The sequence below is a fragment of the Tachyglossus aculeatus genome, chromosome 11 (assembly GCF_015852505.1).
Source record: "Tachyglossus aculeatus isolate mTacAcu1 chromosome 11, mTacAcu1.pri, whole genome shotgun sequence".
NCBI lineage: Eukaryota > Metazoa > Chordata > Mammalia > Monotremata > Tachyglossidae > Tachyglossus > Tachyglossus aculeatus.
In genome coordinates, this window is record NC_052076.1 from 55,594,788 (window position 1) to 55,662,835 (window position 68,048).

At 52.1% G+C, this 68,048-nt stretch overlaps 5 protein-coding genes across 10 annotated transcripts in view; 2 read left to right on the forward strand and 3 right to left on the reverse strand.

Annotated features, from left to right (window-relative positions):
* Nucleotides 1-559: 559 nt before the first annotated feature.
* On the reverse strand, nt 560-13,292 carry USB1 (U6 snRNA biogenesis phosphodiesterase 1). Of its 5 annotated transcripts, none has more exons than XM_038754119.1 (8): nt 13,209-13,292; nt 10,369-10,526; nt 9,494-9,677; nt 7,067-7,120; nt 6,337-6,442; nt 4,831-4,914; nt 2,691-2,992; nt 560-825 (listed from the first exon to the last, which is right to left on the reverse strand). In XM_038754119.1, exons 2-7 carry the CDS (start codon nt 10,481-10,483, stop codon nt 2,888-2,890), a joined length of 648 nt encoding a protein of 215 aa, XP_038610047.1. In that variant the 5' UTR covers nt 10,484-10,526; nt 13,209-13,292; the 3' UTR covers nt 560-825; nt 2,691-2,887. The 5 variants fall into 5 exon arrangements, with proteins under 5 accessions (XP_038610047.1, XP_038610049.1, XP_038610048.1 ...); XM_038754121.1 differs by having other exon boundaries at nt 10,369-10,523; nt 13,209-13,275; XM_038754120.1 differs by lacking the exon at nt 13,209-13,292 and adding an exon at nt 13,023-13,142.
* A 72-nt stretch (nt 13,293-13,364) lies between these two features.
* On the forward strand, nt 13,365-24,110 carry ZNF319 (zinc finger protein 319). Its single transcript, XM_038754334.1, has 5 exons — nt 13,365-13,530; nt 17,246-17,472; nt 17,931-17,948; nt 22,043-22,519; nt 22,567-24,110. The coding sequence occupies exons 1-5, from the start codon at nt 13,365-13,367 to the stop codon at nt 24,034-24,036; spliced, it is 2,358 nt and encodes a 785-aa protein (XP_038610262.1). The 3' UTR covers nt 24,037-24,110.
* A 95-nt stretch (nt 24,111-24,205) lies between these two features.
* Nucleotides 24,206-25,752, reverse strand: LOC119934798 (proline-rich protein 2-like). The gene is made up of 3 exons (XM_038754335.1): nt 25,579-25,752; nt 25,023-25,433; nt 24,206-24,856 (listed from the first exon to the last, which is right to left on the reverse strand). The coding sequence occupies exons 1-3, from the start codon at nt 25,750-25,752 to the stop codon at nt 24,206-24,208; spliced, it is 1,236 nt and encodes a 411-aa protein (XP_038610263.1).
* A 10,407-nt stretch (nt 25,753-36,159) lies between these two features.
* On the reverse strand, nt 36,160-45,594 carry LOC119934834 (testis, prostate and placenta expressed). Of its 2 annotated transcripts, XM_038754373.1 has the most exons (9): nt 45,506-45,594; nt 40,961-41,185; nt 39,263-39,324; nt 38,962-39,036; nt 38,638-38,800; nt 37,916-37,974; nt 36,893-36,957; nt 36,714-36,746; nt 36,160-36,351 (listed from the first exon to the last, which is right to left on the reverse strand). In XM_038754373.1, exons 2-9 carry the CDS (start codon nt 41,181-41,183, stop codon nt 36,321-36,323), a joined length of 711 nt encoding a protein of 236 aa, XP_038610301.1. In that variant the 5' UTR covers nt 41,184-41,185; nt 45,506-45,594; the 3' UTR covers nt 36,160-36,320. The 2 variants fall into 2 exon arrangements, with proteins under 2 accessions (XP_038610301.1, XP_038610302.1); XM_038754374.1 differs by lacking the exon at nt 38,962-39,036.
* A 3,195-nt stretch (nt 45,595-48,789) lies between these two features.
* Nucleotides 48,790-68,048, forward strand: part of LOC119934397 (cyclic nucleotide-gated cation channel beta-1-like) — a 25,079-nt gene continuing 5,820 nt past the window's right edge. Inside the window, exons 1-11 of the mRNA XM_038753873.1 lie at nt 48,790-48,963; nt 52,502-52,656; nt 54,557-54,614; nt 56,105-56,162; nt 57,061-57,190; nt 57,291-57,375; nt 58,824-58,920; nt 59,800-59,881; nt 63,055-63,094; nt 64,645-64,774; nt 67,406-67,496. Coding sequence (XP_038609801.1) covers nt 48,957-48,963; nt 52,502-52,656; nt 54,557-54,614; nt 56,105-56,162; nt 57,061-57,190; nt 57,291-57,375; nt 58,824-58,920; nt 59,800-59,881; nt 63,055-63,094; nt 64,645-64,774; nt 67,406-67,496 — 933 coding nt within the window. The 5' untranslated portion in view covers nt 48,790-48,956. The remainder of the gene's footprint in view (nt 48,964-52,501; nt 52,657-54,556; nt 54,615-56,104; nt 56,163-57,060; nt 57,191-57,290; nt 57,376-58,823; nt 58,921-59,799; nt 59,882-63,054; nt 63,095-64,644; nt 64,775-67,405; nt 67,497-68,048) is intronic.

The window sequence follows — 68,048 nt, forward strand, 5'->3', positions numbered from 1 at the left end:
AGGGCCACCAAGGGTGGGAGAGAGCCAGGAACTTTGGAAACCTGATATCGTCATCATTGGGGGCGAGTGCTGTACTAAGCGCTTGGGAGAGTACAATGTAACAGAGTTGTTAGACGTGTTCCTTGCCCACAACGAGCTTACACTCTAGGGATGAGCTAATAGGACAATCATTGCTGCTTCTCTAAGTCTTGGTTAAAGAGGAAATCAGAGGCCAGAGAGGGAGCTTGGGAACTAAGCCCTCCCCTCTGCGTCACCTGATCTATACCCCTCAAGATGGCACATAGTAAGCGCTTAATAAATGCCATCATTATTATTATTATTATATTCACTCTCCTCCCAGGCCTCCACCACTTATGTATAGATCTGTAATTTATTTTACTGTCTGTCTTCCCCTCTAGGCTGCAAGCACCTTTCATCCAGTCGTATTTATTGAGCACTTACTGTGCGCGCAAAGCACTGTACAGTGAGCATCTATACCTATTGTACTCTCCAAAGCACTTAGTACAGTCCACTGCACACAGTAAGTGTTTGAGAAAGACCACTGATTGATGCGAACTAGGGCTCCTGGGCCATGCAATTTCTCCCAACATAACTGACCTACTCAGAGGAAAAAGGGATTTAATCCTTTCAGGGGCCGAGATGCACACGCTGCAATGGAAAACGAACGGAAAATTTTATTTATGAGCCACACTTTGCATAAAATCTCTCCTCAGAAACCTGAGGGCTGGGGCTGAACAAAGTTGCCTACTTGCCTTGTCTGCCAGCCATAGCTCTATGTAGTTTCACTCCACAGTGGGTGGGAGGAGACAAAGGAAGGAAAATAGCCTGTAAAAGCAGAGAAAAAAGCTTCTTTGAATTTGTTTTTGAAAAACAGACGTGGGAAATCATAGGTTGGGGGGCTGCGGAAATCTAAACCAATTCTTCCCACCAATCGAGCCAGAAAGGAGCTATTAACCAGTTTTCCCTAAGCACGTGGGTGGTTGGAAGGAAATAGATATACAACCACCAACAAACCCACTGCTTTTTTCAACACTAACTGCACGCTGGTTACACGGTGACTACAAAACCGTGAAGCCAGCACCAGGAAAAAGGACCGTGAAAATCAGACCCCTAGATCCTTGTGTTGGGATGATGTGAGCCAGTGGTGTTGGGAGATAATAACGATAATGATGGCATTTATTAAGTGCTGACTATGTGCAAAGCACTGTTCTAAATGCTAGGGAAGTTACAAGGTGATCAGGTTGTGTCACCGGGGGCTCACAGTCTTCATCCCCATTTTACAGATGAGGGAACAGAAACACAGAGAAGTTAAGTGATCTGTCCAAAGTCACACAGCTAACAATTGGCAGAGCGGGGATTTGAACCCACGACCTCGGACTCCAAAGCCCGTGCTCTTTCCACTGAGCCACGCTGCTTCTCTAAGCAGATGTGGTGGGGAGGCTGTGCTTTTATTGTTCCAGACCCAAAGCGTGGAAACACAGTAAGTGTCAAGATGGGAGAATGAATTGGTCAGAAGAAATGAAAAAGGGAAGTCCTGATTAGAGGTCTGAGGGGGGCGGGGGGGGGGGGGGGGGGCGCTTAGAGGGAGACCCCAGGGATTCCAGCAATGTAGCCGCTATGTACAGATTTATTACTCTTCATTTTACTTGTACATATTTCCTACTCTATTTTGTTAATGATGTGCATATAGCTATAATTCTATTTATTCTGACCGTTTGGACACCTGTCTACGTTTTGTTTTGTTGCCTGTCTCCCCCTTCTAGACTGTGAGCCCGTTGTTGGGTAGGGACCGTCTCCATATGTTGCCGACTTGGACTTCCCAAGCGCTTAGTACAGTGCTCTGCACACAGTAAGCGCTCAATAAATACGATTGAATGAATGAATCTTAATGAACAAATGATCTTAAAGGGCATTCTGCCCTCTACCGGTGACCTGGGGGCATTACCACCTCCCAGCCTTCTGGTAACCACCCCCTTTGGACACCCCAAATAATAATAAAATAATAATAATAATAATAATAATAATAATAGCATTTATTAAGCGCTTACTATGTGCAAAGCACTGTTCTAAGCACTGGGGAGGCTACAAGGTGATCAGGTTGTCCCACGGTGGGCTCACGGTCTTCACCTGTATATATGTTTGTACGTATTTATTACTCTATTTTACTTCATCATCATCAATCGTATTTATTGAGCGCTTACTGTGTGCAGAGCACTGTACTAAGCGCTTGGGAAGTACAAGTTGGCAACAGATAGAGACAGTCCCTACCCAACAGATTTTACTTGTACATATCTATTCTATTTATTTTACTTTGTTAATATGTTTTGTTTTGTTCTCTGTCTCCCCCTTCTAGACTGTGAGCCCACTGTTGGGTAGGGACCGTCCCTATATGCTGCCAACTTGTACTTCCCAAGTGCTTAGTACAGTGCTCTGCACACAGTAAGCGCTCAGTAAATATGATTGATTGATTGACTCATCCCCATTTTACAGATGAGGGAACTGAGGCCCAGAGAAGTGAAGTGACTGGCCCCAAGTCACACAGCTGACAATTGGCGGAGCCGGGGTTTGATCCCATGAGCTCGGACTCCAAAGCCCGGGCTCTTTCCACTGAGCCATGCTGCTTCCCAAATCGCCCCAACCATCCATCCCCGCACAGGTGGGAATGGAGAGACGGAAGCAGCCCCAACTACCGTGTCGGGAAGAATCTTCCGGTCCTCCTCTCAGGGACTCAGTGGCTGGACTCCAACGGCGCAGGTCGGGGGTGGCGAGCGGGTTTGCCCAACGGGCCCCCCGCCACCCCAGGGTGAGCTCCCATTTGGCCCGGCAGGGCCGTGCCAGGGCGGCGGTTCCTCAGCTCGGACTGGCCCGAGGGTGTCGGTCGAGACTCTCATTTCAAAGGGAAGGAGAAGAACCTGTTCCCGGACTTGCAGCGGATCTGCTCCGACAGGACGCGGAGGAACACGGAGGAATCTTCAAACCCGTTCACGGTATCCTGAAAGGTTCACGGTGGCGATGATGAGGAAGAGTTCTGGGTAGCGACCCTGCCCCTACAATCAACCCCTCATCCACAGGCATTTTACACAAGTAAGCTCGTTCCGGGCGGGCAGGGAACATATCTTCTAATTCTGCTATGCTTTGCTCTCCCAAGCGCTTAGGACAGTGCTCTGCACATCAATCAGTTGTACGTACTGAATGGTTGCTGTGTGAAAAATCATGTACTAAGCGCTTGGGAGACTATTAATGAGCCTGTTGTTGGGTAGGGACCGTCTCCGTATGTTGCCGATTTGTACTTCCCAAGCGCTTAGTACAGTGCTCTGCACACAGTAAGCGCTCAATAAATACGACTGAATGAATAATAATGATAATTATCGTATTAAGTGCTTACTTTGTGCCAGGCGCTGGGGTGGTTACAAGGAAATCGCATTGGACACAGTCCCTGTAATTCATTTCATCCGATCAATCGTATTTATTGAGCGCTTACTGTGTACTATGCCTTATCCCACACAGAGCTCATAGACTTCATCCCCCTCCTACAGATGAGGTAACTGAGACACGGAGAAATGAAGTGGCTTGCCCAAGGCCACACGGCAGAGAAGTGGCAGAGCCGGAATTAGAACCCATGCCCTTCTTTCTCCCAGACCCACTGTGCCACGCTGACTACAATGTAACAGAGTTGGGACAGTAAGTGCTCAATAAAAACCACTGCTTTGCACATAGCAAGCGCTTAATAAATGCCATTATTCATTCACTCTGGGTGGCAGAGAAAACACCAAGTCCTGGCGAAGGAGAGTAGGCTTGGGAAGGGCCAGATGTGGCCTGTTCCGGGGTATCTCTCGATTAGAGCTTAGTACAGTGCTCTGCACCCAGTAGGCGCTCAATAAATAGGATTGAATGAATGAATGATTAGCCGAGAGTAATTACCCACAGCCCATTTTTATGCTCTTACCAGCTGAGATGCCTGCGGTTCGCAATATTTATTTTTTTAAATGGTATTTGTTAAGCACTTACTATGTGCCAGGCACTATACTAAGCGCTGGCGTAGATACAAATGAATCAGGTTGGACAAAGCCCTTGTCAGTCTGAATCCCCACTTTACAGACGAGGTAACTGAGGCGCAGAGAAGTGAAGCGACTCGCCCAAGCTCAGATGAGTGGCGGAGCTGGGATTAGAATCCGGGTCTTTCCGACTCCCGCGCCCTTGCTCTACCCACTAAGTCACACTGCTGCGGCCTCCAGGGAGCCGTTCCTACCACCCAGATGGGTTCTGGGGCCCTTTCTTCCTCCCGGCAGTCCAAACGGGCCTTGACCGACCTTCCTTGGGTTGCATTCCTCTGTTTTTCCCCCTCCGCTAGAGGGGAATCAAATGAGAGCTGGCAGTACTGGAAGGTGGGGAAAAAAATCACATCTCCTCCATGAGACCTTCCCTGATTACACCCTCATTTTCCCTATTCACCCCCTGCCTTCTGTGGAGCCTAGGACTGGGGATTCATACCCCTTAAGCATCCGCAGCCGCATGGCACTTTCGTACATATCCTTAAACCGTCCCCCAGCATTTTCCCTATCAGTTATTTACTTATAGATCTGTCTCTCCACCTAAACTCCTTGTGGGCCAGACCTGTGTCTACCAGCTCTGTTACACTGTCCTCCCCCGAGTCCTCAGTACAGTGCTCTGCCCACGGGAAGCGCTCCATAAATACCACGGATCGGCTGACTTGATGTCGCCGTCTGAACAGCTCAGAGGCAATTTACTCTACGTTTACACCTGCTCTGAGAACTGAGAAACAGCCAGGAGGGCCTTCTTGTGTTCCTTCTCCCCTGGTCACGAGCTTACCTGCAGCTCCCGGACACACTGCCCTTCGAGCTCGCCCGTCGCATCGCCGATGCACCAGGCCAGGCTGATGTGGAACGACGGCTCCTGTGGAGGGGAAAGAGGGAAACGCCCAAGTAGCATCGTGCTCCGGACCGCCCTCGGCACAGGGTACGCGCTTAATAGATACCATTATAACTATTTGGGGACTGCAGGCTGCCGAGCCCCCTGAAACCTCACCGCGTGTGTGCTCTCTCACGAGCAGTTTTTAAGCATCCGAGACGCACGAAAGAGAAGTCTGGCAAGGGCCCAGACTGGCTTAGGATCTGACGGGGGTAGAAAAGCTCCAATCGCTTAGTGCAGTGCTCTGCACACAGTAAGCGCTCAATAAATACGACTGAACGGACGAATGAATGGACAGTTTCTTGGTTTTTAAACATTTGTGGAGGGTAGGGAGGCAACCGTGCTGGGCTCTTTGCGGAGTTTCTAAAAAGAACAGGACATGGTCCCTGTCTTCAAGTTTACAGTCTAATAAGAGAGCTAGGGAAAACACGCATACACGGACTGTGGAAGTAGTAATAATGCATAAACACACCCCAGAGCAAAGATGACCACTTACTAGTCCTACTACGGGTTCAGTGTTTGGGCTCAGAAAGAGACTGGATGAGAAACCAAGACCCTCGATTTCACTCCCGCCCCCTCCCCGCCCCCCCGCCACTTATAATATGCTCCTGAGTTCCCTCGTCAAGGAAGAGACGAAAAATATCCCAAACGATTTGTGAAAGTAAACTACTTCCAACTGGGTGACATTTTTCCATTGGAGAGAGTCAAAATCCCCTACTGCATCTTTCCCAGGAGGGTCTAGATACGGTCTGCAGTTTGTCTCTCTGATGGGAAGCAGCATGGCCTAGAGGGAAAGAACACGGGCCTAAGTCAGAGGACCAGGGTTCTAATCCTGACCCTGCCACTTGTCTGCTGTGTGACCTTGGGAAAGTCACTTCCTTTCTCTGTACCTCAGTTCCCTCACCTGCAAAATGGGGATTCAATACCTGTTCTCCCTCTTACTTTGACTGCAAGCCCCATCTGGAACCTGATTATCTTGTGCCCACCCTAGTGCTTAATACAATGCTTGCCACACAGCAAGTGTTTAATACAAGTATTATAATTATTACTTCTTGAAACACATCTATTAAGCGCTTACTGTGTGCCAGGAACTGTACACTGGGGTAGATACAAGCTCATCAGGTTGGACACAGTCCGTGTCCCACATGGGGCTCGCGGTCTTAATCCCCATTGTACAGATGAGGAAACTGAGGCCCAGTGAAGTGACTTGCCCAAGGTCACAGAGCAAACCAGTGGCTGAGCCAGGATTAGAACCCAGTCAGGTCCTCTGACTTCTAGGCCTGTGTTCCTTTCAATAGGCCACATTGCTTCACGTTGTTATTATTGTTATTAGTGTCATGGCATCTTTTGGGGGTGACCTTTCCCCAACTTGGGGCTCGCCTCAAATGCAGGGAGAAAGCCTTTTACCTTGTAGAAAGTGGGGAGGTCAAACTCTTCCATCACTCGGTTCACTTCTGAGACGAGCTGCAGGAGTTGTGTATGCCCGGCAGTGACCTCTAACCCGATGAAGGTTCTGGGCAGAGAGCGAGAGAGAGAAAGGCATTAAGAGGGCAGAAACCTTAAGCTTACAGTGAAGCTACTGTTTAGTCCAGTTCTTGGAGCGTCTAAACAAAGGGCAAGCCTGGCTCGGGCCCAGGAGAGGGGGACTGGCTCAGAATCCAACGGCAGAGAAAAGCTCGCATGGAGAGTTTCTTGGATTTTAAGCACTCGTGAAGGGCAAGGAACTGCTCTAGGCTCTTCCCGGAGTTTCTAAAAAGAAAAGGAAATGGTCCCTGTCTTTGAGGAGTTTACAGTCTAATAAGAGAGAGAGGGCAAGCACGCGATCACAAGGTGGTGGAATAAAATTTTAGACTGTGAGCCCACTGTTTGGGTAGGGACTGTCTCTATATGTTGCCAATTTGTACTTCCCAAGCGCTTAGTACAGTGCTCTGCACATAGTAAGTGCTCAATAAATACGATTGATGATGATAAAATAGAATCATAAGACCACAAATGACTGACGACTTCATACGCGAGGAAATTCAGAACCCCTTAACAGCTGTGAAATCTAGCACCCTGGTAAAAAAAGAGAGGCAAGAAGCAGGGAGGCCACCCTGTTCTATTTATGGAGCAGAACTCTTTGAACCTAAAGGCCCACCTGGTTTTCCCCTCATTCGTATAAACCTTCACTCGGTCAGCTGACAAGAAGAACCTAAAACGTAAAAGAACGTCATATTTGGTTAGGAATTAAGTTTTTGGGGGAAATGTTTAATAGCAATCAGCAGTCCCCCGGCCATAATGAAAACACAATCAATTCACCCAACGCCCTTGCTGGCAGCTCAGTTTCAACGTCTCATTTCACGGACAGTGAAACTGGGACACAAAAAGACGCAAGGGGAGGACATAGTTTGTAAGACATTTCTTTGGTCCTCCATCAGACAGAAGCACTTTAAAATATCTGATTCTGTGGGTTTTTGTCTCTTACTGGTGTTTTGCTAATTCTAAACTTTATTTTACGGAAGTTAGGACCTTTAATTAGATCAACCTCTGAGGTCAGAGAAAGTTTAGCTTACAATAGGATAGGTAAAAGCCGATGACCCAAAGGTTAACCTACGGAGATTCACCCTGAAAAATGTTTTTTTTTTTCCTCAAGAGGCAGTGGGGGAGGTTTTGCTCTTGGTAAAACCAAAGGGAAAGTATGAAAAAGGGAATTTTGATAAGGAAGAGGCAGAGTTAGAAAAGAGGGCTAGAGAGAGGCTGGAAGTCAGAGTTTGAAGTCAGAGCAAGTGATGCTCTTGGAGAGGGTCCCTCTAGACTGTAAGCTGGGAATGTGTCTACCAACTCTGTTATACTGAACTCTCCCAAGCGCTTAGTACAGTGCTCTGCACACAGTAAATGCCCAATAAATACGATTAAGAAACTTTAAACCAGGTAGAATATTTTCCACTTGCCATCTCTGTGAATGATTTTTGCAAGCCAACAAGCCTTAGCGAGTTGGACTGCAATCTTGCTTTTCACTGACACCCAGACTCTGAACTTTGGGGGGAACATTTTACAGCTCTGTTGCAGAGCATCTTTTTGCAACACATCCATAGTCAACTAAAGGTATTTACTGAGCACCTGCTATGTGCAGAGCACCGTACTAAGCACAGGAGAGTACAACGGAATTAGTGGATACATTCCCTGACCACAGTGAGCTTACAGTCTAGAGGGGGAGGCAGAAATTAAATAATTTTTAACATATAATTAGAAGATATGTACTTAGGTGCTTGGGGGTGGCACAAATAGATCCAACAGATTCAAGTGTTTCAAAGTCGGGGAAAAGAGGGCTTAATTGGGAAAGCCTCTTGGAGGAGATGTGATCTTAATAATGTTTTCAAGGTGGGGAACAGCAATGGTCTGGCACGTATGTAACTGGAGGGAGGATGTGGGAAAGGGGCTGTGGGAAAGGGGCCAGCAGCCAGATAGACAAAATCGCTTAGTACAGTGCTCTGCACACAGTAAGCGCTCAATAAATACGATTGAATTGAAAATCAGGGCACAAAGAGGAAGCTAGAGCTAAAGGGGAGGAATGTGCAGGTTGGGCTGTAGCAGAGCAGTGAGGTAAGGTCATTCAGTGAATCCACAATGGCGCTTGGGTCCCAGTGGCTGCTACAGGCTGGGAAGAAAGGCATGTTTTCCATTCCCCAACTCCCTCCCCTCCAGGCCTCCAAGGGGGAACATCTTCCAAAAGGCCAAGTGACCCTACCCAATTTAACTTCTGCCTCGCTTCCATCACACCCCGCGTGGGGTAGAAAGGAGAGCGATCAATCAACCAATCATATTTATTGAGCGCTTACTGTGTGACGGTGACGGCATTTGTTAAACGCTTACTATGGGCCGAGCACTGTTCTAAGCGCTGGGGTAGATAATTAGGTTGTCCCACGGGGGGCTCACAGTCTTATCATCATCTTCAATCATATTTATTGAGCGCTTACTGTGTGCAGAACACTGTACTAAGTGCTTGGGAACTACAAGTTGGCAACATAGACAGTCCCTACCCAACAGTGGGCTCACAGTCTAAAAGGGGGTGTTAATCCCCGTTTTACAGATGAGGTAACAGGCACAGAGAAGTGAAGTGGCTTGCCCTAAGCCACACAGCTGATTACTGATTATTATACAGCTGATTACTACTCTATTATTACTCTATTTATTTTACTTGTACATATCTATTCTATTTTATTTTGTTAATACGCTTTGTTCTCTGTCTCCCCCTTCTAGACTGTGAGCCCACTGTTGGGTAGGGACCGTCTCTAGATGTTGCCAACTTGGACTTCCCAAGCGCTCAGTACAGCGCTCTGCACACAGTAGGCACTCAATAAATACGACTGATTGATTAGTGGCGGAGCCGGGATTAGAACCCACGACCTCTGACTCCCAAGCCTGGGCTCTTTCCACTAAGCCTCGCTGCTTTTCTTCCTAAGCACTTGGGCGAACAGCAGGAGATCTGTGGGTGGGAGGCCTAGTGTTTAATGGGGGCTTTGGGCCCAGAGGGGAGGGAAGGGAGGGCAAGGGTGGAGCCGAGGCGGTGGCGGGGGCCCCTCACCGGTGGAAGGAAGCCACCCGCTCCTTCAGGGACTGCACGAAGGGGGTGATCCAGTGGTACCGCAGGACCACGCTCTGAGACAGGCTCAGGTGGAACTTTTCCATCTTCACCAGGTGGGGCACGTACGCTTTGGCCCGGGACACCAGTAGGTCAAGTAGTTCGAAGAAATCCTCCTTGGCTTCATCTGGAGGTGGGGGAGAGGACACAGCACGTGAGCTCTTTTCAGCCGCAAGGAATCGATGTAGGGGGGTGGGGGTGGACACTGGCCCTGAGCTCTCTCGGAAATGAAAGAGGCTGGCGTTTCCTTTCCCTTCAGGAGAGGGAGGGGAACGAGCGGGCCTGAGTCTTAGATCAATCGATCAATCGTATTTATTGAGCGCTTACTGTGTGCAGAGCACTGTACAAAGCGCTTGGGAAGTACAAGTTGGCAACATGTAGAGACAGTCCCTACCCAACAGTGGGCTCACAGTCTAGAAAGTTCCTGGAGGCTAAAGCCTGTGTCTGTTGAACTCGGTCAGACGAGCCTCAACATCAAGCCCAGAAAGGCTCTTGAAAAACACACCGCCACCCAGATTTCGTCCTTTGGCTCCTCCACGGCCCATTTCCTCACGATCCCGCAGGCCCTTCCTCCCGCTTGTGAGCCAAGGCGACGTTTTCAACAGCGGGGTTAGAACCGTCGTTTTGGAAAAGATATTCAAAGCCCAGACTCCTGGGAGTTTCTTCTGAAGTTGACGGAGACTGACGGGCTCCGCCACCTCGCCTAGCCGCAGGACTCGGCTCTCCCACCCTTGGGACTCGGTCTCCCCTCCTGACTCCTCTCCCCAGCCCACCCTCACACCGGGGAGGCGCCGAGGCGAAAATGGGGCGTTACTTACAGGGCACGTAAACGTGGGTGGCCCAGTTGCCCCGTTCATGAGGAAAGGCGCGCACTCGCCCTCCGTGTTTTGTGACGTCATCCACGGCCCCGTCTTCCTCTTGGTCTCGGAACATGTTCAGCACGCTGTCGGGAACGGGCAGCCTTGGGGGGTTCCTGCTGCAAAACAAGAATATAGCCCTGCTCATTTGGTCAGTGAACCCCTTAGGTCTTTGTCAACATCGCTTGCCTGTTGCCCATCAGGACAGATGTGGGAGGGCCGGGATACTTGATGTCTGATATTTGTTGCACTTTAAAAAAAAATGTTTAAACGGTATTTGTTAAGCGCTTACTATGTGCCAAGCCCTGTAGATAAAAGCTTATCCTCACCTCATTGTGGGCGGGCAATGTGTCTATTGTACGGTACTCTCCCAAGTGCTCAGTACAATGCCTCGCATACAGTAAGCGCTCAATAAATACAACTGAATGAATGAAAGGTGGTCAATGAATGAATCTTTATTTTACAGGTGAGGTCCCTGAGGCACAGAGGTTAAGTTTGCCCAAGGTCATACTGCAGACACGTGGCAGAGTTGGGATTCGAACCCAGGTCCTTCTGACTCTCGGGGCTCTCCTCTATCCACTAGGCCATGCTGTTTTTCATCTCTTCTTGGAGATAGACATCAAAACGAGGAAACAGGCATCACTGTAAATAAGTAGAATTACATAATAATAATAATGGCATTTATTAAGCGCTTACTATATGCAAAGCACTGTTCTAAGCACTGGGGAGGTTACAAGGTGATCGGGTTGTCCTACATAGGGCTCAGTCTTAATCCCCATTGTACAGATGAGGTAACTGAGGCACACAGCTGACAATTGGCAGAGCTGGGATTTGAATCCATGAACTCTGACTCCAAAGCCCGTGTTCTTTCCACTGAGCCACGCTGCTTCTCTACTCTCCCAAGCTCTTAGTACGGTGCTCTGCACATAGTAAGCGCTTAATAAATACGACTGAATGAATGACCGCTCTGCCAAGAGTCCAGGCAAGCACCCCCATGCCCCGCTGCCAGGGAGCTCGCTCCTCCAGAATCCTCCCCACTCTCTCCTTTATTGCGTCCTTTATCCAGCCCTCCTTCAGCCCCATAGCACTTAGCTCCATCTCTGTTATTTCTTTATAATAATAATAGTGGTATTTGCTAAGCGTTTACTGTGTCGGGCGCTGTACTAAGCGCTGGGGTGGATAAAAGCAAATGGGGTTGGACACAGTCTGTGTCCCCCATGGGGCTCACAGTCTCAATCTCCCATTTTACAGATGAAGCAACTGAGACGAAGTGAAGTGACTTGTCCAGGGCCACACAGCAGACAAGAGGGGGAGCTGGGATTAGAACCCATGACCCGCTGACTCTCAATACCGGGCTCTACCCCCTATGCCAAGCTGCTTCTCTATACTAATTATATTAATTATAAGTCGTAATTCATAATTAATATCGGAGAAGCAGCGTGGCTCAGTGGAAAGAGCCCGGGCTTGGGAGTCAGAGGCTGTGGGTTCTAATCCCGCTCCGCCACTTTTCATTCAACCGTATTTATTGAGCGCTTACTGTGTGCAGAGCACTGTACTTGTCAGCCGTGTGACTTTGGTTCAAATCCCGGCTCTGTCAATTGTCAGCTGTGTGACTTTGGGCCAGTCACTTCACTTTTCTGTGCCTCAGTCCCTCATCTGCCAAATGGGGATGAAGACTGTGAGCCCCCCGTGGGACAACCTGATCACCTTCCAACCTCCCCAGCACTTAGAACAGTGCTTTGGACATAGTAAGTGCTTAATAAATGCCATTATTACTATTATTTGGGCAAGCCGTTTCACTTCTCTGGGCCTCAGTTCCCTCATCTGTCAAATGGGGATGAAGACTGTGAGCCCCCTGTGGGACAACCTGATCGCCGTGTATCCCCCCAGTGCTTAGAACAGTGCTTTGCACATAATAATAATGATGGCATTTATTAAGTGCTTACTATGTGCAAAGCACCATTCTAAGTGCTGGGGAGGTTACAAGGTGATCAGGTGGTCATTCATTCATTCAATCGTATTTATCAAGCGCTTACTGTGTGCAGAGCACTGTACTAAGCGCTTGGGAAGTCCAAGTTGGCAACACATAGAGACGGTCCCTACCCAACAGTGGGCTCACAGTCTAGAAGGGGGAGACAGACAACAAGACAAAACATATTAACAAAGTAAAACAAACAGAATAAATATGTACAAATAAAACAGGGTAATAAATCCGTACAAACGTATATACATATATACAGGTGGTGTGGGGAGGGGAAGGAGGTAAGGCGTGGGGGGATAGGGGAGAGGAAGGAGGGGGCTCAGTGTGGGAAGGCCTCCTGGAGGAGGTGAGCTCTCAGTAAAATGATGGTATTTGTTAAGCCCTTACTCTGTGCCAAGCACTGTTCTAAGCACTGGGGAGGTTACAAGGTGATCAGGTTGTCTCCCAGTCTTCATCCCCATTCTGCAGAGGAGGTCACTGAGGCCAGAGAAGTGAAGTGACTTGCCCAAAGTCACAAGGCCGACAGTTGGCGGGGCTGGGATTTGAACCCCTGACCTCTGACTCCAAAGCCCGGGCTCTTTTCCACTGAGCCACGCCGCAGCAGAGGAAGAGGGCTATTATTAATAATAATTACTATGGTTATTCCAGGCGGCCTCCCCCTGTAGACTGTGAGGTGGCGGTGGTCCGGGCCCGGGCTCTCCTCAGCGCTTATAGTGTGGTGCTCCGCCTACGGCGGGGGCTGAGGCGATGGCAAAGGTTGGCTTTTCCCGGCAGCCCTTGCGGGACGGAGGGATGACTTCCGGTGTGAGGGATGCTCTACCTGGCGCGCCCGGGGTCGGGCCCGCGCCGCCTCCTCTCCCGCCGCCCGCTAAAGGGCACGGGCACGGACACGTTCCGGGCCTCCGCCTCCGCCTCGTCCTCGGACCCGCCGCTGCTGCTGCTGCTGCTGCTGCTGTAGCCCACCAGGAGCGCCGCCATGGCCGGCCCGGCCCCCTGTCCGTCCGTCTGTCCGTCCGCCCGCCCGTCCGTCCGCCCGAACTTCCGGCCCCCCCGTCCCGCTCCCGCTCCCCCCCGGAAACTACAGCCCGCACACAGAGTTCCGCCGCCCAGGACAGAGCCCGAAGGGGCCGGCCAGGGCCAGGGCGAGGCCTAAGTGGTGCCCCAGCTTCCTTTCCCCCACCCCTTCTCTCCCCTCATCTCCTTCCCCCTCCTTTCCCCTGCCCTTCTCTCTCCTCTTCTTCTTTTCCCTCTCCTCCCCCCTCCCTTCCTCTCCCCTCTTCTCCTCCCCCCTCCCTTCCTCTCCCCTCTTCTCCTTTCCCCCCTTCCTCTCCCCTTCTCTCTCTTTTCTCCTTTCTCCTCCCTTCCTCTTCTTTCCCCTCCCTTCCTCTCCCCTCAACTCCTTTCCCCTCCCTTCCTCTTTCTTCTTCTTTCCCCTCCCTTCCTCTGCCCTTCTCTCTCCTCTTCTTCTTTTCCCTCTCCTTCTGTCATTTCCCCTCCCTTCCTCTCCTCCCCCTCCCTTCCTCTCCCCTTTTCTCCTTTCCCTTCCCTTCCTCTCCCCTCCTCTCTCTTCTCTCCTTTCACCTCCCTTCCTCTTCTTTCCCCTCCCTTCCTCTCCCTTTCTCTCTCCTCTTCTTCTTTCCCCTACCTTCCTCTCCCCTCTTCTCTTTTCCCCTCCCTTCTCTCCTTTTCTCTCCCCTCCCTCCTCGTCTCCTTTCCCCTCCCTTCTCTCCTTTTCTCTCCTCTCCCCTTCTCTCCCTTCCCCTCCCCCTCTCTCCTTTCCCCTCCCTTCCTCTCCCCTTCCCTCCATCACCCTCCCCTTTTCTCTTTTCCCCTCCCTTCCTGTCCCCTTCTCTCCTTCCCCCTTCTCTCCTTTCCTCTCCCTTGCTCTCCTTCCCTCTCTCCCCGCCACTCTCCTTTCCCATCCCCCCCCCCCTTTTCCCTTCCCTTGCGCACCCTTCCCTTCCCCCTTTTTTCTCCTCCTCTCCCCTGCCCTCCCGGTGTAGAGTGGAGGGGAAAAGGACGGGAAAGATGAGGAGCTGCTTCCTATCTATCCCTCTTTCCCTGCACTGCCCCTTTCTTTCCTTTCCAGAGGCAGCCGCCTTGGGTCAGGAAACAGCCTGATCTTGCCCCACTCCTGGCACAGAGAGGTCAAACCACTGCCTCCCCCCATTTTAGGCCCGGGGTAGTGGGGGTGATTCAGAGACAAGGGGCTCATCTCCAAGGACCCCAGCTGCAGATCGGGCGCAGGCATCCCAGCGACCCAGGCCGGAGCTGTCCAACCCACTAATAATAATAATTATGTCATCTGTTAAGCGCTTACTATGTGCCAGACACAGTACTAAGCTCTGGGGTGGATACAAGCAAATCGGGTTGGACACAGTCCCTGTCCCACGTGGGGCTCACAGTCTCAATCCCCATTTTACAGATGAGGTCACTGAGGCCCAGAGAAGTGAAGTGACTTGCCCGAGGTCTCACAGCGGACAAGTGCATTTAGCTTTAATTCTATTTGTTCTGACGACTTGACACCGTTCATTGACAGCCGTTCAGTCTCAGTCTCTTTTGCAGGCTCTTCCTCTCCCTCCCATCCCCTTACTGTAGGGGTTCCTCAAGGTTCAGTTCTTGGTCCCCTTCTGTTCTCGATTTACACTCACTCCCTTGGTGACCTCATTCGCTCCCACGGCTTCAACTATCATCTCTACGCTGATGACACCCAAATCTACATCTCTGTCCCTGCTCTCTCTCCCTCCCTCCAGGCTCTCATCTCCTCCTGCCTTCAGGACATCTCCATCTGGTTGTCTGCCCGCCACCTAAAACTCAACATGTCCAAGACTGAACTCCTTGTCTTACCTCCCAAACCCTGCCCTCTCCCTGACTTTCCCATCACTGTTGACGGCACTACCATCCTTCCCGTCTCACAAGCCCGCAAACTTGGTGTCATCGTCGACTCCGCTTTCTCGTTCACCCCTCACATCCAAGCCGCCACCAAAACCTGCCGGTCTCACCTCCGCAACATTGCCAAGATCCGCCCTTTCCTCTCCATCCCAACCGCTACCCTGCTCATTCAAGCTCTCATCTTATCCCTTCTGGATTACTGTATCAGCCTCCTCTCTGATCTCCCATCCTTCTGTCTCTCCCCACTTCAATCCATACTTCACGCCGCTGCCCGGATTGTCTTTTTCCAGAAACGCTCTGGGCATGTTACTTCCCTCCTCAAAAATCTCCAGTGGCTACCAATCAACCTGCACATCAGGCAGAAACTCCTCACCCTGGGCTTCAAGGCTGTCCATCCCCTCGCCCCCTCCTACCTCACCTCCCTTCTCTCCTTCTGCAGCCCAGCCCGCACCCTGCGCTCCTCTGCCGCTAATCTCCTCACCATTAGGCCTCATTCTCGCCTGTCCCACCGTCGACCTCCGGCCCACGTCCTCCCCCTGGCCTGGAATGCCCTCCCTCCTCACATCCCCCAAGCTAGCTCTCTTCCTCCCTTCAAGGCCCTACTGAGAGCTCACCTCTTCCAGGAGGCCTTCCCAGACTGAGCCCCTTCCTGCCTCTCCCCCTCCTCCCCATCCCCCCGCCTTACCTCCTTCCCCTCCCCACAGCACCTGTATATATGTATATATGTTTCTGCGTATTTATTACTCTATTTATTTTATTTGTACATATTTATTCTATTTTGTTAATTTGTTAATACGTTTTGTTTTGTTCCCTATCTCCCCCTTCTAGACTGTGAGCCCACTGTTGGGTGGGGACCGTCTCTAGGTGTTGCCAGCATGTACTTCCCGAGTGCTTAGTCCAGTGCTCTGCACACAGTAAGTGCTCAATAAATACGATTGAATGAATGCAGTATTGTACTTTCCAAGTGCTTAGTCCAGTGCTCTGCACCGAGTAATTGCTCAATAACTACGAATGAATGAATAATGAATGAATGATGAATAAATAATGAACGAATGCATGAATGAATGATGAATAAATAATGAATGAATGCATGAATGAATGGATGAATATCGAATGAATAATGAGCGAATAATGAATGAGTGAATAATGAATGAATGATGAATGAGTGAATAATGAATGAATGAACAATGAATGAGTGAATGAGTGGCTAATGAATGAATGAATAATGAGTTAATGAATAATGAATGAACGAACAATGAATGAATAATGAACGAATGTATGAATGAATAATGAATGAATGAATGAATAATGACCGGATAATGAATGAATGAACGAACGAACGAACGAACAACGAATGAATAATGAATGAATGAATGAATAACGACCAAATAATGAATGAGTGAAAAATGAATGAATGAATGAATAATGACCGAACAATAAATGAGTAAATAATGAATGAATGAATGAATAATGACCGAATAATAAATGAGCACATAATGAATGAATGAATGATGAATTCATGACTGAATGATGACTGAATGAATGATGAATGAATAATGACCGAAAAATGAATGAATGAATGAATGAATGAATAACGAACGAACGAACGAACGAATGAATGAAGATAGAGAGAGGCAGGGCCAGGCGCCGACCGCTGCGGGCGGTCGTGCGGCCGGAAGGGGGCGGTCTAGGGCTCGGCTCGGCTAGTCTCGGCTGGGGCTCGGCTCCGCTCGGCTGGGGCTCGGCTCCGCTCGGCTTGTCTCGGCTGGGGCTCGGCTCCGCTCGGCTCCGCTCGGCTCGTCTCGGTTGGGGCTCGGCTCCGCTCGGCTCCGCTCGGCTCGGGCTCGGCTCCGCTCGGCTCGTCTCGGCTCGGGCTCGGCTCCGCTCGGCTCCGCTCGGCTCGTCTCGGCTGGGGCTCGGCTCCGCTCGGCTGGGGCTCGGCTCGGCTCCGCTCGGCTCGACTAGGGCTCGGCTGGGGCTCGGCTGGGGCTCGGCTCCGCTCGGCTGGGGCTCGGCTCCGCTCGGCTCGTCTCGGCTCGCCGGGGTCTCGCCCGGGCTCCGGCTCCTGCTCCGGCTCGGCTCAGCCCCGCCCGCCCGCCCTCCGGCCCTCCGCCTGCCCTCCGCCTGCCCTCCGGCCTCCCCGCGGCCCTCCCTCCCCGGGGCCCTGCCCGGCGGCGGCCGCCGCTAGGAGAGTCCGGGGATCGGGAGGGGCCCTTAGGCCAACGCCGCCAACGCCGCCGGAGCCGGCTTCGAGGGGAGCCCGCCTGCTCCTGCTGCTCCTCCTCCTCGCCCTCCTCCTCCTCGCCCTCCTCCTCGTCCTCCTCGGCGTCCGGCGAGAAGCAGGTTAGAGGCGGAGCCGCCCGGACAGGGGCCCGGGCCTCCTCCTCCTCCTCCTCCTCCTCCTCCTCCTCCTCCTCCCCCTCCCCCTCCCCCTCCCCCTCCCCCTTCCCCCTCCCCCCCCATCAGAGCCCGGGCCTTGGCGTCCGAGGTCAGGCGTTCAAACCCCGGCTCCGCCGACTGTCAGCCGGGTGACTTTGGGCGAGTCACTTCACTTCTCTGGGCCTCAGTGACCTCATCTGGAAAATGGGGATGAAGACTGTGAACACCACGTGGGACAACCCGATCACCTTGTAACTGCCCCAGCGCTCAGAACAGTGCTTTGCACATAGTAAGCAATGAATAAATGCCATCATCATCATCATCATCATCTCCTCCGCCTCCTCCTCCTCATCTCCCCCATCTCCCCTTCCCTTCTCCCCTTCCTGCTCCACTTCCGCCTCTCCCTCCATCCCCCCAGTGCCAGGGTACCCCCCTCCTCCCCCTGCCTTCTCCCCTTTCTTCTCCCCCATCTCCTCCCCCTCCTCACCGCCCCCCATCTCCCCTTCCCTTCTCCCCTTCCTGCTCCACTTCCGCCTTCCCCTCCATCCCCCCAGAGCCAGGGACCCCCCCCTCCTCCCCCGCCTTCTCCCCTTCCTTCTCCCCCACCTCCCGCTCCTCCTCCTCATCTCCCCCACCTCCCCTTCCCTTCTCCCCTTCCTGCTCCACTTCTGCCTCCCCCTCCATCCCCGCAGAGCCAGGGATCCCTCCCCTCCTCCCCCTGCCTTCTCCCCTTCCCCTTCTACCTCCTTCCTTTCCCCCCCGCCCCCCGAGTCAGGGACCCCCTCCTTCCCCTTCCCCCCTTCCCCCCTTCCCCCCTTTCCTTTCTGCCTCCTTCCTCCCCTCCGCCCCCCGAGCTCGGGACCCCTTCCCTTCTCCCCTTCGCCTTCTGCCTCCTTCCTCTCCTCCACCCCCTAGCCACAGACCCCTTCCCTTCCTCTCTTCCCCTCCCCCCTTTCCCTTCCCCTTCTGCCTCCTTCCTCCCCTCCACCCCCCGAGCTCGGGACCCCTTCCTCTTTCCTTCTCCCCTTCCACTTCTGCCTCCCTCCCCCCCTCCCAGCCAGGGACCCTTTCCTCCTTTCCATCTTTCCTTCTCATATCACTTTGGCCTCCTGCCTCATCTCCGCCCCTCCAGTCAGGGACCCCTTCCCTCTTTCCTTCTCTTTTCTCCCCTTTCCTTCTCCTTTTCCCTTTCCTCGTCTTCCGGCCCCCTCCCCTTTTCAGGGCTTCCCTGCCACACCCCATCATTTCCCCCTTCCACTTCTGCCTCCCTCCTCCCCTCCCAGCCAGGCATCTTTTCCCCCTTTCCATCTTCCCTTCCCATTTCACTTCTGCCTCCGTCCTCTCCTCCGCCCCCCCCCCCCCCCCCACCGCCAAGCCAGGGACCCCTTCCCCCTTTCCTTCTCCTTTTCCCCCTTTCCTTCTCCTTTTCCCCCTTTCCTTCTCCTTTTCCCCCTTTCCTTCTCCTTTTCCCCCTTTCCTTCTCCTTTCCCCCCTTTCCTTCTCCTTTTCCCCTTCCTCCGGCCCCCTCCCCTTTTCAGGGCTTCCCTGCCGCACGTCATCATTTCCCCCTTCATCGAGCCCTCCACTTTCCCTCTCCATCCCTCCCACCCTGCATCCTCTCCCCCACAGCTGCTGCCTGTCACCCCCGGCCTCTGCCGTCACCCAGAAACTTGCCGCCCCTCCGGGAACTTCCTCCTCGCCCCGGCTGAGAAAGGGATCCGGAGTTTTAAACGGTTCTCTGAAGTCAACCCCTGTCTCTGCCGGGATTCTCTTAATGAGAAATCCCTTCTGGAGATGGATGAACCGTAGATGCGCCTACAGATTGAGATGAGGCATTTCCCCGTTCCCCGTTCCTGTATCGGAATGGCCCGTCAGCCGGGTTGGGACCGGAGAGGAGGATCGGTTTTCACTCTGAGAAAATCCGTGATGTGTGTGTATGCTTGTTTTACCTTTGTGAACTGTCAAGTGGAGGGTCACCTGTCACCTTAGGGTATCAATCAAGTAGCGTTCCTCAGGAAGACGTATACCTTGGATCGACGTGTTTATTATAAGGAAAAAATACGCCTAACCTCAGGGTTAGGTCAGACTGTTCAAAGTAGAGGAGAATGTCGGTACCGGAGCCGACTCTAGGAGCAGGGGCTTTGAAAGCGAAAACATTTCTTTTAATTGTCCACCCGCCTGCGAGGACTTTTGCATTATGGATAACTTATTTCCACCTCACGTAGACACGCGTCTACGTGTCTCTGCACGACAGGGTTGTCTTCTCCCTCCATCCCGTCCCCTTGCCATTCGGTAACAGGCGGGCTGGCGGAATTCAGCCGGTTGGTCATATCTTAGTAGTAAAACTGCCTACAGTCTCCTCTAGATGGTAAGGTTATTGTGGGCAGGGAATGTTTCCACCAACTCTGTCGGATTATACTCTCCCAAGCTCTCAGTACGGTGCTGTGCTCACGGCATGGTTTCGGTAAATACCACTGATGATGACGGGAGAAATGTCGTCAGATGTCAGAGCCTGACATCCGAAGGAGAAGTCTCCGAGAATTATAAAGCCGAGAAACACGTCACTGGGAGAACCAGAAAAAAACAAAGTATGCGTTCTTCAGTTTGACAGTCCTTCTGTGATACTGTCACTGACTTGTGCTGCCGCAGAGCGGTGAGCTAAAGTCAGTCTCGGCTGGGCCTGTTTGCAGATGAAGCAGAAAGTCGTAGAGAATGAGTTAAAGTCAAGGCAGGGTGGGAGCTTACTCGAGGAAGAATGTATTTAGAAGGGTAACTTTTAAGGATTTACAGGGAAATTAGCCGGCTTATTGATTTCTAAAGTCACCTAGGCAAATGAGAAGAATTGTTTTTAAGTTCCTAGTAAAGTGAAACCGGTTACTACTAGGTCTAGTCTGAGCAGAGAGCTGATACCCAAATTTAGGGGCGCGGGCTTGTCGTACCCTTAGAGGAGTTGGGGCTTTTCGGTGGGGCAGGTGAGGGAGAAGTGGGTATGGGGGAGTAGACTCAAAGCTCCTTGGGGGCAGGGGACGTGTCTACCAACTCTGTTCTAGCGTGCGCTCCCAAGCCCTCAGTATGGTGCTCCGCTCACGGTGAACGCTCAGTTAATACCACCGACTGGGAGGCGTGGGAGAGCCTGGCCGAAGAATCCCAGCTCCGGGGAGGACGGGGACTCCCTCGGTTGGAACGGTCATCGTGGGGACAGGGTTCTGGGATTTGCTCTTCCAACAAGAACCGTAACCTTGCCGGATCACGGTCCCAGGAGACCGGTCTCCGTTCTTGGGAGAGGAATCGTGTTCCCGGGACGGGAGTGGTACTCGACCGTATTAACGGTGTGAGTGACTGACCCTGGGAGGAGTGATGATTTTCAGAGAGCTCCTTTGTTTCTGTTATTGTTAGTAGTGGTATTTGTTAAACTCCTAGGTGCCAAGGACCGTACCAAGCACTGGGGTAAAGTCCCTGTCCCGCAGCTGAAAGACAGTGGAGTTTTAGCAAGTATTTGGGGGGCGGGGGCAAAGAGATGGGGTCCCTCAGTCCTCCCCTGCGTGGGCATTCAGGCCTGTCCACGGGGCCCTCGGCGCCTCAGATGGCGACGAGCCCCGAGTGGCTCCTGACGGGAGCCCGTTGGGTCGTCCGTTCTGGTGTGAGGAGGGTTAGAAGAGGGTCAGGACGACATTGGAGCGGGATGAGATCGGAGGGCCCCACAGAAAGCCCCGTGAAAAAATGAGGTGGAAGGAGCCCGAAGGTTGGAGGGGAAACCTTCGGGGGCCCAGCCCCCGCCGGGTAGGGGTGGTGAAATAAAGGCCTCGCTCGAGGCAGAGGATGCTCACACCAGTCGGAGATGGGGCGGGGTGGGCGAATCGAATGCCCGGTACAGTGATCTGAAACTTGGTAAGCGCTCAGTAAATACCAGCGGCTGAAAGATGGAAGAAGCCGAGCTCGGCGTCCACGGGCCGGGTCGCTCTCGCCCTAGAAGGGGGCGCAAAGGCGGGTGGGATTTGGGCCGACTCTTCCCTCGCTTCCGAACCCTCGGACGAAAGGAAGCCATTGATGGGTTCGTCCCATCTATCTTCCCCTCTGTCGGTTAACCGCCGTTGGAGAAGCGGCGCGGTGTAGCGGATTGGGTGCCCGCCCGCAGGTCAGAGGGTCACGGGTCCTAATCCCGGCCGCTCGCCTGCCGTGCGACCCCGGGCGAGTCGCTTCGCTTCCGCGGGCCTCATCGCTCCTCCGGAAAACGGGGCTGGAGACCCGCAGCCCCGCGTGGGACGGGGACCGCGTCCGACCCGATCTGCTCGCGTCCGCCCCGACGCTCGGTACGTGGTCGGGGCCTACCCGGTGCCACGGTGATCGTTAACGCTCTTCCCCCTCCCTCCTTCCCTCCCGCAGAGCCGTTCCCGGGAGAAGACGGGCCGGCCGGCCCCGCGGCCCGGTCCCGCGGAGACCGCAGGAGAGGGCGATCCCGCCGAGCGACGCCGGGGGACGCTGGGGTCGGTCTGGACGGCGTCGGGGGGGCCCGAGACCCGAGAGGACCGGCCGAAGGCGGAGCGGGGCGCCTTTCCCCCGACGGGGAGGGAGACGGCCTTCCCCGCACCCCCCTGGCCTCCGGTCGGGGCCTGGGGGCCCCCGGCGGGGAAACTGAAGCCGTCCCAGCCGAAAGGCGCGTTCCCGTTCGCGGGCATGTCGGAGAGCTGGGCGCAGCCCCCGGCGGCGGCCCCGCCGGCCCCGGCCCACCACGCGCCCGGGGCGGCCGCGGTCCTGGCGGAGCACGCGCTGCCCCCGAACCCGGGCGAGAACCCCCTGGGCTGCGCGGTGTACGGCATCCTCCTGCAGCCCGACCCGGGGCTGCAGCCGCCGCCGCCCCCCGCCGCCCCCGCCGCCCCCCGCCGCCGCCGCTGCCGCCCGCCGGGGAGCCCGGCCCGCCCAAGTGCGCGGTGTGCGGCCACGACCTGGCCCACCCGTCCGACCCCCACGAGCACCAGTGCCTGCCGGGCCACGACCGATCGTTCCAGTGCACGCAGTGCCTGAAGATCTTCCAGCAGGCCACGGACCTGCTGGAGCACCAGTGCGTCCAGGCGGAGCAGAAGCCCTTCGTCTGCGGCGTCTGCAAGATGGGCTTCTCGCTGCTGACCTCGCTGGCCCAGCACCACAACGTGCACAGCGGCAACGCGGCCAAGTGCTCCGTCTGCGACAAGGCCTACAAGCCGGCCGAGGCGGAGCCCCCGCCGCCGCCGGCCGCCGACCACCCCGCCGAGAAGCCCTTCGGCTGCCCGGTCTGTCAGAAGCCGTTCCGGCACCTGTCGGAGCTGTCCCGGCACGAGCGGGTCCACACGGGCGAGCGGCCCTACAAGTGCACCCTGTGCGACAAGAGCTTCAGCCAGTCTTCTCACCTGGTCCACCACAAGCGGACGCACAGCTCGGAGCGGCCCTACAAGTGCCCGGTCTGCGAGAAGACCTTCAAGCACCGCTCGCACCTAGTGCGCCACATGGACGCCCACTCGGGCGAGCCCCTGTTCAAGTGCGACGCCTGCGAGCTGCACTTCAAGGAGTCGGCGGAGCTGCTGCACCACCCGTGCACGCCCAGCGGCGAGCGGCCCTTCCGCTGCGGCGAGTGCCAGAAGGCCTTCCGGCGGCCGTCGGACCTGCGGCAGCACGAGCGGACGCACAGCGAGGCCCGCCCCTTCAAGTGCGACCTGTGCCAGATGAGCTTCAAGCAGCAGTACGCCCTGATGCGCCACAGGCGGACGCACAAGAGCGAGGAGCCCTTCCGCTGCGACCTGTGCGACAAGGGCTTCGGCCAGCCCGGCCACCCGCTCTACCACCAGCACGTGCCCGGCCTGGAGAGCCTCTTCAAGTGCAACGTCTGCCAGAAGGGCTTCGACCAGTCGTCGGAGCTGCTGCGGCACAAGTGCGCCCAGCCCGCCGCCGAGCGGCCCTTCAAGTGCCCCGCCTGCAGCAAGGCGTACCGGCGGGCCTCGGCCCTGCAGAAGCACCAGCTGGCCCACTGCGCCGAGAAGCCCCTCAAGTGCACGCTCTGCGAGCGCCGCTTCTTCTCCTCCTCCGACTTCGTCCAGCACCGCTGCGACCCGGCCCGCGAGAAGCCCCTCAAGTGCCCCGACTGCGAGAAGCGCTTCAAGTACGCCTCCGACCTGCAGCGCCACCGCCGCGTCCACACGGGCGAGAAGCCCTACAAGTGTCCCGCCTGCGAGAAGGCCTTCAAGCAGCGCGAGCACCTCAACAAGCACCGCGGCGTCCACGCCCGGGAGCAGCAGTACAAATGCATGTGGTGCGGGGAACGCTTCCTGGACCTCGGGCTGCTGCAGGAGCATAGCGCCCAGCACACGGCCGAGGGGGCCTACCAGGTGGCCGCCTGCCTGCCCTGAGCGGACCGCCCGCCGGGGCCGGCCGGGGGGCGCCCCGGATTGCACGCGGAACGGCCCCGCTCCCCCTCCTCCGCGAGGCCCTCCGGCCCGGGCCCCGGGCCCCGCCGTGGGCCGCGGGGGCCCGGGGGAGCGGGGTGAGGCGGGCCGGCGGGGCGGGGGGTCCCCCGCTTCACCCGTCGGGCCAAGTGGGAGCCGGGTTCGGCGGGTCTCCGGCCCGGGGAGCCCCCGCGCGCCGTCCTCCCCGCCGGGGCTCCTCCGCCGGCCCTCCGGGAGCGGGGCCGCCCACCGCCTCTCCGTGGCAGAGATTCAGAGCCGCGCGTCGGGCTCGGGCGGCGGACGTTTCGGCCCGTCGGGCTCTCCCGGATCCCTCCCCGGTTCCGACGTCGACGGAACGGGTCCGCGAGGACCGTTTCCTCGGGGGCCGGCAGCGCGGGCGGAGGGGAGGCAGCTCGCGGGCCCTCCGGGAGCTGGCCGGGGGACGGGGAGGGCGGCCCCGTGGGCCGCCGTGGAGGTGGGCGGCCGGGGGACCTCGGGCAGCGGCCCTCTCTCCCGCCGAAGGGAGCGGCTCGCCCCGAGAGGAAGCTGGGTTTTCTTCCGGCAGGCCAGGAGGGGAAGGGTTGACGCCCTTTTCTGGACGGAAAGAGCAGCGAGAGACCGCGACGGCAGCCTCCCCTCCTTGGGGTTTCAAAGATCGTTTCCCCATTTCCAAGCCGCCTCCCCAGATCGCCCCCAGCTCTGGCGCCACGATTAAGCCGCCGTCCGAAGAAGAGGCCGGAGGGGGTGGCGGAGGGGGGTGGATGGCGATTTTAGCCGGGAGAGGCTATTTTGCGGGAGGCGACCTTGGGGCCCAAACGCTACACGCTACGAGGAGCCGAGAGTTCTTGAACGGGAGCGGGGAGACCCCTTCCCGTCGATCCGATAGGTTAGTGGCCTCGGAGGGTTTCCGTTCCAACCGGACGGAGGGCCTACGTGGGCACAAAACCGACAGCAGTCTTGGTCGCTCGGTGCGGGGAGGAAAGGTGACTCGCCGCTCGTCCACATTTGGGCGCGACGAGGTGACCAGATGGGTCGGGGGTGGCCAGCTCCGTTTGGCCGTCACTTGGACCTCTGTCACTGCGGTGGGTTTCCCGGCGCTGCACGTGAATGGCCTCATTCAGGTGCGTCGACGGGGAGGAATCTGACACCACCTCCCTCCCCTCCATCGCTTCCCAATCCCTCGCCTCCAGTCGCGAGACCGCGCCACCCCCGGTTTTGTCAGGAGACCGTTGGGACGGGTGGACGGGTGACCCGGCTCTCCCCGGCCGGAATCTGGGGGCCTGGGTCAGAGGCTTTAGATCCTGGCTCGCTCCCACTGCTTTTCCCTGGGTGTTTCCAGTGCCCTGCGGAATTGGCTGACCCTGAGGCAGTCGGGTGGGCGGGGAGGGGGTGCCCCGTCTTCAGAAAAGCCATGGCAGCAGAGGGAAGTAGCCCACCCGGCCGGGGTCCGGCGTTTCCAACCCCCATCCACCCTCTCCCGCCTTAACCGTGGACCGCTTCCCAAACCGACAGCCGCCGAAAGATCAGTTTACGCCCGCCCGCTTCTCCCCCAAACGCCCCACCACCACCCCGGGGGCTTCGGCGAAAGCTCCGTAAGAAGGGCTTCCCTTTCAGCGGGGAGAGGATGAGAACCAAATCTTCGAGAAGGGGTCGGATGAGTCTGATCCAGTTCCACCTCATCCTTAAGGAGTTCCTTAAGGAGATTCTTCTTCCGCGCCCTTCCTGGCCCCCTTCCCCCCACCGAGGTGGAACTCTCCTTGGGTCTTGACTGTTTTGCTCTTTGTACTTAATGCTGCCTCAAAGGACATAGATCCCGATCTCACAAAACTTCCCATCTGCTTCTTTGTTCTTCTTGGTTTGTTTTGGGTTTTTTTTTCCATTTGGCTTTTTAAAAGCTGTTTGTTAATATTCATAAAGTTGTATAGCTTAATCTCCTGTTGTTTTGAATCTTATATAAAAGCTGTGATCATTTGAATTTTAAAAGGACGACTCAGTTTTAGGTAGCCATTTTTGATGTTAATATACATTGAGCCTAGTGCACCTACAGGAGGGTGTGTGTATATATATATGTATGTACGTGTATGTATATATATGTATATATATGCACATACACATATATACACACACAAACGTACACATGCATGCTTATAGGTACACATATACATATATACACACACATGTACATATGTACATATGTACATATGTGTGTGTATATATATATAAATACAATCACCACAAAGGAAAGCTAAATATATTCAGTTCATTTTTACAAGGGAGGAGAAGAAGGCGGGGCCAGGCTTATACTGACTTCCATTTCATGGTGACCCCTGAACCTCTACGACTCCAGAACTTAATGCCAATTATTTTTTTTTTAATATTTGTGAAGCACTTACAGTGTGCCGGGGTATTAAGCTCTGGGGTAGATACAAGCTAATCAGGTTGGACACAGTCCGTGACCCACACAGGCCTCACTGTCAATCTCCATTTTACAGATGAGGTAACTGAGGCCCTGAGAAGTGAAGTGACTTGCCCAAGGTCACCCAACAGACAAGTGGCGAAGCTGGGATTAGAACCCAGGTCCCTAGGCTGGGCTGCTTCTCGTGCCTATTTACCAAGTGTTGTCATTGCCCCTGCTCAGCAGTTTGGATGGTTAATTTCAAGACTCCTTAGAACAGAAAGGCACATCCTGGGTCGTTCTCTTCCCCGACAAATGTGAAGCCGGAGGCAGAATCGCGTCGGTATTCCTCTATTGGCGCTTGTCGGGAATCTGAGAAACAGCTCATCAGTCAGTCGGTAGTATCTATTCAGCACTTACTGGGTGCAGAGCACTGTTCTCAGCGCTTTGGAGAGTACAGTCCCATAGAGTGCCCCGTTACATTTGTGGTCAAAAAGAGTTGTAATCCACAGGGTCCCTTTTCTCCTCCCAGTTAACTTCCACCTCCCAGCCTTTCCTGCTGCTTCCTGGATCTGTTATGGCTCAAACTTCCTTCCTGGGTTTTCGAAGCCGTTTCCAAAGTCATCCAGACCCCTCGGGTGCCTCCCCGCTGCCCTGCCTCCCGGGGCCGTCTCCACTCATTTATTCATTCATCAATCGTATTTATTGAGTGCTCCCTCAGGTCCCGGACTGCTTGCTTCGGGAACTGAGCTGCTGACGGCGGAGGCAGTGTGCTTCAGAGGAGGCGAGGCCTGATGTCCGCCAGTTGACGGGATCAAGGAAGAAGAGAGGCGACACTTTTATGCCAAAAGTGAACCTGGTCGCAGGATTGAACCACCCGGAAGGAAACTGGAAAACATCCAGGGTTCTGGAGGGCTCTCTGTTGGGTGGGGGGATTGTGAGTAGCTGGCAGGATGAAGCAGGATTCCTGTCTCGGGGAAGCTGTCTGTTGAATTGCGGAGGCCTCGACAGCGGCCGGCCCTTGGGTTTCCTGGGAGCTGTCACTGGTAACAATAATAATAATAATTGTGATATTTGTTAAGCGCTTACAGTGCGTCAGGCACTGCGATAAGCGCTGGGGTGGATACAAGCAGATGGGGTCGGACGCAGTCCCCGTCCCGCTCACAGTCTTAATCCCCTTTTTACAGATGAGGTAACTGAGGCCCTGAGAAGTGAAGTGACTTTTGCCCAAGGCCACACAGCAGCCAAGTGGTGGAGCCAGGATTAGAACCCAGGTCCTTCTGAGTCTCAGGCCCGTGCTCTATCCACTACACCATGCTGCAGGTGAGATGGTTAATATGCCGTTGAGGCTGTCTTGGCCTGAGTGGCAGGCAACCAGATACCTGTTTTCTGTAGGCAGGTTTTGTAAAGGTTGGAAAGATTTGCGTCTGCGTGATGAGCGACGGCGTTCATTCATTGTCGTATTTATTGAGCACTGTGTGCAGAGCACTGTACTGAGCGCTTGGGAAGTACAAGTTGGCAGCGTTCAGCCCCATTCAGTGGCCACTTGTGTCCGTTCTGTTTCCCTGTCCCCCAGTTGGCGGCCGCCCATTCTGTCCCAACCTGCCTTGCCCAAGAAGGGGTCTTCTGCCATCTGAGCCTTTTTAAAAAAATGGTATTTAAGTACTCACTCTGTGCCAGGCTCTGTATTAAGCTCTGGGGTAGGTACAAGCTAATCAGGTTGGATGCAGTCCCCGTCCCACCTGGGGCTCCAAGTCTTGATCCCCGTTTTACAGATGAGGCAACTGAGGTCCAGAGAAGTGAAGTGACTTACCCAAGGTCACAAGGCGGACTAGTGGCAGAGCGTGGAGGAGGTTTAATGGGTTTAATTCTGTGGCCTCCCTGCGGGGGGACAGGGTGTGTGTGTGTGTGTCTGTCCATCTGTCTCAGCACCGTAGGATTTTCCTTTCCTGTGTGACTGGGGCATCAGCACCCGGGCTCAGAGCCCAGTTGGCCCTCTTCCTCTTCTCCCCTGCTCTAAGGGGATTGCAGCTCCAACACATCAATCAATTGTATTTATTGAGCGCTTACTGTGTGCAGAGCACTGTACTAAGCGCTTGGGAAGTACAAGTTGGCAACATATAGAGGCAGTCCCTACCCAACAGTGGGCTCACAGTCTAAAAGACATCACACGTCCATTGATTCGACTCTCTTGACGACTTGCCCCTGAGCCGGGAGCGTTGGCCAGGAGGTTCCGGCAACTTCACAGCAGGGCTCTCCGCACTGGCCCTGAGCAGCCACGCTGCAGGACTTCCTGCGCCGGCCTTGAGCAGCCTTGCAGCAGGGCTCATTGCGCTGTCCCCAAGCAGCCACGTATCAGGGTTTTTTTGTGCTACCTTAGCAGCCGTGCAGCACAGCTTCCTGCAGGCCCTGAACACCCTCTCAGCAGGGCTTCCTGGGCCGGCCTGAGACCCAGGCCAAAAACAGAACAGTTCAGAGAGTGGAGGAGGGCTACGTTGCCCCCATCCCCTGGGACTCCCTCCCTCCCGGCCCCCTGAAAGGCTGCCCCGTCTCTCCACTCCTCCCCGGGGACAGGTGCGGGGCCTTGGGTTCAAAGCCGGTCTTTCTGAGCGGGTTAAGCATCTATACCAGAGCCCAACTCTTCTTGGGGAGAGGAAGTGGGGTCGGGGGGCGTCTCCCGGCGCTGTTCTACAACAAGCCGGGCTGGTCACGGCAGAGCGGTTTCTGCATTTGGAGGAGGATGTGGGGCGGACTGGGCTGGAGGCGAGCCTTTTCCAGAAGTGACAGGGATAGCGGCGTGTCCTTCCTTTAAAATCATTATTATAACGGTATTTTTTAAGCACTAACCATGTGCCAAGCACTGTTCTAAGTGCTGGGGTAGATACAGGTTGGACACAGGCCCTGTCCCACATGGGGCTCACACTCTTAATCCCCATTGAGGCCTGGAGAGGTTAAGCGACTTGCCTAATGTCACACAGCAGACAAGGGGCAGAGCCGGGATTAGAACCCACGTCCTCCTGGCTCCCAAACCCGTGCTCTATCCACTAAACCGCGAGCCATTTGTGGCCGAAGCTTGCCTAGCCCCAAAAGATGTTCACGCCCCGGCCCTCACCCCTTTATTTCGTTCTTTCTCTCACGTCCCCTGCCACGCCTGTGGGCCACCGGAGGATCGCGTGCGGGCAGGGGTCGAATAACTGCAAAACTGCGGCGGGCCGTGGCTTCTTCAGATGCTTCCTCCCGGCCGCTGCTTCTTTCCAGATTATTGTCATCGTGGCTCGGGCGACCCACGAGCTCAGGGATTTTGCTGGGAAGTCAGGAACAATAGCGGGATAAAGGCCAGATCTAATCTGGGAAACGATGGCGACTCTTTGTAGACGGTTCTTCCTTCCAGGGTTTCGTCCCGAGCCGGAGGACGGTGATTCCGCGGGGGGCTGTAGCATAGGAAAGACACTATCCGGGGAAGGAGGAAGAACACAGTGTCTCTACCCTGGGAGGGCCCGCTGACTCACCGCGTGACCGTGGGCGAATTCCTGGACCCCTTCGCTGCCCGTCTTCCTCGCTGAGAAAAGGACGCGAACGGGCCTGGGAATCAGAAGGATCTGGGTTCTAATGCCACTTGTGTGCTGGGTGACCTTGGGCAAGTCACTTCACTTCTCTGTGCCTCAGTTACCTCACCTGTCAAATGGAGATTAAGACGGCCCTAGGTGAGACAGGGACTGCATCCAACCCGATTGTAATATATCTACCCCAGCACTTAGAACAGTGCCTGGCACGTAAAAAGTAGTTAACAACCATTATTATCGTTATTATTATAACAACATAATATATAATAATAATATCTTCCAACAAAATAAGCTGCAACGTTGCAGTGTATTAGGGCTATTTTCAGACCCGACTTCTTCCCTGCTTATTTTTTACCAGCCGTGGCCCTCCTCAACCCCCTTATTTTCTCCCTTAAATGTGGATTTCTCCCTTCCCTTACCTGGTTTATGGACAGCAGTCGGCGGAGACTTTGGGATCCTGGGACTGGTTAATTCAGTCATTTGCAGGCAAGTAATGGTATCTATTGAGCGCTTACTATATGCAGTAGTGAAGACAGACATGAACATGTCCCTTTCTGTAGGGCTTGGCTTTGGAGATTAGGATTTTCAGCCTTTAGCTGCTCCCTTCCGAGCACAACAGCAATTTCCTTGTTACTTGAAAGTGTCTTCTGCTGGAAAGCAGGGCTGCCCACAGGTCGGCTGGGAAGGGATTGGGATTCTCCTCACCAGATTGTTCTTCAGGGAGGGATTTTTTGGCTCATCTACCGAGAGATCGGGAACTGAAACTCACTTTCTGTTCTAGCCTCCGACTGGAGGCCATTGATCACAAAAAATCACAAAAATGCACAGCACGCCCAGTGCTCCAAAGGTCTCTCCTCATCTATCCTTTGTGTGAGTGTGTGTGTGTGTGTCTATATGCACCTCACTGTGTGCCTAATGTCTGTGCAGTTTGTGTCCATCTGCACCCCACTGTGTCCATCCCGTTTGTGTGTGCACAGCATTCTTCCTGACCAAAGTCTGTCTTCTGTAGGTTCAGTCTGTCTGTCCAGTTTGTGTCTGTGTGTGTCCGTCTGCATCTCACTGGGCCTGTCCTGTGTGTGTGTGAGTGTGCACATCATTGTCCCTGACCAGTGTCTGTCCTCTGTATGTTGTGTCCAGTTTGTGCCCGGGTGTGTCCGTCTGCATCTCATCGGGTCTGTCCTGTGTGTTTGTGTGTGGGTGTGCACATCACTGTCCCTGACCAGTGTCTGTCCTCTGTATGTTGTGTCCAGTTTGTGCCCGGGTGTGTCCATCTGCATGTCACTGGGCCTGTCCTGTGTGTTTGTGTATGGGTGTGCACATCACTGTCCCTGACCAGTGTCTGTCCTCTGTATGTTGTGTCCAGTTTGTGCCCGGGTGTGTCCGTCTGCATCTCACTGGGCCTGTCCTGTGTGCTTGTGTGTGGGTGTGCACATCACTGTCCCTGACCAGTGTCTGTCCTCTGTATGTTGTGTCCAGTTTGTGCCCGGGTGTGTCCGTCTGCATCTCATCGGGTCTGTCCTGTGTGTTTGTGTGTGGGTGTGCACATCATTTGTCCCTGACCAGTGTCTGTCCTCTGTATGTTGTGTCCAGCTTGTGCCCGGGTGTGTCCGTCTACATCTCATCGGGTCTGTCCTGTGTGTTTGTGTATGGGTGTGCGCATCATTGTCCCTGACCAGTGTCTGTCCTCTGTATGTTGTGTCCAGTTTGTGCCGGGGTGTGTCCGTCTGCATCTCACTGGGCCTGTCCTGTGTGTTTGTGTGTGGGTGGGCACATCATTTGTCCCTGACCAGTGTGTATGTTGTGTCCAGTTTGTGCCCGGGTGTGTCCATCTGCATCTCACTGGGCCTGTCCTGTGTGTTTGTGTGTGGGTGTGCACATCATTGTCCCTGATCAGTGTCTGTCCTCTGTATGTTGTGTCCAGTTTGTGCCCGGGTGTGTCCATCTGCATGTCACTGGGTCTGTCCTGTGTGTTTGTGTATGGGTGTGCACATCATTGGCCCTGACCAGTGTCTGTCCTCTGTATGTTGTGTCCAGTTTGTGCCCGGGTGTGTCCGTCTGCATCTCATCGGGTCTGTCCTGTGTGTTTGTGTGTGGGTGTGCACATCATTGTCCCTGACCAGTGTCTGTCCTCTGTATGTTGTGTCCAGTTTGTGCCTGGGTGTGTCCGTCTGCATCTCACTGGGCCTGTCCTGTGTGTTTGTGTGTGGGTGGGCACATCATTTGTCCCTGACCAGTGTGTACGTTGTGTCCAGTTTGTGCCCGGGTGTGTCCGTCTGCATCTCACTGGGCCTGTCCTGTGTGTTTGTGTGTGGGTGTGCACATCATTGTCCCTGATCAGTGTCTGTCCTCTGTATGTTGTGTCCAGTTTGTGCCCGGGTGTGTCCATCTGCATGTCACTGGGTCTGTCCTGTGTGTTTGTGTATGGGTGTGCACATCATTGGCCCTGACCAGTGTCTGTCCTCTGTATGTTGTGTCCAGTTTGTGCCCGGGTGTGTCCATCTGCATCTCATCGGGTCTGTCCTGTGTGTTTGTGTGTGGGTGTGCACATCATTTGTCCCTGACCAGTGTCTGTCCTCTGTATGTTGTGTCCAGTTTGTGTCTGTGTGTGTCCATCTGCATCTCACTGGGCCTGTCCTGTGTGTTTGCGTATGGGTGTGCATATCATTGGCCCTGACCAGTGTCTGTCCTCTGTATGTTGTGTCCAGTTTGTGCCCGGGTGTGTCCGTCTGCATCTCATCGGGTCTGTCCTGTGTGTTTGTGTGTGGGTGTGCACATCATTTGTCCCTGACCAGTGCCTGTCCTCTGTATGTTGTGTCCAGTTTGTGCCCGGGTGTGTCCATCTGCATCTCACTGGCCTGTCATGTATGTTTGTGTGTGGGTGTGCACATCATTGTCCCTGACCAGTGTCTGTCCTCTGTATGTTGTGGGTCCGTCTTGTTTGTGCCTGTGTCTACTGCACCTCACTGCGCCTGGCGTCGCCCCAGCCCCGACTCCTGCATTAGATCCTGTCTTTTATGGTATTTGTTAGGCGCTTACTATATTCCGGGAACTGTTCTGAGCACTGGAATAGATCCAAGCTAATCAGGTTGGATGCCATCCGCATCCCTTATGGGGCTCACAGTCTTAATCCCCAGTTTACAGATGAGGTAACGGAAGCACTGAGAAGTGAAGTGACTTGCCCAGGGTCACGCAGCAGGCAAGTGTTGGAGCCAGGATTAGCACCCAGGTCCTTCTGATTCCCAGGCCTGTGCTCTGTCCACTAGACCACACTGCTTCAACTTCTCTGGGCTTCAGTTTCCTCATCTGTAAAATGGGGATTCCAAACCTGTTCTCCCTCCTGCTTAGACTCTGATCCCCGTGTGGGACGGGGACTGTGTCCACCCTGATTATCTTGTATAATAATGATGGCATTTATTAAGCGCTTACCATGTGCAAAGCACTGTTCTAAGTGCTGGGGAGGTTACAAGGTGATCAGGTGGTCCCACGGGGGCTCACAGTCTTCATCCCCATTTTACAGATGAGGTAACTGAGGCCCAGAGAAGTGAAGTGACTTGCCCAAAGTCACACAGCTGAGAAGTGGCGGAGTGGGATTTGAACCCATGACCTCTGACTGCAAAGCCCATGCTCTTTCCACCGAGCCACACTGCTTGTATCTACTTCATCATTCAGTACAGTGCTTTCCATGGAATAAGCACTCAACGAATACCATTATTATTATTTTTCCTGTGTGTTTGTGTCTATTAATAATAATAATAATAATAGTAAGTGTTTATTATGTGCCAGTCACTGTACTAAGTGCTCAGTCCGTGTCCCATGTGGGGCTTACAGTCTCGAACCCCATTTGTAATGGAGGCACAGAGAACTTAAGTGACTTGCCCAAGGTCACACAGCAAACAAGGGGCAGAACCAGGATTAGAACCCATGACCTTCTGACTCCCAGCCCTGTGCTCTACCCGCTATTCTGTGCTGCTTCTCCTTTAAGTGCCCCAATGCTCTATTTGTGTCTGTGTGTCTGTTTGTGAACTGTGTCTGTCCTCTGTGTGTGTGTGTGTGTGTGTGTGTGTGTGTGTGTGTGTGTGTGTGTGTGTGTGTGTGATTGCCTATTGCTGTGTCTGTCATGGGTGTGTGTGGCACCTCATTGGGGCTGTTCTGGGGGAGGCGGGGTAGGGGGAGTGGAGTGTGTGTGTGAGTGTGTGTGCATCTGCTTTATTGCTGTGTCTGGGGTATGTATATATACTATATGTATATATATATATATACATATACTATATATATATATATACCCATACAATATATGTATATACTATGTGTATATATATAGTATATACATACAGTATATGCATATACTATATATATAGTATATACATACAGTATATGTATATACTATACATATATACAGTATATGTATATACTATATATATACAGTATATGTATATACTATATATATACATACAGTATATGTATATACTGCATATACTATATATATACATACAGTATATGTATATACTATGTGTATATATATTATATATATATACATGCACACACACACACACACACACACACACACACACACACACTGTAGTTATATATACCCTATACCTGTCTAGTGCATCTGTGTGCCTCTCCCTCTGTGTGTGTCTGTGAGAGACAGAGAGAGGGAGAGATAAAGAGTGAGTGTGTTTGAATCTGGTCTGAGGGTCAGTTTCTCTCAGTTTGTCATCTAAGAAAACTGGGGGCTTGAGAAGGGAGAGCCTGTTTTATTTCTTTAGTTTTTGAATCCATCAGAGGAGGAGTCAGGATTATAGGGCAGCTCTTCCTCTGGGATGTCTGATTCCCCCCCTCCCCGTGCCTGGGGCCTGTACCACTAGAAGAGCCAGGATGGGAGCCCCTCCACCTCTCCTGCCACCCCCGAGTCCCCCCGGACCTGGATGACCTTCCCGGGCCCTGGGGTGGCACTTTCCGGCCTAGGGGGAAACCATCCCCTGAGGGAGTTGGGAGCGGGGGAACTGTGGGAGGAAGCAACAGGGAAAAGGAGCTGAAGACCAAAGCCGGCTGAAGAAGTGTACCGGGTCGGGGCATGGGGTAGGAGGGCGGCGTTTCTCCAGTCAGTGGTATTTATGTGCCGAGCACTGCACTAAGCACTTGGGAGAGACATGCTCCCTGCCCACAACAAGTTTACAGTCAAGTCACTTCACTTCTCTGGGCCTCACTTCCCTCATCTGTAAAATGAGGATTAAGACTGTGAGCCCCCCTGTGGGACAACCTGATCACCTTGTAACCTCCCCAGCGCTTAGAACAGTGCTTTGCACATAGAGTACAGGGCGGCAGAGTTGGTAGACATGCTCCCTGCCCACAACAAGCTTACAATCAAGTCACTTCACTTCTCTGGGCCTCAGTTCCCTCATCTGTAAAACGGGGATTAAGACTGTGAGCCCCCCTGTGGGACAACCTGATCACCTTGTAACCTCCCCAGCGCTTAGAACAGTGCTTTGCACATAGTAAGCGCTTAATAAATGCCATTATTATTATTATTATTCCCCAACTGAGGGGGAGGAGGGGAAAATGCCCCTTTGGATTTTCATCTGGCTCCACCCTTCCTCCCTCCTGGGTTACATCTTCCCCGGTCCGGGGGTTAGCGGGACCAGGCCACAGGAGAGCCAGGATGGGAAGGGGCAAGGCAGGGCACAGGAGGACCAGAAGGGGAAGGCTCTCTGCTTCCCAACTCCTCCCCTTCTGCCGGTTTGGTGTCACCCAGCCATCTCTGCAGGGCAGCATGGGGGCACCTGCAGCTAGCCCCTTTAGTACCCGGGGGAAGGGGTCAAGGCAAAGAGACGGGGCAGGACTGAGTTCCTAACCCCAGATCCTTCGGGCTCCCAGGGCTAGGTGGAATCTCCAGCCCTGCGGGTCTTTAGGAAAAAGGACAACCAGGTGGAGGCTTTAGTCTTTTCACTAGCCCGGAGGCAGGGGGCTGGACTGGGTGACCTCTTTAAACCTCTTCCAGCTCAAGGGTTTAGTGAGCGGTAAGACTCTATGCTTGACACTTCTCCCGCCACCCCCTCCAACCTGAGCAAGGGGTTTCTGATAAGTCTGGACCCCCCCCCTTTCCTCTCTCATGTCCACATAGCCAATCGGGTTAGTTAGTTTATTTGTCCAAGGTTTCTCAGAGTGTGGTGGCCCTCCCCTTACATCCCCTGCCCAGCATCCTTCTTCCTTTGTCCAGGATTCAGGTGGTCCAAGGTTGAGGAGATGGGTCAGAGACGCCTCATCCTTTCCTCTGTATTTCCTGCACGTTAGCGCCACGGCAAGAGGAACTTGGAGCGGCTGGGGGGGGGGAAAATAGATTTTCCGAGCGATCCCCTGGGGCAGGAAGAGCCTCAACAGTGACTGGAACTGATTCCCTGCTTCTCCCCCTCCCGCCCCCCAGCCAGGATCATCCACCTGGAAGTCGGGGACCCAATCGAGGAGGTCAGCGCCACCATCCTTCCCCCTTCCCAGGCTCCCCGGCCACCTTAAGGATCTGTCCCCCTGTTGCCCCTCTGTCCCTCCCTCTCCTTCCAAGACTTGCAGGTCCCTGGTTTCCCCCTCTTCTGCCCCTTTCTTTGTGGTGGGGGGTAGCCAGGACTCGGAGGAGGGTGGGGAAGGGGGCTCTGAGTGCCTGCTATCTGTCTGGCCCAGCCCTGTACCTGTAGGATGAGCCAAAATGGCGGAACACATTTCTGTTGGGAAAAGGAACCGGGAGTCAGCTGGGAAGAAGCAAGACCGGGAGTGGGGTCTTTCTTGCCCCCAGCTCTCCAACAGGGCTGCGGGACCCTTTCCTCCCCACCCCAGCTGCCCTGCGCGCGGTGGACCCAGGACTGCTTACAAGCCTTCGATGGGCAGGGGCTGCGGCCCGTATCTGTTCAGGTTTGAGTTCTGATTGAGGCAGTACTAGGGTAGATGGAAGGAGGAAGAGGTCAGAGAGGGGTGGGGAAGGGGGCAGGGGTTCGGACCCAAGGGGCAGTGGCTGGTCAGGGGGACGAACTGCCCAGGGAAAAAGTCATCATGGTCATTAAAATGAGCCAGGCCATTCCTCCGTGCTCAGTGTCCTGGTCCTGGGGTGGCGTTTGTGGCTGGACTTCCACCTGAATGTCCTCAACTTTCACTTAATAATAATAATAATTGTGGTATTTCTTTAGCACTTACTGTGTGCCAGGCACTGTACTGAGCGCAAATCGGGTTGGGCACAGTCCCTGTCCCACTTAGGGCTCACAGTCTCAATCCCCATTTTACAGATAAGGTAACTGAAGCCCAGAGATATGAAGTGACTTGCTCAAAGTCACGCAGCAGAAAAGTGGCAGAGTTGGGATTAGAACCCGTGACCTTCGGACTCCCAGGCCTGCTTATCCACTACACCATGCTGCTTCTACTCCCCTTCTCCCCACCTTGGCCATCACCTCCTCCCAGGGAGAGGGCTGGCCCAGGGAACGTCTTCATTTGGCTCCCTCCCCTCCCCTGCTGACCCCCTCGGCCTCCACGCCTCTTGGTGAAGCCGAGAGCGGGAGACTGGGGAAGCAGGAGAGGGAGAGTTTGGTGTGTGGATCCTGGTCAGCGGTGCGGGGGAGAAGGACGTTGAGCTGGACAGGGGAGTCGGACTGGAGCACCGAGTGGGGAAGCCCCAGAGATAATGATCCAAGGGGACTCCTCTCCTTCCCTCTTTCCCTGGGGACTGGGGGAGATGGGGACCCTGGAAGAAATGGTCTGCATCTTCACCCCACCTTCGGCCTGTTTGCTGCCCCATCCCGTGCTCCCGTGCCAGCCCCGGACCCCCGCTATCTGCTTCTGGCCTACTGTAGGTGGGTCGCCTTCTCTCCGGGGGCCCAACTGGGGAGGGGGGTCACAGTCCTACCCGCCAGCTCTGGGTGACATTTGGCTTCAGGTACCGCACGGCGTAAGAGCTGAATCCAACTGCAAAGAGAAACATACTCACAACTGCACGTGTTTGCACGCAGGGGAGGGTCTCTTTCTCCCACTTCTCCCTTGCTGCTTCCCCCACCCCTCTTCCTCCAGGAGCCCACGGCAAGTTGGGAAGCCAGAGGCCATGGAGGGGGCTGCAGGGAAGTGAGGGAGAGGACGAGGGTCCCCTTGTCCCTCTGGGCTTCCTGCCAGGGAGACTTTACTCTGGTTCTTCGGCAGGAGCTGTGGCCCCTGCACTGGCTAGGAGGGGCTGGAAGGGAAGAGCCAGGTTAGGTTCTCAGCAGGGAGAGGGGCAGGGTTCCCCAGGGCCTCTCAGGGCTCGTGGCTGCAGGCTCCGTGGCGTTCCTGCCCTGGACCATTGGCCAGGCAGAATTTGGCATTGAGGGCTCTGCCTGAGGGGGAAAGTCTTCCCCCGGAGGAGATCGTGGGACCATTCTTGCCCAGTGGGCAGTCCCGGATGGGGACCCCCATGCCTCTCCTAGAAGCATTTCCTCCCCTCCCGCTCTTGCCTTCTGGGCCTGGGGAGGAAAGACAGGGCCCGACCCTGGGGGAAGGCACCATCCGCCCACCCAATATCCCTCTGGGGCAAAGCCCTGGGCCTGCCCCCACCACTCAGGCTGCTCTCCGAGACCCACCCCCCAATCCCCAACCAACTCTTCCTCTCCACTTTGGGCAGCTTGAATTCTCCCGCTGCAGAGATGAAGCGGGAACAGTCCTCCACGGCCTGGGTGAGTTTCGGCCAGTTAGCCTGGTGCAGAGGAGCCAGCTTCCCTTCCCGGTACCTCTCGGTGAGTCTTTGGCCTGTCTCGGTCACGTCCTGCAGGGGACCAGAGCCGGGGGTGGGGGGTGAGCGCAGCCTGCCTTGCTGAGGAGGACCCACGGGGAGGGCCCATGAAGACCCCGAGAGCCCCAGATAGACCCACCGCGGGGAGGAGGGGAGGGGAGACCCAGAGGTTTGACGGGGGGTGGGCGCGGCACCTCCAGCCTCCACAGGGCTGCTCTTGGGCTGCTCGCCTGGACCCTTCCCCCAGAAGATCTTCCGCTGACAGTCTCCTGGAAATCCTCCCAGCAGACCCCAGAAGGAGATGGGAACAGCAGGAATGATGTCTCCCCATGTTACCGACGGGGAAGCCGAGACACCCAGAAGGAGCAGGGTGAGCCCTTGTGGAGGCAGGGAGGGGCCCCCGGAGGTCTAATTGACCCAAATCTATCCCACTGGTGGCCCCACCCTGCCCCTGGAGCTGGCCCCCCGGGCTGGGGCCAGAGAAGTCCATCTCACCAAGCACGCCAGGCGCTTCTTGGGCTCCCCGAGAAGTGTGAAGTGGGCCTGGTCAAAATCCCCTGTACGGGAAAGAAGGAAAAGTGCAGGGGAGGGTCTCCTTCCCCAGGTTCCCCATTCCTACTCCCCTCACCCCTCCACCCCTTCTTGCCAGGGGCTTTGGGAGGCCAGGAGCTGGTCAACCTGAGCTCCTCCCTTGGTTCTAGTCCGCTGGCGGCTCTTCCGTGAAGCTGGTTCACCAGAGGAAGGGTATATTAGGCCTAGTGACTCTGACTCCCTTATCTGAGCAGGGAGAAGAGGCCACAGGCAGACCCAGAGTCTCATCTCATCTAATCTACCAATTTTTCAGGTTCCTGGGGAGGCCAACAGCCCCTTTACCCGAAGCTCCCGAGCTACTGAATCTTCCATCAAAATAGCAGAGGCTGATTTGCTTATTATTTGCTCCACCCCCGTTATTATTAATAAGTGTCTAATAATAACAACAATAATAATAATTGTAGTATTTATCAAGCAGCGTGGCTCAGTGGAAAGAGCACGGATTTAGGAGACAGAGGTCATGGGTTCCAATCTCAGCTCCGCCACTTGTCAGCTGTGTGCCTTTGGGCAAGTTTCTTAACTTCTCTGTGCCTCAGTTACCTCATCTGTAAAATGGGGATTAGGATTGTGAGCCCCACTTGGGACAACCTGATCACCCTAGCGCTTAGAACAGTGCTTTGCACATAGTAAATGCTTAACAAGTGCCATCATTATTATTGTTATTTATTAAGTGCTTACTACGTGCCAAGCACTGTAGTAAGCACTGGGGTAGATATAAGATAATCAGGTTATAGTTCTTGTTCCACATAGGGCTCACAGTCTAAATAGGAGGGGGATGTAACAGGAAGAAATTGGGGGAGTGACAGGACTGAGGGGCCTGCTCACCTGGAGAGGAGGGGTGCAAATCCAAGGGGGAGGGGTTAGGGAGAAAACCAAGTGCTTAGTACAGTGCTCTGCACCTATTAAGCACTGAAATACCACTGATGGGTTGAACCCCTGGAAGGTGGAAGGCCAGACAAGGGACAGGAAGCCCTATTAAATGTCAAATGCAAAAAAACTCCCTTGAACTTGGGGCCTTTCTTCCCGAGGCTCCCAGCCTTCTGGCCACCTGAAGCAGACAACCAGTACCAGGAGGCAAGATCAGACCAGGCTTGCAGATAATAAAACAGTTACCAGCCAACAAGGCTTTTTGCTTTGAACCATCCATCTCTTCCCCTAGAGTAGGTCCAGCTTCATTTGTTCAAAACTCTCCCTCTGAGGGAGGGAGAGGGCAGCTGGGAGTTGAAGCAGCTTAGCACAGTGGATAGAGCATGGGAGTCAGAAGGAGCACAGTTCTAATCCTGTGTCCACTGTGTGACCTTGGGCAAGTTACTTCACTTCCCTGGGCCTCAGGGACCGCAACTGTAAAATGGGGATTAAGAATGTGAGCCCCCCGTGGGATGGTCACTGAGTCCAACCTGATTAGGTTGTATCTACCACAGTGCTTAGAACAGAGTGTGGCACATAGTACACGCTTAACAAGTATTGTTGTTATTATTATTATCACTGTGTTTTGTCCCTGCAGAATAAGAGGCCTAGAGAGAGTAAGGGAAGGAATCGAATCAGCCCTTTTAGCCTGCTCTCAGCCGGAGGGAAGCCCCACATCTGTTGACTTGGGGTTACCTTTGGTGAGGAAGGTGGTCGTCCTACAGTGCTCATCAGGAAGCCTGGAGTTGGCCGAGTCTATGTCCATCTGCCTCAGGGTTGGCAAGGATGGGTGGTAGATCTGACTTTTCACCCCAGCCAGCATCACTCTCTTCCGCCCTTCGGGCAGCTCGACGGCCCGGGCGGAGGCGGCCTGGGCCGGTCCGCCATCCAGCGAAGCCAGGTCAATGATTTGGGCCATGACTGGAAAGGCCAAGGGCAGAGAGAGGGTTGGACAGAGCCCACCCCCGGCTCTCAGTCAGTCAATCATATTTATTGAGCACTTACTGTGTGCGGAGCACTGTACTAAGTGCTTGGGAGGGTACAGTATAGCAATAGACACATTTCCTGTCCACAAGTTTACAGTCCAGAGGGATTTAACCTTGCCCTTACTCTTTTAGTGAGGCCATGCAGGAGAGCACCAATTCCCAGTGGTCATACCAGTGAGCGAGCCCAGGAGAACATCAGCTGTTTGTGGCAGGGGCTTGGGTGACCTAGGTGGGACCGGGGAGGGGCTTTGTAGATCCTCTGCCTGCTCACCCCTGCCAACTCTTGCAAGCCTGGGACCAAAACTGACTTCTAAAGTGTGTCCTGCCCCGAGGAGATTGGTGGTAAGAAGAGAAACTGAGGCCCAAAGCTGGGGGCTTGGAGGGGGGGCACTCAGAGCAAGTCAGAGGTTGTGTGACTGCCAGAAGGACTGGGCTGCTTCATTGGTTAGAAGATTTCCATACCACCTCATGCCTTACCTTGAAGAAGTTTCTTTATTCTCCTTAACTCCTTATTCTTCTCCCTATCTCCTTTTTTGTAATGGTATTTGCTAAGTGCTTACTATGTACCAGGCATCATATTAAGCTCCGGGGTAGATACATGATAATTGGTTTAGACTTCGTCCCTTTCCCACATAGGGCTCGCAGTCTTAATCCCCATTAACAAATGAGGTAACTGAGGCAACAGAGCAGTTAAGTGACCTGCCCAAGATCACACAGTAGACAAGTGGCAGAGTGAGGACTAGAACCCTTCTTCCCAACAACCCTTCTCCACCCGCCCCCCCCCCCGGCTCCCCTTACACACCCTCTGGCTAAGTCTTTTTGAGGCTTATCTTGGTCTCTCTTCAGGTCCCAATTATGCCTCATCTTTAGAAACCTTTGCTCCTAGGGCAGAGAAGACTCTGTGGAGAGTCAAAAGGGAATTTAGTCTCCTGTTCATATTGTCTGTGTCATCATCATCATCCTCTCCTTCCAGGTAAACATGACCCTGGAACTGATTTGCTTAATCATGTGTCCCAGATCCTCTCCACCTGAAGGGATTGTGATTTTTCAGAAGTCCCCTGGGTCCCGCACTGAATCGGTCCCTGCCCCAGCTGAGGGGACTGAAGGTCCTGTAAAGCCCCCCTGGAGACCACCTTGGCCTGGGCCTGGGATTCTCAACCCCACTGCCTGCCTTTCCCGATTTGAGGGCCCCTGACTCTCCTGGAGAGGTTTCTGTGAGGTGGCCCAGGCTCAGAGCTGGCAGCTGAGCCACTTTTTTTTTAAATGGTATTTGTTAAGCACTTACTATATGCCAGGCACTGTTCTAAGCACGGGGTAGATAGGTACAAGATAATCAGGTTGGACACACTCCCTGTCCCACGTAGGGCTCATAGACTTAATCCCCATTTTGCAGATGAGGTAACTGAGGTCCAGAGAAATGAACTGACTTGCCCGAGGTCGCACAGCAGACAAGTAGCGGAGAGGATTAGAATCCAGTCCTTCTGACTCCCAGCCCCCTGGTTTATCCACTAGGCCACCCTGATTCTCCACGTTGGATGGCACGTGGCATCCTGGCTTCATATTGTGAGTCCTCCTTGAGCCCTGCCCCAGGGGCCAATCAAATCTCGATGGATTGGCCTCTGCACCACCCTCCCCCCATTCAGAACAGTCCTGAGTGGGTCACCTGGACCCAAACAGCTGTCAGGGAGCAGGCCGGGGGGCCCCTGGAGAACTGGTACCGTCAGTTCTGTATCACAGCCTCTCTGGAAACAAGCCTGGATGTAGTTTGGACTTTTCTGGTGCCTGACACCATCCTACTGCCTCCCAGATTCTCCGGGGCCTCCTGAGGGACCACTGATGACACTCGAAGACACCAGGTGCCTAGACCAATTTCTGTTCCCCGGCACCATCCTGCGGCCTCCTAGCTTCTCTGGGACTTTCTGAGGTGCCTACTAATGACACTCTAGGACACTGGACACCTTTTTACCAATTTCTGGCCCTTGTTGTCATCCTGTGGCCTCCAAGCTTCTCTGAGACCCTCCAGAGGTGTCCACTGTTGACACTCAGGGACAGCAGGCACCTCTTGACCAATTTCTCCCCAAACCAGCCAGGAATCAGAAAGAACAGGGCAGCTGTGGAAAACACCATCCAGTATAGAAACCCTACTGGAGTCCCCCGAGTCCAAAAAGGCAGGGGAGAGGAACAGTACAGGGCTAGGGGAAGCAATCTACCTGCTAATCAATATCTAGCTGGGCTCAAACCCGTGGCCCTGGGGCAATTCTGAAATATTCTGACTCTATAATATAATAACTGTGATATTACTATCATCAGTGGTATTTATTGAGTGTTTGCTGTGTGCAGAGCACTGTACTAAGTGCTTGGGAGAATACAGTTCAACAGAGTTGGTAGACCAGTTCCCTGCCTACAAGAAGGACTGTATTTGTTAAGTTCTTGCTATGGTTCAGTCACTATACTAATCCCTGTGTTAAGATGATAACCAAATAAGTCAGATAATCAGCAGAGGGAGAGCAGGCATTGAATCTCCAGTTTAGAGATGAGAAAATGGAGGCACAGTTGTTCAGAACAGTTAAGTGAGTCACCCAAGGTCACACAGCAGTCCAGTAGTGGGGCTGGGTTTTGAACCCAGTTCCTCTGACTCCCGCGCCTGGGCTCTTTCCACTAGGCCACACTACTGCTCTAAGGACTGGCTGGGTTAAAAGAGAAGCTGGAAATGTTTTTCCAGGAAGGAATGTGGGTTTGGGCAATTTCTTCACTAAATGTGGGTTGCTTGTGGCCACAGACACAACTAGAGGGGGAAAAAGCCAGCCTTGAAAGGCCTTCTTTTCCTCCCCCCGGCCTCAGACCCCAGACTCTGGGGTTTTGGGAGGCTTCCAGCCTTTGTTCTTTGGCTCAGGAGGGAACCCAAGCCTGGAGGAAGGTGTTTTTTTTTTTAAGGCATTCGTTAAGTGCTTACTATGTGCAAGGCACTGCACTAAGCACTGGGGTAGATACAAGATAATCAGGTTGGACACAGTCCCTGTCCTATGTGGGGCTCACAGTCTTAATCCCCATTTTACGGATGAGGAAACTGAAGCACAGAGACTTTATGTGACTTGCTCAAGGTCACCCAGCAGGGAAGCAGCGTGGCCCAATGGAAAGGGCCCGGGCTTTGGAGTCAGAGGTCATGGGTTCAAATCCCGGCTCCACCAATTGTCAGCTGTGTGACCTTGGGCAAGTCACTTCTCTTCTCTCGGCCTCAGTTCCCTCATCTGTAAAATGGGAATGAAGACTGTGAGTCCCCATGGGACAACCCGATCACCTTGTAACCTTCCCAATGCTTAGAACAGTGCTTTGCACATAGTAAGCACTTAATAAATGCCATTATTATTATTATTATTTTTAAGTGGCAGAGCCGGGATTAGAACCCAGGTCCTTCTGACTCCTGGCCTGTGCTCTTTCCATTAGGCCACACTGGTTCTCATTACGCCCTCGCCCTGACCAGTCAGGGTGGACTTTGCCCGGTGGGATTGAAGGTCTGGTGAGTGAGGCTGAAGTTCTTCACGGAGACACTGGGGTCCAGGGAGAGATGCCAGGGCCTAGGGAGAGACACTGGAGCCCAGATAGAATGGGAGCTTTCTCAGACCAACTGAGCAGTGAGGGAAGAAGAAGAGAGCGAGGAACCAAAAAGGAGCGTGGAGCGAGCCAAAGGCCCCATGGAAGGGATAGAGTCCACGGACGAGTGATTGCCAAAGGTCACACAGCAGACAAGTGGCAGAGCCGGGATTAGAACCCAGATCCTTCTGAATCCCAGGCCCGTGCTCTGTCCACTGTGTCATGCTGCTCCTGGGACCATTGTAAATCCTAATGGCCTTGACATTTTAGGTGTGATCTCCTCCTGCTTTTTCCGGAGGGTTGTTTTAGGGTTTGGCCCTCCAGTCATTAATTTTAGAGCACCTCTTATGACAGCACTGTAAGCTAGCACTTGTATATATTTGTACATATTTATTACTGTATTTATTCTACTTATAAATATTTACTACTCTATTTTATTAATGGTGTGCATACAGCTAAAATTCTATTTATTCTAACTTTTGACATCTGTCTACATGTTTCGTTTTGTTGTCTGTCTCCCCCCTTCTAGACTGTGAGCCCGTTGTTGGGTAGGGACCGTCTCTATATGTTGCCGACTTGTACTTCCCAAGCGCGTAGTACAGTGTTCTGCACACAGTAAGCACTCAATAAATACGATTGAATGAATTAATGAATAGAGTCTCACCCGGATGAGCCGATATCTACTTCCGCAGGCTGGCGCTTCCCACCGTGAGCGCTTCCTCCAGGGCTCGGCCTCTCAGCCCTTCTGTTTACCGGTCCCCCATCACCAGGGCAACAGGCAGCTCCAATCCAGAGCCGTTGCCAGGGCGGGAGGGCACGGTTGCTAAGGAACCAGAGCTGTGCCCCTGCAGCTACGGGGAAACCAGTGACCCCCCATTCAGTTGGGCTGAAAGAGAGGCCCCTGGGCTGCTTCAGCTCCCTACAAAAGTGCCTGTTTGTTTCCCTGGGGGATAGAAATCATGGAGCCGGGGGCAGTTTTGGAGGGGGAGACGGTCTTCACAGTGGCGGGGAATGCTGAATAATAATAATAATGGCATTTGTTAAGCACTTACTATGTGCAGAGCACTGTTCTAAGCGCTGGGGGGTTTACAAGGTGATCAAGTTGTCCCACGTGGGGCTCACAGTCTTAATCCCCATTTTACAGATGAGGTAACTGAGGCTGAGAAGTTGAGTGACTTGCCCAAGGTCACACAGCAGACATGTGGTGGAGTCGGGATTCGAACCCATGACCTCCGACTCCAAAGCCCGGGCTCTTTCCACTGAGCCACGCTGCTCCTCACGCTTCTCTCACGCTGAAGCATGGAGAGAGTCCGGGAGCCAGAAACCCAAGCTATTCCCCAATGAATCAATCATATTTTTTTAACATTTACAGCGTGCAGAGTACTATACTTGGCGGAGTAGAAAATAATAGTAGACATGTTCCTGGCCCACAACGAGAAGCAGCATGGCCTAGTACAGCGTGGTCCTGGAAGTCAGAAGGACCTGGATTCAAGTGCTTAGTACAGTGCTCTGCACACAGTAAGCGCTCAATAAATACGATTGAATGAATTCTAATCCCCCACTTGTCTGCTGTGTGACCTTGGGCAAGTTGCTTCACTTCTCTGTCCCTCAGTTACCTCAGCTGTAGAATGGGGATGAAGACTGTGAGCCCCACATGGGACAAGGACTATGTCTAACCTGATTAGCTCCTATAATCCCAGAGCTCAGTGCAGTGCCTGGCATGTAGCGCTCAACAGATACCATTAAAAAATGAGCTTAGAGTCTAGAAGGGGAAATAGATATTATTGGAAAGAAATCAATATGCATGTGCTGTGGGGCTGAGGGAGGGCTGAAAAAAGAAGCAAGTGAAAAGGTGAAATCTAAGTGCAAGACTGAAGGAGTGCGCGGATCCAGGCTTACTATTTATTTTGTTAATGATGTGCATGTAGCTTTAATTCTGTTTGTTCTATTTTGACACCCGTCTCCATGTTTTGTTTTGTTGTCTGTCTCCCCCTTCTAGACTGTGAGCCCGTTGTTGGGTAGGGACCGTCTCTATATGTTGCTGACTTATACTTCCCAAGCGTTTAGTACAGTGCTCTGCACACAGTAAGCTCTCAATAAATATGATTGAATGAATGAATCAACTCAGTCGAGGGACGTTTCCCTGGATTGATGCAGTTGAATTGACTCCAGAGCCGGGCTGGTGGGCGACGGCACGGGGCTGGGCTATCTCGGGCCTCCGGAGCAGGCTGTGCTGTCAGCTCTACACCGATCAATCAATCAATTGTATTGATTGAACGCTTACTGTGTGCAGAAAACTGTACTAAGCACTTGGGAGAGTACAACAATGTCGACAGGTTCCCTGCCCACAGAGAGCTTACAGTCTAGAGGGGGAGACAGACATTAATATAAATAAGTTACAGATACGTACATAAGTGTTATGGGGCTGAGGGAGGGGTGAATAAAGGGAGCAAATCCAAGTGGAAGGGTGGCACAGAAAGTGAATAGCAAAATGAAAGCGCAGAATACCACCGCTGCTGCTCTGGGTTAGGCAGCCTGCTTCCTGGGGCCTCAGGTCAGTGCAGTCTTATGCTTTCTTTCCTATCACACTCCAGCACTCACGCTCTGTTTCTACTACACTCCAGCTCACAGTCCCCATTGCTACCCAACTCCAGTGTGCATTCTCCAGTCCTCCCAAGCTTACAAGAAGCCGTGGCCTAATGAAAAATAATAATAATGGTGGTATTTGTTAAGTGCTTCCTGTGTGCCAAGTACCACCATCCTAAAGGCTGGGATCGATACAGGCAAACCGGGTTGGACGCAATCCCTGTCCCACATGGGGCTCACGGTCTTAATCCCCGTTTTAGAGATGAGGTAACTGAGGCCCAGTGAAGTGACTTGACCAAGGTCACACAGCGGACAAGTGGCAGAGCCAAGATTAGAACCCCGGTCTTTCTGGCTCCCAGGCCTGTGCTCTAGCCACTAGGCCAAGCTGCTTCTCGAGTGGGTAGAGCACGGGCCTGGACGTTAGAGAACCTGTTTTCTAATCCTGGCTCCGCCACTTGTCTGCCGTGTCACCTTGGGAAAGTCTCTTCACTTCTCTAGACCTCAGTTACCTCATCTCTAAAACGGGGGTTAAGACTGTGAGACATAGACTGTGCCCAACCTGATTAATTTGTACCAGCCCCAATGCTTAGTACAGTGCCTGGCACACAGTAAATACCTAACAGATACTGTTAGAAAAACAACAACAAAAAAATCCCTGAAAGAAACAAACAAAACGAAACCGGTCCCTGCTGCACCGGTAACCATATGAAGGACATTTTAGGAGATTATCACTGCTTCCCCAAATCCTGCTAACTCTCTAGGCACAGTAGCAGAGGGATGATGGATGGAGGCTGCTGGGTCAGCAGGGCCAGGATTAGCTCAGTGACAGGTTATCTCACCCCCTCCTCACCCCTCTGAGGATCGTCTTTCTCTCTTCTCCCACAACTACTCACCCAACCCTGCAGGTCAGGGATGGTGGAGAGGATGAGTCAGGAGAAGGTGAAGACTCGTCCCGTGCCTGATCCTTCCTCTGTCCCGAAGTTGCAGTGAAGTTTCTGTCTTCCCACCCGCCCTGATTTCCAACAAGGGATGAGGCTCACATCCGTCTTGAGTACCTTCCTGTTGCCAATCCTATTCTCCCCCCCGGGGGTGATCCTGGCAGGGAGCAGAAATGGATTCCAGTGACTGGTAGAACTGGTGACACATTCCCATCTCCATCGCTGGCCATCTTGACTGGGAGAGCTGGACAGTTTCTATCTCTAAATTGTGAGGGGTCAACAATCTGGCAGTGCCCCGTCCTCAGCAACTTGGCAGTGGCCCCTTTCTCACAGCAGCCTGACAGTGCCCCCATTCACCTCAGAAGCCTGGCAGTGCTTCCATTCCCCTCGGCTCCCAGTGCCAGGCCGTGGAGCTCTGCTGTGGGCTAACGGAAGGTCCAGTCTCATTGCCCTGGATTACCAGGCATTAATCCCGTTTGCATTCCGGGCTCCTCGCTAATCTTCTCCCCTAGCTGCTGAGGGGATTGCAGAGAGCCATTCTGGCCGGGCCGGGGTCTGGGAGCCGGACAGGACAGGACAGAGCAGGACTGGATGCCAGGTAAACTCTGAGAGGGCTCGGGCTACTCTCCCCGGGGGCAGGAAGAAGGCAGGAGCAGAAGGAGGAAGAGAGAGTCACATCCTTCAGTCTCACCCCAGGGCCCATCCCACCCTGGCTGCAGTGACAGAAGCAGGACTAGAGAAAGAGATTTATAACTACACCCCACTTAGATCTGCCCATATATGTCCCTGCCTTGCTTCCAAACCTTTCTATAAAGCCACCCCATTCCCATGATCATTTCCTCCCTAATTTCCTCATTCCAGGCCTTGCCAGCCCATCAGTCACTCTAGCACTTGTGTTATTTGTTAATAATTTCTTAGCTACTTATCTTTTTTTAAAAAAAGAAAAATGGCATTTGTTAAGTGCTCTCTGTGTGCCAGGCCATGTACTAAGTAGTGGGGTAGATACCAGCTAATCAGGTTGGATGTAGTCCGTGTTCCACACGGGGCTCACAGTCTTAATCCCCATTTTACAGATGAGGTAACTGAGGTCATATTTATTGAGCTGCTTCCGGTGTGCAGAGCACTATACTAAGTGTTTGGGAGACTATAACATAACCATATAAGCTCGTTGTGGGCAGGGAATGTGTTTATTGTACTCTCCCAAGCGCTTAATGCAGTGCTCTGCGTACAGTAAGTTCTCAATTCATTCATTCATTCATTCAATCGTATTTATTGAGCACTTACTATGTGCAGAGCACTGTACTAAGCGTTTGGAAAGTACAAGTTGGCAACGTCCAGAGACGGTCCCTACCCAACAACGGGCCCACATAAATGCAATTGAAAGAATGAATATAACAGACATATTCCCTGCCCACAATGAACATTTCAGTTAAAAGCTTACAGCCTAGATGTTGTGATTTGTCCAAGGTCACATAGCAAACAAGTGGTGGAGCCGGAATTAGAACCCAGTTCCTTCCAACTCCTAGACCTGGTGCTCTGTTTACTAGGTCATGCTGCTTCTCTGTGCTTTTTAAACAATCTGTATCTATTGTGGCCATGGGATATTTGGCAATTTCTGTTTGCTTGCCTCGTACTAAAGAGGGTAAACTCCTGGAGGGCAGCAATCCTTGCATTAGCTCCAAAGCACTTAGTTGTGAGCTCTGGACACAGTGGGCATTCAATAGTAATAATAATAAAAATAATAATCGCTGTATTTGTTAAGCATTTACTATGTGACAAGCCCTGTTCCAAGCACTGGGGTAGATGCAAGCTAATCAGGTGGGACGCAGTCCGTGTCGCGGTCTTAGTCCACCTTTTACAGATAACAATAATAATAATAATGATGGCATTTGTTAAGCGCTTACTATGTGCAAAGCGCTGTTCGAAGCACTGGAGAGGTTACAAGGTGATCAGGTTGTCCCATGGGGGGCTCACAGTCTTAATCCCCATTTTCCAGATGAGGGAACTGAGGCCCAGTGAAGTGACTTGCCCAAAGTCACACAGCTGACAATTGGTAGAGCTGGGATTTGAACCTGTGACCTCTGACTCCAAAGCCTGGGCTCTTTCCACTGAGCCATGATGAGGTAGCTGAGGCAGAGAGAAGCTAAGTGACTTGCCCAGGGTCGCACAACAGGAATGGGGTGGAGGCGGGATCAGAATCCAGGTCCTCTTGACTCCCAGGTTTCACTGCTGCTGCTGTTTCTGTCTTTCCAGGCTGGGGGTGGCTTCAGGGGGTAGGATGGCTCCCCTGGGGAAGGTTGGGTGGACAAGGAACGGGGTGTTTGGGTGTGTCTTGTAAGGATTCCTGGAACATCTTTAAAAGATCTTTGAAACCAGGCAACAGGGGAGAGTGGAGGGAACGCATCCTGAGGCCTTTTTATCTCTTCTTAGAGTTGAGAAGAGGCATCTAGCTGCATGCAGAGGTGCCCTGCCTCGTTGTAGCCAGGGAATGTGTCTGATACATAGTAATGATGCTATTTGATAAGTGCTCACTTTGTGTGAAGCACTGTTCTAAGTGCAGGGGGGATACAAGGTGATCGGGTTGTCCCACGTGGGGCTCACAGTCTTCATCCCCATTTTACAGATGAAGGAACTGAGGCACAGAGAAGTTAAGTGACTTGCCCAAAGTCACACAGCTGACGAGTGGCGGAGCCAGGATTAGAATTATATGGTTCTGATATATGATATTTGGTTATATTGTACTCTCCCAAGCACTTAGTACAGTCCTCTTCACACAGTAAGCGGTCAATAAATGCTATTGACTAACTGACAGAGCTGGGGCCCACCCCCTGTCCTGGGGAGCCTCAGCCTTCCGGTGGAGGATCCCACCCTGGAAAAGGAATTCTGGGAAGTGAGTGGGCAGTTTCAGGGTTTTGCAAAGCCTTAGCATATAACTTGCACATGTGAAATCTGGGATTCTCTCCACCTTCCCTCTGCCCTCCATCTAATCTGCTCCCATCATGATGATCAAATGGATCGATTATATTTACTGAACACAGTGTGTGCAAAGCACTGAGCTGAGTGCTTGGGAGAGTATACCGTAACTGAGTTGGCAGACATGGTCCCTGTCCATAGTGAGTTTACAGTCTAGAGGAAGTTTACAGTCCAGAGTGAAATTATAGTCTAGAGTAATGCTTTTTAGTTTTTACCTGCCCACCACCTGAATTTTCCAGTTCTTCAGGGGAATTGTGCAGCCCCAAAGGCAGCTGAGTGACTTTTCATTTCCCTGCCTCTCTTCGAGGCTGGATATTTCTCCCCCTTTTAGACTGTGAGCCCACTGTTGGGTAGGGACTGTCTCTATATGTTGCCAATTTGTACTTCCCAAGCGCTTAGTACAGTGATCTGCACATAGTAAGCGCTCAATAAATACGATTGATGATGATGCTGACATGCACCGGAGGAAAAAACTCCAATTTAGATGCAAATTCATAAGAGATGAGAGATCCAGGAGGAGGAAGAGGAGGCTGGGGAGAGGGGAGCCCAGCCAGGCTTTTACAGGCTAGGGGAAAGAGTCTTATCCTTAGGCTGGAAAGAAAGTGAATTAGCCAGAGGTGTGACATCATCATCAAAGAAACCAGGTGCCTAATTGGATGGCATTCATGAGCTCCTTGTTTGGAACCTGAAAGGGTAATTAATTCACTCTGCTGAGCAGTAATTGGGCCTCAGTGGGGAGGAGTAACGAGCCAAGAGGCACCAAGCTCTGAAAGAGTGCCAGGGGCCAGAATCCAGAGGGCAGGGAGGTTTGGGAGGAAGCCTGGGATGATGGACTGTGACTACAAAATGCTGGCCAGAACCTGAGAGGGCCTGTTGGTAGAAAGCAGCATTAGCCATCCAACAAAGTAGCCGGCTACATCTCCGTGGATTATGGGAGTCTCCTGGGCCTGGTTCTCAGCGGGGTTTTACTGCTCATGGAACCAATGGTTCTGATTCAAAGCCAGCTGTTCCTCAGGGCTATGGCTCCGAGGGGGTACCCAATCCGGGTGAGATGTTCTCTGAGTTGTTTGTGAGAGGCCTGGAGTCTCCACAAGCCATGGGCTGGTGGGAGGCGGGGAGGGGGTTATGGAGAGAACTAAGGACCAAAATCATCTTTCTTGAAGGGATTAAGATGTTCAGTTGGGTGGAGAGAGTGGTCCCTCAGCCTCCAGACACCTTCCAAAAGCTGAAGACGGATGAGGCGGAGATGTGGGAGCCCAGTTCGGCCTCACAACCGACAGCAGCTCCTGAAGATCCTGAGGCGGAGGCCGCATCAGGGGTGAGGAATCCATGGCGGAGGGGAGTTGGGGGAAACTCAAGCCGTCACCACCGCCTTTAATTGTCTCCTCTGCTCAACCCAAGGCCAGGGGGCCTCCATCAGAGTGGATGCTTCCAGCCCCATGTGGCCCCAGCAGAACAGATGCCCTAAGCCCCAGGTAGAGGTTGTGAGTGACATCTCAGGACCGGATCCAGCGGGAAGGGGATGAAGGCAGGATTGATCCAAGCCAGGCTTTCTAAAGTCTCCTCTCCCATCTCTTTGCCCCAGCAACCAAAGAGTCATTAATAATAATAATAATAATAATGATGGTATTTGTTAAGCTCTTACTATGTGCAAAGCACTGTTCTAAGTGCTGGAGGGATACAAGGTGATCAGGTTGTCCCACGTGGGGCTCACAGTCTTAATCCCCATTTTACAGATGAGGGAACTGAGGCACAGAGAAGCAAAGTGACTTGCCCAAAGTCACACAGCTGACAATTGGCAGAGCTGGGATTTGAACCTGTGACCTCTGACTCCAAAGCCCATGCTCTTTATCTGTTAAGCACTTACTATGTGCCAGGTACTGTACTAAGTGCTGGAGTAGACACAAGCTAATCAGGTTGGACACGGTCCCTGTCCCACATGAGGCTCACAATCTTAACTCTCATTTTAAAGATGAGGTCATTGGGGTACAAAGAAGTTGAGTGACTTGCCTGAGGTCACACAGCAGTCAAGTGGTGGAGCAGGATTAGAACCCAAGTCCTTTTGATTCCTAGGCCTGTACTCTATCCACTAGGCCATGCTGAGTGGCTGGATTGGAAGCCAGTGATCGACCCTTAACTGTCTTCGGGTCCATCTTCCAGCACTCCGAGGAGACCCCAGTAATGTTATTCCATGTAGACGGGCTTCTCCTCTCATGACTTCTGGTTCTCCTCACATGACTCTTCTTGGAGACCAAGTTCTGGAGCTTCTCTTTGATCCACAGATTTACCTTTCCCAAGCACTTCTCCCTCACCAATGGCAGAACCCTTCGTGAGGAGCTCTGGATTCAGGGTGGAGAGTTCAGAGTGTGGGTTCCTTGGAGGGAAGTCGGGTGTTTTGGTGGGTATTGGGCATATGGGCACTGGGAGGGCAGGGGGAGGGCTGAAAGGGGGATGAGGCCTACCTCATTCATGGCCAGTTCCAAAGGAACCAGTAATCCTGGGAGAGGCCCCTCTGGTTAACATTTCTCCTCCCTTCCCCATCGCCCCTCTCCCTCCCTCTGCCCTACCCCCTTCCCCTCCTCATAGCACTTGTATATATTTGTACATATTTATTACTCTATTTATTTGTACGTATTTACTCTATTACTTTTATTAATGATGTGTATATAGCTATAACTCTATTCTGATTGTATTGACACCTGTCTACTTGTTTTAATAATAGTAATAATGGCATTTGTTAAGTGCTTACTATGTGTAAAGCACTGTTCTAAGCGCTGGGGAGGTAACAAGGTGATCAGGTTGTCCCACAGGGGGCTCACAGTCTTAATTCCCATTTTACAGATGAGGTAACTGAGGCACAGAGAAGTGAAGTGACTTGCCCAAAGTCACACAGCTGACAATTGGTGGAGCCGGGTTTTGAACCCATGACCTCTGACTCTAAAGCCCGGGATCTTTCCACTGAGCCGCGCTGCTTCTTGTTGTCTGTCTCCCCCTTCTAGACTGTGAGCCCATTGTTGGGTAGGGACCGTCTCTATACGTTGCCGATTTGTACTTACCAAATGCTTAGTCCAGTGCTCTGCACACAGTAAGCGCTCAATAAATACGATTGAATGAATGAATAAATGAATTTCTGAGCCCTCATCTCAGCTTGTTGTCACACTGTGAGGTTATGTCAGAGTTGTTGGTTTTTACTTCACATTGTACTCTCATCTCCCAAGCCCCCAGGAGAGAAATCCAGATGTGCAGAAATGCCTCCCAGCTGCAAGAGTCCCGAAGGTGAGTTCCTGAAAACAATAGCAGCTTCTGAGCAAGACCAGGTTGGGGAGGTGGGGGGCCTGGGTTGGTCCCCGCTTTCTGGGGCGATGCCCAAATGGGATCAGCGGGCTGGGGGGGGGTGATTGGCAGGGCAACCAGGGCATTTGGGGGCTTGGATTCTGACTGCCCGGAGGTGGTATCCATGCCTGTCCTGCCCCTCTGAAGTCGGGTGGTCTAGGGGAAAGAGCACTGGGCTGGGAAACAGAACCTCTGGGTTCTAGTCCTGGACTTTTCCTCAGGACCTGACTCTGCAGCTAAGCTGTACTGGGGCAGCCACATGTAGCCCAAACTCGGCTGCCTTCTCAGTCCAGCAGCAAGGCACCCTAATTACCCAGGGTACAGGTGACTGGGTCTAGGGAAGATAAGGAAGCAGGGCCACTGGGACACCGATGGATCCCAATCCTTTCCTGGTTGTCATGTTATGCTTCAAAGAGCAGAGTTGGAGGAGGGAATGTAGTTGTGGTACTGGTAATAATAACTGTGGTATTTGTTAAGCGCTTATTGTGTGACAGGCACTGTACTCAGAGCTTTGGTAGATATAAGCAAATCGGTTGACAGAGTCCCTGTCCCACATGGGGCTCATAGTCTCAATCTCCATTTTACAGATGAGGTAACTCAAGCCCAGAGAAGTTAAGTGACTTGCCCAAGGTCACACAGCAGACAAGTGGTAGAACTGGAATAAGAACCCATGACCTTCTGACTCTCTAGTACTAGTATTAGTGATATTTATTTAGTGCTTCCTATGTGTCAAATCCTTAAGATTGCCCCAGGGCTTAGCACACTGCTTGACACATAGTGAGCACTTAACAAATACCAGTATTATTATTAGTAGAAGGAGCAATAGTACTTATAATAATTATTGTGGGCAGAGCGCTGTACTTGAAAGCTTGGGAGAGTACAGTGCAACAGAGTTGGTAGTAATGATCCCTGCCCACAAGGAGTTTACAGTCTACAGCAATCCATTGCATCCAAGGCTGAGGATGGGCTGGATGACAGTTATAATAATTAAGGAATTTGTTAAACACTTACTATATGCCAGGCACTGTACTATTACCTGAGAGGTTAGAGGAAGAGTAGCAGAGCCTGGACTGGCAGAAAATTGGGAAATCCAGGTTGTAACCCTGTGAATGCCACTTACCTATTTACCAACGGTGAGTAGCAGTGTCTGCTGAACAAGGAGACAGAATACTGAATTTATTTATTTTTCACCTGGGAGGTGGTTCTGGGAGGGAGGTAAATTCTCATCGACCGTAAGTTCCTTGTGGGCAGGGATCGTGTCTACCAACTCTAATATATTTTACTCTCCCAAGGGCATAGTACAGTGCTCTGCACCCAGAATGCGCTCAATAAATACCACTGGTTGTTTGATGCTGGGAGCAAACACGGGCTGGGATTCATTTGAGCCTGGCTCATTTGGCTTCACCCATGGGGCTGTGGGGTTTCTGTTGTAGAGACGGAGATTTTTCTGCCCTCGGACCCAAGCCAGGTGGCAGTGGTTCCAGTTAACAGGTGTGTGCCTTCCACTCACCCTCCCTGCCCTTCCCAGGGTGGGAATGAGTCCCTGGAAGTCCTGGGTTAGGAATTAAGGGAGGATGCTGCTTTCCAGGGACTGACCATAGAAGATGGAGTGGGACCAGACAAGTATCCACAGATGGAATCTCTCTGGAATTGGATGCTCTTATCCTGCAGTGGAGGGTGGTGTGGGCTAGTTGGGAATGCCAGCTGACTGCCCACAGGTACCCGTCACAGGGCACGACCTCTAAGTGAGGCCCAATCTTTTCCCAGTCTGTGGAAATCAGAATGACAGGCACAAAACTCTGGTGGGGGTGATCAAAGGTCAGGCCGTCTTCAGGAAGCCTGTCTTGGACTAAAGGAGTTTCACAGAAAAAGTGAGGCTGGCAAGGAGAGGGAAGTGGCATTTTGAGGCTGGGAGAGGATTGTTCAGTATTTTGGATTGGGGGTAGGAAGCAAGCAGGAGCAGTGACAGGGATCAGTAATTTATTTATTATATCTGTAATTTATATTAATGGCTGTCTCCCCCTCTAGACTCTAAACTCATTGCGGGCAGAGAATGTATATGTTTATTATTATATAGTACTCTCCCAAGTGCTTAGTAATGGTCTGCACGCTCTAAGTGCTCAATGTTATTTATTATATCTGTAATTTATTTATATTAATGTTTGTCTCCCCCTCTAGACTGTAAGCTCGTTGTGGGCAGGGAATGTATCTGTTTATTATTGTACTCTTCAAAGTGCTTAGTAATGATCTGCACACACTAAGCGCTCAATACCTATGACTGATTGAATGAATGGGTAACGGGAGAGACTGGGGGTGCAGGAGAGTGGAAATGAAGACGAGAAAAGCCATCTCCTTTGCGCCGGTGCCTTTTGTTCTGGTTTGTCTGTAGTCCCGGAGGGTGGGTCCTGGATTGGTTGATGAGGAGCCTGGGAAAAGTGGTGCCTCAGCCAATCCACAGTCTGACGACGCTCCAGTCTGTGGCCCCGAGCGGCGAGACCAGCGTCGACGTCCCCGATCAGGTACCGGATCCCGGCGGTTAATGTTCGGACACCTGTTTCGCTGTAAGATGCTTCTGGGACCAGTAGTGTTGATCAGTTTTTATGGGTGGGTTGTCTTCAGACTGAAGTCCAGATCATCCAGGAAGAGGAGGAGGAGGAGGAGGAAGAGAAGGAAGAAGTAGAAGAGGAGGGAGAGGAGAACAAAGGTAAATGATGCACCCTCTAAATAGTCTCTTCCCGTAGCCAGAAGCTCCCAGCTGTTTTCCCAGAGCTTCCCTTTTTGGGTGATGGTGGAAGGCCAATCGGAGCACTGGCTTTGGTCAGGGGCCCGATCACAGGGGCCAGCTCTTTGTTTTGAGCGTCGGGTGACCTGGAGGCAGGAATTTGAAGGGGGTAGAGCTGTGAAAAATCTCTGCTGGGCCAGGAATCAGGTGGGGAGAGAAATCTCCCCTATGGCTGCAGAGCCTGGAGTGGATGTACAGAATCCCCAGTTGAGTTCTGGAGCCTCTACTGCAATCCCAGTGGGGTAGCGGTCAAGCCTTCTGATGGACCCTGACATTGAACGAGAAAGCGGCCCCCATCTTCGGCTCCATCTCCAGCAGATGGGGCAGACATCTCCCACCATCCAAAATAATAATATTAACAATTGTGGTTTTTAAGTGCTTACTACATGTCAAGCACTGTGCTAAATGCTGAGGCAGATACAAGATCATCAGGTCCCATGTGGGGCTCACAGTTTATATAGGAGGGAGAACAGCTATTGAATCCCCATTTTGCTGATGAGGAAACTGAGGCACAAAGAAGTTAAGTATATCGCTCAAGGCCACCCCTCAGGCACTTGCTGGAATCTGGATGAGAAAGCAGTGGGGGAAGAGGTGATTTCTATAGTTTGGGGAGGCAGAAGGACCATTCTTTTCACCTCCTTGATCTTGGCCCTTCTGAAGGGAGGAGTGTGTTGGTCATCTCTAGGACAGGGATGTATATGGAGTGTCTGCTGCCTTGGGGGAGGCGGGAATAATGGGATTTAAATTCAGAGTGCTTATCGACACTCCAATTTGCTTGTATCCACCCCAGTGCTTAGTATAGTGCCTGGAACATAGTAATCAATTAACAAATGCCACAATCATTATTATTATTACTACCCCAAGGGCAGTGGCCCAGGCACTGAGCCAAACTCCCTCCAGGTAACTCCTAGAGGCCCAAACTTTAGTAAGCGGAGCAAGGACTCAGTTTAGTAATGGGCCTCTCCCAGCCTGATACACCCGTCTAGCAGTTGAATGTGTCTCTCTTCCATTCAGTGGAATCTCTGGCTCTGGAACTGGAGGAAGGTTTTGGGCTTTGGCTGAATTAGACACTGCCTAGATTAACCTCCCATCCATTCCTGCCAGAGCAGCTTCTGGGTCCAAAGAGACTCTTGAGGCCTTTAAAAATGTACCAATTTCCCCTCTTGGGTTTGATTTGGTTTGTCGAGTTTGGCTCAGATCCCCAGGTCACATAAAGAGCTCCTCTAGCTTCACGGATGGAAATAGGGCTTTGCAGGTCACCCCTATACTTCATCTTATATTATTTTCACTGGTCTTTGGAAGAAATGGCTTTACTGACATATCTCATGCCTCCTTCTGATCCACTGCAAATATTTTACTTCTCTGCTCAGAAGAGCTTCCAGCTTCTGAAGTGCACATCGGGTCTAAACAATCTGCAGACGGCTCCGCCCAATCTGAGGATGGCTCCAATGCTGCCCAAGTAAGAGGGTAAGATGTGGGACTGAGGTTTGAAATCCGGGGGGCACAAGTCTGTGTGTCTCTTTCCTCCTTGCAAAGGTATTGCTCATTAAAACTCCGAGAATCTCTGTAAGCTGGGTTTTGATTTTTTTTTAAATAACATTTGTTAAGTGCTTACTATGTGCCAGGCACTGTTCAAAGCGCTGGGGTAGAAACAAGCTAATCAGGTTGGACTCAGTCCCTGTCCCACTTGGGGTTCACAGTCTTAATCCCCATTTTACGGATGAGGTAACTGAGGCACGGAGAAGTGAACTGATTTGCCCAAGGTTATACAGCAGACAAGTGATGGAGCTAGGTTTAGAATCCAGGTCATTCTGACCCTCAGCCCATTCTCTATCCACTGAGCCAAGCCGCTTCAACTGTTACCCCTATTAGATACGGAAGGGAGGAATGGGGCCTCTCTGAGCAGGATACGACTCCAAGAATGGTCAGAAGACGTACTGGATGGGTCTCCATAGCACAGGTAAAACAGAATGGTTTGTTCTAGGAGAACAAATGGATATTCTGTCCCCAAAGTGGATTACATTTTGGCCTGAATGCTCCATTTAGATTCCATGTTGTAGTGGAGCCAAATAACTGGATAACTGCTCATTCTTTTGCAGACCCAACCATTGCGTCTTCCTTAAATCAAGAGGCCAAGGTTAAGCACAAAGGGTCCCTTCTTACTGGGGAGAGAGGACTCTGATCTCTAAATCTATGGCATCAACTGGTATCCCCTGAGCCAGTCAACTCTTAGCCAGTGATCAGATAGCACAAACCCAGGAAGGTGTTTAGCTGACTAGGCCAACTTCAGACCTGCAATGGAACAGACGTAGAAGACGGTGGGATGACCAGATCTGTTCTCTCTAGGACCGGCCAAAAAATCGTGGACTGGTTGGTGCAGAGGCTGGATAAGGTGCTTCCTCAACCCGAGCCCCTGAAAAAGCCCGAGGTGAGTAGATGAAGAGGGCACCAAACTCATAGGGTGAAAGGAAAAACTTGTCTGAGGAATAAATGATTTTTCAAGAGACTCCAGGATCTACAAGAGTCTTAAAACGATTCAAAACCGTTTGATTCCTAAATTATTTTGGGACACATAATTTGTAAGAGCCTCATCCATGTTGCTTTATTTTAATTCATTTCTATTAGACTCTAGTGCTATGAAAAACCAGGAGAGGGCAGGAGCCTACTTAGATTGTGACCCCCATGTGGGACATGATTATCTTGTATCTATACCAGCGCTTAGAACAGTCCTTGGTACTTAGTAAGCTCTTTACAGATATCATAATATATATTATTATTTGGAATACAAATAAAGGGGAGTGGCTGCTTCTGGGGCTGGGGGTTTCCAAGTCGTTAAGCTCTGGTGAAGCCAGGAAGTTGGCATCCCAAGGGTGTTGCTATAATTCGCTGCCACCCTGCTCCACTGCCACTTACTAACTCAGTGCCTTGGTGGGCCAAGGTTTGGAGGACAACTGGGGGTGCTGTGACTACATCTCTCCCCAACTCTGTGCCCCTGGCAAATGCCTGATCAGATCCACCCTCTAATAATAATAATAATAATAACAACATTTGTTAAGCGCTTACTATGTGCAAAGCACTGTTGTAAGCGCTGGGGGGGATACAAGGTGACCAGGTTGTCCCATGTGGGGCTCACAATCTTAATCCCCGTTTTACAGATGAGGTAACTGAGGCTCAGAGAAGTTAAGTGACTTGCCTAAGGTCACACAGCAGACATGTGGCAGAGCCGAGATTAGAACGTCTGACTCCCAAGCCCGGGCTCTTTCCACTGAGCCACACTGCTTCTCCTAATGATACCTTACTGGGTTTGAAATGGATTTGCCCCCTTTATGCACCCCACCCTCAGCCCCACAGCACTTATGTACATAAATGTAATTTATTTGTATGAGTATTAGTCTCCCCCTCTAGACTGTATGCTCCTTGTGGGCAGGGAACATGTCTCCCAACTCTTTTACATTGCACTCTCCCAAGAGCTTATTATAATGCTCTGCACACAGTAAGTGCTCAATAAATATAACTGATTGATTGGTTGAAATAATGGCAGATAACCACTTTCTCAGCTAATATGAGGGTCGGTGGCCATTCTGGGGTGAGGCTCTAACCCCAATCCCGGGGCCTCTAGCAGAGTTTGGGCAGGACCCCGCCATTTGTCTGACTTTGAGCAATTCAATTCAATTCAGTTCAATCATATTTATTGAGCACTTTTGTGTGTAGAGCACTGTACTAAGTGCTTGGGAAGTACAAGTCGGCAACATATAGAGACGGTCCCTACCCAACAGTGGGCTCACAGTCTAGAAGGGGGAGACAGAGAACAAAGCATATTAACAGAATAAAATAAATAGAATAAATATGTACAAGTAAAATAAATAAATAGAGTCAAGACTGGGGCCAGCTCCATGTCCAGCCTGGTTAGCTTGTATGTACCTCAGCATTTCATATAGTGTCTGGCACTTCGTGAGTGCTTAGCAAACACCTTAAAAAAATCAAGGAGTTCTTGTTCTCTGGAATCCGCTGTTTCCTTGCCCACAGGGGTAGATCTAGAGATAATAATAATAATAATGATGGCAAAGCACTGTTCTAAGTGCTGGGGAGGTTACAAGGTGATCAGGTTATCCCACGGGGGGCTCACAGTCTTAATCCCCATTTTACAGATGAGGTAACTGAGGCACAGAGAAGTTAAGTGACTTGCCCAAAGCCACACAGCTGACAATTGGCAGAGCCGGGATTTGAACCCATGACCTCTGACTCCAAAGCCCGGGCTCTTTCCATTGAGCCACGCTGCTTCTCAGATGCCACTGTGTATTCAGAGGACCACCTTTCTGTTTCCTCAGTTATTTCATGTGACGCAAAGATGGCTGTTTGCCTTGTTCTCATCGGGTTGCACGGCTTTCAGGCCCTTTGGGGAGGGCTGTCATCTCTCCACAGCCCACGCGCTGGAGGAGAGAAGGCAGGCTGCTCTCTAAGGGAAGACAGATTCCTCCTCTGTCAGAAGAGGTTGGCTCCAGCCCAGGGGGACTCTGTTCCAATCAAGAGGGAAACCCTGACTCTGTTCAGGTCAACAAAAGTGCCGACGGGAAAACAACCGCAGAGCCTTGGAGGAGGCAGAGTCCATGGGGAAGAAACAACGAACCAGCTGGGGGATTTTTGAACCAAGAACATTTGTGAGCGCTTAGTGGGCTCAAATACACTACTACAGTTCATGCGTAGAAGGCCTGAGGAATGCTGAGGCTGTGTAGATCTGGGGATGGGTGAGGGGTTCTTTCTGGGAGCTTGTCTATGGATGTTGGGGGGTATGAAATGGTCAGGTGGTCCTTTTACTCCATTCATTCATTCAATTGTATTTATTGAGCGCTTAATGTGTGCAGAGCACTGTACTAAGCGCTTGGGAAGTACAAGTTGGCAACATATAGAGATGGTCCCTACCCAACAGTGGGCTCAAAGTCTAGAAGGGGGAGACGGAGAACAAAACAAAATATATTAACAAAATAAAATAAATAGAATAAATATGTACAAATAAAATAGAGTAATACTCCTTTCCTTTCCCAGAAGAAGGACTTGGAGGTAATAATGATAATAATTGTGGTATTTGCTAAGCGCTTACTATATCATCATCAATCGTATTTATTGAGCGCTTACTATGTGCAGAGCACTGTACTAAGCGCTTGGGAAGTACAAATTGGCAACATATAGAGACAGTCCCTACCCAACAGTGGGCTCACAGTCTAAAGAACTGGGGTTGATACAAGGTTGGAACAGTCCCTGTCCCACGTGGGGCCCACAGTCTCAATCACCATTTTACAGATGGCGAAACTGAGGCACAGAGAAAGGAAGTGATTTGCACCAGGTTATCCAACAGACAGGTAGTGGAGCCGGGATGAGAACCCATGTCCTTCTGATTCCCAGGCCCGGGCTCCATCTGGAACTGCCCTCTGTCCCTGCCTGCTCCGTGTGTTCTGTTCCGTGTCAGTGCCTTTTCAGCCTCGGTGGGGTGAGAACGCGAGCACGCAGGCTGGGAAACAGCCCCAGTGGCTCTCGGAGGGCTCAAAGTTGCCGTTGCCATTAGGTAAAGCAGGCTCACGCTTTCCACTTGTGTTTTTGATGCAGGAAGTGAGGAAATCGCCTGAAGAAACAGCTGTGGAACAAGGTAATTTTAGCCGAGTCCCGCAGCTCCAAGGAGAAGCAGATGCCTATTGGGAAAGAGCACTCACTGACAGCCATTCCTGAGGGTCAGCTCGGGCTCTCCCTCATCATAGAAATCAAAACCGGACGGGACCTCTAAGGATCATTTGGTCCAACCCCCAGCGTCCAGGCAACCGAAAGTCTAAAAGCCATCCAGATGGGGTTCTAATCTTTTCAAATGAAAATGCCAAGGTTGAGTTAATCCAACCCAGGGTTTAGTCATCATGTCGGCCTAAACTCTTTCTTATGCCCCTTAGTTTCTCTGGATTTGCTTGGAAAAAACTTCCACCCTGAGGAGGCCACGATTTGGATGACTAATGTTTTATTTTGTTTTTTATTTTGTTAGTATGTTTGGTTTTGTTCTCCGTCTCCCCCTTCTAGACTGTGAGACCACTGTTGGGTAGGGACTGCCTCTATATGTTGCCAACTTGTACTTCCCAAGCACTTAGTACAGTGCTCTGCACACAGTAAGTGCTCAATAAATATGATTGATTGATTGATTAATGTTATTTTCAAGGTGCCTTTTTTGAAAGGCAACACTGTCACTCTGCCCTGTATTCCCCATCCTGCCCTAGAGAGTCCCATCCGGTTTGCCATCTCCCAACACTTCAAGTGCTAAGGGTGCTTCAAGTGTGTTTGACCCATTGAGCACCTGACTTTAATCAAGCTTATTAAGTTGCATTCCTCTTTTGTAGTAATAATTGTGGAATTTCTAAAGCACTTGTTGTGTGTTAATCACTGCGATAAATACAATCAGATCAGACACAATCCTTCCCCTCTCCACAGCACCTGTATATATGTTTGTACAGATTTATTACTCTATTTATTTTAGTTGTACTCATTTACTGTTCTATTTATTTCATTTTGTTAATATGTTTTGTTTTGTTTGTCTCCCCCTTCTAGACTTTGAGCCCGCTGTTGGGTAGGGATCATCTGTATATGCCAACTTGTTCTTCCCAAGCGCTTAGTACAGTGCTCTGCACACAGTGAGCGCTCAATAAATATGATTGAACGAATGAATGAATGAATCCCGGCCCCGCCACATGTCCGCTGTGTGACCTTGGGCAAGTCGCTTAACTTCTATGAACCTCAGTTACCTCATCTGTAAAATGGGGATTAAGACTGTGAGCCCCACATGGGACAACCTGATCACCTTGTATCCCCCCCAGCGCTTAGAACAGTGCTTGGCACATAGTAAGCGCTTAAATGCCGTCATCATTATTATTAGTATTGTTATTATTTGGGGTGGTGCTCAGATGCAGGGAAGCACATGGTCCCTCTCTGCCCAGCATCCAGCAACAACAGTAAATTCTGGGAGTCGGACGTGGCAACTTCCTCTGAGACTGACTTTGCGGGTTAATGGTCTTGTGGGCAGGGAATGTATCGATTGCAGTCTTCCAGACACTTAGTACAGTACCCTGCACAGAATAAACACTCAATCAATACCATTGATTGATTGATTGTTCAAGGAATCTTTTCCATTGTCTTTGGTCTCTTGTTCTTACTCCAAAACAGCATCACCGTTGCAGGAGACCCCACCACCCTCAGCCCAGCTTACTCCACCTGAGCTGATTCAGCTTCTGACCCCGGAAAGCCATTCAGACGCCTCTTACCCATCTCCACCCCAAAGGGTGGATGATGTCAGGTAAACACAAGTCCTTGACTTCGGTAGTTCTCTAAATATTAATTGCGGTATTTGTAATATGCCAAGCACTGTCCTAGACTCTGGGGGTAGATAGGGTTCCTGTCCCTAGGAGAGAGACCAGAAATTGAATTCCCATTTTACAGCTAAGGAAATGGGGATGCAGAAGTTAAATGACTTACTCAAGGTCCCCATGCAGACAAGTGGCAGAGCTGGGATTAGAACCCAGGACCTCTGCCTCTCGGGCCTCTGCTTTTTCCACTAGGACATGTTGCTCCTCTCTCAGGTCTTTTCTTTTGGGGTTTTTGAGTTTTCAAGTTCTCCGCTTTGCACAATGGCCCGCTAAAGAAGGAAACAGGAGAAGAAAAAGCATTCAGTGGAGGTGATGTGAGGAGGTAGCCAGCTCTCTACACTCTGAATGGGAATGTGGCCATGTGTTTGGCACTCGTTCCCTGGAATAGGTCAGAAAGGACCATGAGAGTTTTAATAAATTATTCATTCGTTCAATCATATTTATTGAGTGCTTACTGTGTGCAGAGCACTGTACTAAGTGCTTGGGAAGTACAAATTAGCAACAGATAGAGATGGTCCCTAACCAACAACTGGGCTCACAGTCTAGAAGGGGGGGAGATGCACACACACAAAAAAAGTACATAGATGTCAATACCATCAGAATACATAGAATTATAGCTATATACACATCATCAATAAAATAAATATAGTAAATATGTACAAATAAAAGAGAGTAATAAATATGTACAAATATATACAAGTGTTGTGGGGAGGGAAAGGGGTAAGGTGGGGGGGGGTGATGGGGATGGGAGGAGGAGGAGAGGAAAAAAGGGGGGCTCAGTCAGGGAAGGCCTCCTGGAGGAGGTGAGCTCTACTCTCTGGGCGGAGTCCTGCATCTGTTTGGCTTTTCATTGCCCAGTCAGTCTGGGCTCGGGTCTTTCCTGGCCTGATTCTGGCTTCCATCGGGGGGCCCTGTAAAATGGGGTCCTGCGTGCCCAAACCCCAAAAGGATTTGCTTGCCCAGCAGGGACACTTTGATCCAGGCTGCTCGGAGGCTGTGACTGCAGGTGCGGAAGCAACCGAAAGACCTGAGGGAATGTGTCTGTTTTATTGTTGTGTTGCACTCTCCCAAGAGCTTGGCACGGTGCTCTGAGCCCAGTAAGCGCTCAACAAATACTATTGACTGAGTGACCTGAGAGCCAGTTTTGAGGGTGGGGAAATATGTGTGGGGCGGCAGGGGGGTGGTCCCCTGGGAGTGTGGCTTAGTGGAAAAAGTGCGGGCTTGGGAGTCAGAGGTCATGGGTTCGAATCCCAGCTCTGCCACTTGTCTGCTGTGTGACTTTGGGCAAGGCACTTAACTTCTCTGTGCCTCAGTTACCTCATCTGTAAAATGGGGATTAAGATTGTGAGCCCCACATGGGACAACCTGATCACCTTGTATCCTCCCCAGTGCTGAGAACAGTGCTTTGCACATAGTAAGCGCTTAACAAATACCAAAATTATTATTATTATTATTATTATTATTATTATTATTATTAAATAACCATCTAGTCCTGCATTCCCGTATATTGTCATTTCATATTTGGTTGACAGCTGTGGAGCAGGAGCAGTTCAAGAAGTGGCACTACTGCCTCCTTTCTCTTTTCATTCATTCATTCATTCATTCAATCGTATTTATTAAGCACTTACTGTCTTCCTCTTTTCTTCTTCTCCCTCCCTCCCCGACCAGGTTTGTGTCAGCCCCAGTCACACCAAGAAGCGGTTGGGGCCCCATATATGTTGAGCCCGACCTCGCTCTTCTGTGGGGGGAGATGGGCTGCCCTGCCTGAGTGTGACTGGGTTGACTGTCTTGGCCTAACCCATCCCCACCATCTTGGGGCCCACAGACCTCATGGGAGAAGTCGGGCCTGGCCTGGGGGCCCCTCTTAGCTACTTAAGCTAGAGAAGCAGTGTGGCTCAGTGGAAATAGCCTGGGCTTTGGAGTCAGAGGTCATCGGTTCAGATCCCAGCTCCACCAATTGTGAGCTGTGTGACTTCGGGCAAGTCACTTAACTTCTCTGGGCCTCAGTTACTCTCAAACGGGGATTAAGACTGTGAGCCCCACGTGGGACAACCTGATACCTTGTAACCTCCCCAGCACTTAGAACAGTGCTTTGCACATAGTACGTGCTTAATAAATGCCATTATTATTATTATTATTATTACTGGACTACCAGGAGGATGGTAATAAAGGAAACAGGAGCTCCACAGGTGTTCCAGTGTCTTAGATAGTCAAGACCTGCCTTTGTTGTCTGTCATCTGGATTGCAAATTTCTCCCTCTGACAGCATGAATTCATTGACCTGCTTCTTTCTATTCTAGATGGCCCCCCCCTTTTTTTTTTGACTGAGGAAAACAGGGGACTGGCTAGTGGACATTGTAGCATGCAGTCAGGTTTGGCAATGCAGCGCAGGGAGGGCAAGATGGGGTCATGCACTCCATTCCCCTGCTTCCGTGCAGGCATCAATCACCTGGGCCCCAAATCCAGGACACCTAGGATTCAGCCATCAAGAGAAAGGTGAAAGGAGGACACAATGAAGCCTCTCAGCAGTGCCACCTCTAATGGGAGTTATCTGTCCCGCAGGGTTTTTGGGTGGCTGAAGCAGCAGCTGGAGATGGTGATCCCCCAGCCCGTCCTCAGGGTGAAGGAGGAGAAAGAGCAGCTCAGCACACAGGTCTCATCAGTGAAAATCATTCTAAACATAATCTGTGGCTTCCGGGCAATCCTACCCTTGTTGTCGGTTGGTTGGGCCTAAGCCTGGGCAGGATAACCACGGGTGTCAGCTGAAATGTTGTGGGTTTAGTGAGACCACTGCCCATGGCTACAAAGGAACCATCTGGGAACCTTTCCCTTGTGCTCCGCAGGTTGCGGAGCCGACAGGCTCTTTGCCACCTCCCAGTGAGAGGCAGGACAGGCAGCCAAAGACTGCAGAGATCCAAGCATCCATCTCTTCAGGCACATTGAATCCTGAGTCCTTGACCTCTCTCTCCCTTGGAAGGGTGGCCTTAAGGAGCCGGGTTGGGGGTCGGGGGTGGTAGAGACCCAGAACGGGATGAAGGCTGTACAGCCTGGCTTAGAAAGAGGGCTTCGGGTTGGTGAGACTGAGCCAAGGGCCAGGCCCAAACCAAGGGAACAAGCATCCAGTGACGACCGTGTGGCTCAAGATCTCAGGCCGGAGTCTGTGGGTCCTGGCTGGCCCCCCAAAAACCAAATGCAGGCAGGTCCA

Excerpts from the sequence above, each read along its gene's own strand:
- LOC119934834 (XM_038754373.1), bottom strand. The coding sequence starts at position 41,183 with ATGGCCCAAATCATTGACCTGGCTTCGCTGGATGGCGGACCGGCCCAG. Across the intron at positions 39,037-39,262 it reads AGAAGCGCCTGGCGTGCTTG|GAGACTGTCAGCGGAAGATC; the intron begins GTGAGATGGACT and ends GAGGATTTCCAG. Across the intron at positions 36,958-37,915 it reads ATGTCACCCAGAGCTGGCGG|TACTGCCTCAATCAGAACTC; the intron begins GTAGGACTGTGA and ends CATCTACCCTAG.
- LOC119934798 (XM_038754335.1), bottom strand. The coding sequence starts at position 25,752 with ATGAGGTGGAACTGGATCAGACTCATCCGACCCCTTCTCGAAGATTTG. Across the intron at positions 25,434-25,578 it reads TGATCTTTCGGCGGCTGTCG|GGTCAGCCAATTCCGCAGGG; the intron begins GTTTGGGAAGCG and ends CGACTGCCTCAG. Across the intron at positions 24,857-25,022 it reads ACCGAGCGACCAAGACTGCT|CCTCTCCCGGCTAAAATCGC; the intron begins GTCGGTTTTGTG and ends CCCGCAAAATAG.
- ZNF319 (XM_038754334.1), top strand. The coding sequence starts at position 13,365 with ATGGCCGGCCCGGCCCCCTGTCCGTCCGTCTGTCCGTCCGCCCGCCCG. Across the intron at positions 13,531-17,245 it reads AGGGGCCGGCCAGGGCCAGG|GGCTCGGCTGGGGCTCGGCT; the intron begins GCGAGGCCTAAG and ends CGGCTCGACTAG. Across the intron at positions 22,520-22,566 it reads TGCAGCCGCCGCCGCCCCCC|CCCGGCCCGCCCAAGTGCGC; the intron begins GCCGCCCCCGCC and ends CCCGCCGGGGAG.
- USB1 (XM_038754119.1), bottom strand. The coding sequence starts at position 10,483 with ATGTTCCGAGACCAAGAGGAAGACGGGGCCGTGGATGACGTCACAAAA. Across the intron at positions 6,443-7,066 it reads ACGAATGAGGGGAAAACCAG|AACCTTCATCGGGTTAGAGG; the intron begins GTGGGCCTTTAG and ends CTCTCTGCCCAG. Across the intron at positions 4,915-6,336 it reads ACCTCCCCACTTTCTACAAG|GAGCCGTCGTTCCACATCAG; the intron begins GTAAAAGGCTTT and ends TCCCCTCCACAG.